The 72,089-nt window shown below is 36.9% G+C and overlaps 5 protein-coding genes and 1 long non-coding RNA gene across 7 annotated transcripts; 3 read left to right on the top strand and 3 right to left on the bottom strand.

Annotated features, from left to right (window-relative positions):
* Positions 1 to 8,146: 8,146 nt before the first annotated feature.
* LOC138347624 (uncharacterized) lies at positions 8,147 to 8,993 on the top strand. The gene is made up of 2 exons (XM_069295928.1): positions 8,147 to 8,429; positions 8,527 to 8,993. The coding sequence occupies exons 1-2, from the start codon at positions 8,147 to 8,149 to the stop codon at positions 8,991 to 8,993; spliced, it is 750 nt and encodes a 249-aa protein (XP_069152029.1).
* A 5,167-nt stretch (positions 8,994 to 14,160) lies between these two features.
* LOC138347234 (uncharacterized) lies at positions 14,161 to 16,818 on the top strand. Its single transcript, XR_011220010.1, has 2 exons — positions 14,161 to 14,750; positions 16,480 to 16,818. It is a non-coding gene; the product is annotated as an uncharacterized lncRNA (long non-coding RNA).
* Positions 16,819 to 20,211: 3,393 nt separating this feature from the next.
* On the top strand, positions 20,212 to 22,458 carry LOC101258042 (ras-related protein RABA2b-like). Its single transcript, XM_004235002.5, has 2 exons — positions 20,212 to 21,696; positions 21,806 to 22,458. The coding sequence occupies exons 1-2, from the start codon at positions 21,532 to 21,534 to the stop codon at positions 22,283 to 22,285; spliced, it is 645 nt and encodes a 214-aa protein (XP_004235050.1). The 5' UTR covers positions 20,212 to 21,531; the 3' UTR covers positions 22,286 to 22,458.
* A 192-nt stretch (positions 22,459 to 22,650) lies between these two features.
* LOC101260704 (protein DA1-related 2-like) lies at positions 22,651 to 27,573 on the bottom strand. Of its 2 annotated transcripts, none has more exons than XM_010319771.4 (12): positions 27,183 to 27,573; positions 26,899 to 27,050; positions 26,551 to 26,635; positions 26,236 to 26,374; positions 25,475 to 25,595; positions 25,235 to 25,318; positions 24,530 to 24,649; positions 24,229 to 24,441; positions 24,094 to 24,156; positions 23,872 to 23,987; positions 23,627 to 23,685; positions 22,651 to 23,276 (listed from the first exon to the last, which is right to left on the bottom strand). In XM_010319771.4, the coding sequence occupies exons 1-12, from the start codon at positions 27,226 to 27,228 to the stop codon at positions 22,957 to 22,959; spliced, it is 1,518 nt and encodes a 505-aa protein (XP_010318073.1). In that variant the 5' UTR covers positions 27,229 to 27,573; the 3' UTR covers positions 22,651 to 22,956. The 2 variants fall into 2 exon arrangements, with proteins under 2 accessions (XP_010318073.1, XP_004235125.1); XM_004235077.5 differs by having other exon boundaries at positions 26,899 to 27,026; positions 27,183 to 27,377.
* A 16,742-nt stretch (positions 27,574 to 44,315) lies between these two features.
* LOC138347625 (uncharacterized) lies at positions 44,316 to 48,559 on the bottom strand. The gene is made up of 7 exons (XM_069295930.1): positions 48,276 to 48,559; positions 48,099 to 48,206; positions 47,197 to 48,030; positions 46,027 to 46,254; positions 45,223 to 45,480; positions 44,899 to 44,988; positions 44,316 to 44,655 (listed from the first exon to the last, which is right to left on the bottom strand). Exons 1-7 carry the CDS (start codon positions 48,557 to 48,559, stop codon positions 44,316 to 44,318), a joined length of 2,142 nt encoding a protein of 713 aa, XP_069152031.1.
* A 3,971-nt stretch (positions 48,560 to 52,530) lies between these two features.
* LOC138347626 (uncharacterized) lies at positions 52,531 to 58,492 on the bottom strand. Its single transcript, XM_069295931.1, has 6 exons — positions 56,617 to 58,492; positions 55,715 to 56,548; positions 54,608 to 54,772; positions 53,754 to 54,187; positions 52,942 to 53,066; positions 52,531 to 52,689 (listed from the first exon to the last, which is right to left on the bottom strand). The coding sequence occupies exons 1-6, from the start codon at positions 57,225 to 57,227 to the stop codon at positions 52,531 to 52,533; spliced, it is 2,328 nt and encodes a 775-aa protein (XP_069152032.1). The 5' UTR covers positions 57,228 to 58,492.
* Between the last annotated feature and the right edge of the window lie 13,597 nt (positions 58,493 to 72,089).

The raw sequence follows: 72,089 nt of genomic DNA on the forward strand, positions 1-72,089 counted from the left end.
CCTAGTTTGTTAACAATTGGGTTTCTCACCAAGGCAAGGATTGACTAGTTATAAATATACCTCCAATTTTTACAGGGATTGCATTCAACCTTCTTTTTAATTTATTTTGTTTTATAAACTGATCATCTTAAACCCTCAAAAATAATTTTTAGCGGCATCAAATATTGATACTAATAAAGAGTACCGGCGTCTTTACAGACATTAGTTAAGTGACATTAGAACCAATGTCGCTAAAGGCTTTAGGGACATATACAAATATTGCCGCTACCGCTAATGGTCATTTTTGTTGTACTGACTTTTTAAAATATATATATGTATGTGTGTGGACATATATAAAGAGTGACAATTACCGCTACCGCTAATGGTCATTTTTGTTGCACTGACTTTTTAAAATATATATGTGTGCATGCGTGCGTGTGTATGTGTGTTGGATTTAGATGAGTTTCGTCCAACGGATTAAGAGTTGCTCACATTCCTTTTGAGGTTTATTGCTAAAGAACCTTTGTGTAATGATGGATTTATTACGGAGTTTGATGTTTAGAAACAAGAACCATGGATAGTTTATAACTATGGGTGTGGAGTACAGGATAATACTAGTAGTTATCGATACTTTATAACACCAATTTCAAAGCGAAGAGGCAGATCAGTTCATAAGACTGTGGGTAGAAATATTTGCAAGTGAAAGAAAATATATGAGGAGATTATTAGTGGCGGACGAAAGATACGTCTGGCTTATGACGATCGTAACAATGGCAAGTGGATTGATCTTGAGCAGATTTACATGCCCATAATGCCACTTATGCCTACATGAGAGCTTATTTTGAGAGTCGATAAGCATATATTAAGAGTCTTATTCAGTAAATTCTGGATTTCCAAACCAACCAACATGATTAGCTGTGCAGGAAGGGGAGGTGCAAGAGACCTGCATCAAAAAGAGCAAAAAGAGGCAACGGGGAAATCTGAGGATTAAAAGAAAGCAAAGTGAAGTGGAGAAATGCAGCAAAGGCATGTTCGTGATAGCCTCGCTACGTGCAAAATGGAATAAAATCTTGAGCGTGAAGTAAAACTCCAAACAGAGGACTTCGTGTCAGTTCCGCGTCGCACGCTTGAGTGCCAAAGTTTAATTGAGAAATAAATCGCAAGACACAACACTTCATGCTAGCCCTGCTTCGCGCGCTGCAGGGTCCTAAATTGGAGATTCAGAATTTAGTATAAATAAGGCCTTAATGTAATTTTATAGGGATTCTTTTTCTAATTTTTTAAATGAGAGGAATCCAGAACGAGACTGGGAAGTTTTTTAGGGTTCCGTTCTATTTCTTCTTTTCTTGTAATTCTTTAGAATGATTTCAAGAATTTTGCGTATTGTTCTGAGAATCATGAGTAGCTAAATACCCTAGTTCTAGGGTTGTGGCTACAGGATGAATGAAGTTTGCTTAATTTATTAAGGATTTATCAAGAGTTATCTATGATTCATTCTTACTTTCTTGCTTTTTGTATTTCATGATTGACCACCATAGAAATAAATTCATTGTCCAAATTGAACTCGAGAGAGGAATAAGAGGATAGAACATGAAAAAAAAAGCTTGGTTGACTCTAAATAGATAGGGTTGATTTATTTCTAGGATAGAGATATGCGTGGAAACCTTACTTGGACCATCATATAGGAAGATAACTTAATGCTCAACTTTTATTTATCTTATCCCCACTCAATGATGTAGTTAAGGTTGTAATAGTTGTAGGAGATTAGAGGTTGAGAGACCATGATCATATATTTAACCCTGTGGTTCATCGATGAGATAATGTCTGAAAACCTTTCTTAGATGGTGACAACTTCATAAGTCCTCATAAAAGTTGCGATCCTGGATCTCTCTATTAATAATTGTTACAAGTTAGGAATTTAAATCACAGTAGTCAGCTTTAGTTAAGCATAAGTTTTAGTATAGTTCTTTATAAAATTTAGACCTTGCACTTGTTTTGAAATTAGGAATTGGAAAAGTTAATAGAGTCTAGTTTGTAGTTCTTGTGGGTACGATACTCTGCTCCTTAACAAGAGCCATTATATTGCTTGTTCAATCACGTGCACTTGCGTGTACTTTTAGACCGCAACATGGATCATGAAAATATATTTGCTTTATGAAACTCTTCTTAGAAAGTTGAACAAATCTGAGTACAAAGATTATCTTATTTGTTCCATAAAAAGGAAATCCAAAAAGAATTTGAAAACTATCAATTATGCTCAACAATCAAAATTGGATGATCAACAAGTGTATTTTAGTGAATAATTATCAATGGAGTTGATCAATATTATGTTGATGGAAGATGATATGCAATTAATTGAAGAATTTATGATCACCGACTTTGATAAATTGATGTTGAAAATAATGAGGATACATCGGCGGGTGACTCGGTGTATGAGAAGAATAAGACACAACAGAAGAAAACTAGCATAGTTGCTGACCTTGTCGAAGCCATGTCAGAATTGTAAGTCGACAAATAGATCTCTGGAAATGTGTTTATTTCTAGCAATCCATTCTAATCAGTTTTACATATATTTTTCCCCTTTGTGATTGTGAATGGTTTATTAAACCAATCTATTTTCTTGACGCAATTTCACGAACATATATAATGTATCTTTTAAAATTCCGAGCTATGAATTGACAATAGTACATAAACGTGTCTTTTAACTTGGTCTACGACCTTCTGTTTGAAAGTTGGAATTTAACCTTGAGAAAGACAGAAATCAAATTCATCAACAAATTTATTTCCAATAACATTTAGAGTAAAATTATAATCCTAAACAAGTTGGAATAACAAGATACATTCAGAAAGTTAATCAATCATACACTAGCTAATTTTTGCTAGTGTTCCAAATTTGTAAGTTGAGTTACAAATTGGCCAAAGAAGTACACTGAAATATAAAACAAATTGTGCCTATATATGACCTCATCGATCCTTCAACTATGATGTCCCATTCTTGTACTAATACCATTCTTCTTCATCTTTTTCACAAAGTATAGGTGTTGATGGCTAGAGGATGTATCCTAAGTGAAGAGCTTAAATAGATCTCCCAAGTTCAAGTAAAGGAGCCCTTATGATTCAAGGGTTGCCTATGTGAAGATGTTCTTTAAGTTGATGTAATAGCTTAGACTTATATTTTATGTTGTTAAGGGTCGTGTCTCTAATTTTCTAGCATATGATGTGCTATGAAAAGTTTTAAATTTTCGCTATTTTTATGATTATGCAATAAAATATGTCTAAGGACTTGTCTTAGACCTCTGAGAAGTCGACGACACCGTGTGACGACTCAAGAGTGCTCCTTTCATATAGGGTGTATTTGCGGGTCGTAACAAACTTGGTATCAGAGCATAAAATTTTGTGATTTGTCTTTAGGTTTCAAAGTCTCGTATCATCACGTCTAGTAGACTCTCGTTCATCGATGGTGAGTCGCGACACATGTTTGAGCGAGAGGCTCTAGGACGATAGAGTTTCCCTTCTTCACTATTCTCATATTGTGCCATAGAACTTAACTCTATATAATCTCTCTCTTATATTTTCTTTTCCGGTGGTCTTTAGATGTGATTGCTTGGATTGGGATAATGCCTCAACGCTTGAGGGAGAAAAAGGTGAGACCCTTATTTTATGGTTAAGTGAGTATATGTGAAGGTGAATGTTAATACATGTTGATGTGATGCCATTATAGCTCTAGGTGGAGTTACGAGAAAGGAGATGTTTTGTTGAAAAGTAATGATATGATATGGTTATAGCTTCTTAGTAGTTATTATGGTTGAATGGAGTTCCCCTTGGAGTGATATAATGTCTTATGATTATTTAGAATGGTAGCATGATATGATATATGCTTGAAAAGTCTTGGAGAATATGATAAATAGTGAAAAATATGAATGTTACCTTTGTATATGTGGAATGCTTCATAGTTTTCCTTGTGTGGATTGAAATCATTTGTATAGGCTTGCTCATAAGGAGGGAAGGTGGGTGTTGAACCTAGTAAGGAAATTGTGAAGTATGCTAGTTAATGGGAGAAACCTTATGACTAGTTAATGATTCCATCTATGAACCCATTCTAAGAGTGGGAAAAAGGGTTTTGTTCCAGAAGTTTGAAGTACGCTACCCTAAGGTTATTTAGGGTAATGTATGGTATGTACCCTTAGTTTTTGAATAGAAGGAGAGAATTAAGGTTGACCTACTTTGAAGTGCTTAGTTGTCTTTTAAGCTTGAATTTGAGTATGTTCAATTGAGGAAGTGCTTAGATTGTACTTAGGCATGGTTGGTTGGAAAGTTTCACCAAAAGTGATGACCCTTATATGTTGGTCTTGACTTGCCTCGTCCTTGGTATTTAAGGGCATGATGTGACTAGGCTTACCCCAAGTGAGGATAATGTACATAGATGGTAAGAGTTTTAGTAACCTTAATGTCCCTATGTTGAGTTCCCTTAAACTTCTCTAGATTAAAAATCACTTTGTAGTGATGGTAAGAAGGGTGTTCATGAGACAACGACGACGACCACCACCACCACCACTACCACAACAACAACAACAACAACGATAATGACAACGACAATGATAATGACAACGATAACAACAACAATGACAACAACAATGACAACAACAACGACAACGACAACAACAACAACAATAACATGATTAGTCAACTTTTCTTCTTCTCATAATTTTTTCCGTAACTCTTCTTATATATAATATAATTTATGTTGATGAAGTATTATTATTTGGATAAATAAAGAAATTTTATGATTTAAATGTCCGCAAATCTACAAATTGGAGAGAGACACGTTATTTGCTTTATTTGCTTTAAATATTTTATATTCATAATCATATCTAATTACCTATTCAATTTTTATACTCGTGATATCCATAACTCTCATTTATTCATATTTATAACTTCTAAATATTTAATCTGAAACTTTAAGATATCTTTCGGTATTCCTTCATTTCTTACTATATAAATTCAGTCTTCTCATTTCAGAACCCTTAACAAGTTATCATTTTTATTCTATATTTAAAGTAGACAAAGAAGACTCTTGATTTTGATAGGATATGGGAGAAAGAGTCGATAAAGCTCGGGATATCATGCACTAATTTTGTATTTATTTTTCCATCTATATTATTATCGATCAAAGTCTTATGAAGCATGTATACATTGTATTTTTTTCTTACTCTATTTATTGTGTTTTTTTCTCAATTAGACTTCTTAATTTAATTTTCTATGAATTTTTTATTGTCGTAAGTTCAAATACTTATTTGAGCTTAAATTAGTCAACTGTAACTTTATTGAAAGTTTGCTAAACTATTAACTAAAGTTCAAAAGTTATAGTATGTTTGCTTAAAAAGAATTAATTTGGAACATCAAAATATGCCCTTCATTTGGTGTTTTTTGGTTATATTATTAAAGATTTATTAATTGTTTTTGTGTTATATTATTCATTATCCGTTGTTCACATATATGTTTTCATAGAATTTTAGTCATTCTAACATATCTGTAAAAATTCAAATAGAACAGACGTGCAAAGCACGTGTCCAGAAACTATTACTACTCAAAAGAAAGGAAGTATCAGTATTTTCCCTCTTGCCCAATATATCTCTTATGAGAAGACATCTCCTAAGTATCAGTGTTACTTGACTAATTTTTCAAAGATGGTGGAACCACAGATATTCAAAGAAGTTGTTAATGATGCCACATGGATAGAATCTGAAACATGAGGTATAAGCTTTAAAAGATAACGAAAACTGGGAGGTGGTACCATTGTCAATAGGAAAGAACACTGTAGGGTCAAAATGGATTTATAAAATCAAGTACAAATCAAATGGTGAAGTTGAGAGATTCAAGGCAAGTCTAGTAGCCAAGGGTTATAGCCAAAGGGAAGGCCTAGACTATCATGATACATTTTCTATTGTGGCAAAAATAGTAGCAGTACGATCTGTTATAGCTCTGGCTGCATCTAGAGGATGGAATCTACTTCAAATGGATGTATATAATGTCTTCCTTCAAGGTGATATTGAGGAAGAGGTATATATGGAAGTGTCCGAAGGTTTTAGAAGTCAAGGAGAGACAAGGATGTATAAATTGTTGAAGTCATTATCTGGTTTAAAGCAAACCTCACCATAGTGAAATATCATGTTAACAGATGGCTTAGTAAATGCAGGTTTCTCTCAAAGTAACCACGACTATTCACTGTTTATTATGAAGGAACAAGATGACATTGTTATTGTCTTAGTATATATTGATGCTCTATTAATAACTAGGAGCAACAATACCATGATAGAGAAGGTAAAGTATGTTTTGAACTACAAGTTCAAGATGAAAGTTTTATGGGAGCTGAAGTGCTTCCTTGGTATTGAAATTCTGAGAGATCTGAGAAGGGTGTGTTACTGAACCAAAGAAAGTAAGTGTTGGAACTTATATCTAAAACGTGATTAAGTAGATCCAAACCAGCCATTACTCCCTTGGAATACAATAAAAAAACTTACAACAGTAGAGTATGATGAAGCCACTAACACTACAGGAGATGAACTGTTGAGTGATGCTAGTGTTTATCAGAAGTTGATTAGAAAATTGTTACATGTCACAATTACCAGGCATGACATTAGCTTTTACAGACATTGAGTCAGTTTATGCAAAGACCAAAAAGGTCTCATTGGGAGGCTGCATTGAAGACTGTTACATACCTAAAAAATTCACCTGGACAATGTATATTGTTGCAAGCTGAATACAATCAAAAACTCACTTGTTAGTGTGACTCTGACTGGGCTGCTTTTCCAAACACCAGGAGTTCAGTCACTGGATATGCAGTCAAGTTTGGGGAGTCCCTTATTACTTGGAAATCGAAGAAACAACAAATTGTATCTAGAAGCTCGGCAGAGGCAGAATATAGAAGTGTTGCAGCAACTATGGAGGAATTAACTTGGCTGAAAGGACTATTTGAGGAACTTGATGTGAAAATTGATATGCCAATCAATATTTGTTCTGATAGCATGTCTGCAATACAAATAGCTGAAAATCCAATCTTTCATGAATGAACGAAACATATTGAAATTGATTGTCACTTCATTTAAGATAAAATCAAGGAAGGGACTGTTAAGCCTATCTATGTACACACAAAGGAACAACAAGTTAATTTGATGACAAAAGGACTCACGAGCATCCAACACATGTATCTACTCAGCAAGCTTGGAGTGTTCAATGTGCTTGACCCTCCAACTTGGGGGAGTATTGAAGTTAATTAGGCAGTTACTTAGTATTGTTGTAGTTCTAAGCCTGTTGGTTAGCTAATTAGCACTAGTTTAACTGTTAATTCATAAACTACATTTTAGTTGGTTAGTTAGCATTAGATGTTAATTCATTGATGTATAAATAGGACAATTCATGTTGAATGAAACAGTTCAATTCCGTTCCCAAAATATCTCCTTCAAAGCTTCTCATCTCTCTAATGGTTTCTAGATCAATCCATGCCATAACTTAATCTTGGTCTACTGATTTTGACAGTATCTCATACTTTCTTGCTTTCGAGATCACAAAATCCAATCCTATATCATACGGTGAAGAAAATAAGAAACGTATAAGCCTCTAATTCTTGAGACACATAATTAACTTTAGCATGAACAGTCAAAGGTTCGGGTAGGAATGGCAACCAGACAGAGCAGAGGAGGATGCAGGGCTGGAAAAAAGTTTAAAGGGGCGGGGCGAGGCAAGGCAAGGGATAAATGGTGCATCATTGATTCAAATTGATCATAGTTTCTGTTGAATGAGAACAACAAAGAAGAATCAAATACATGAACCTGGTTCTTATATATGTTCCCTGACAATGTTACTGTGTAACCTACTTACAATAATTAGTTAGTTAGATAGTTACGAATAACTATAAGTTTGTTAGAATTATAAAATGTGATCTGATATTACAACTATTATAAGTATGAGATCAACAATGTAACTACTCAATAATTTTGGAATAACAAATATTCTTTTCTCTACTCTTCTTCTTCTTCCATATCTTCTTCTTCTTCACTTTACATACAAATCTACATGGTATCAGAGTTGTATCAACTAGTATTCCTAGTTGAATAAATCAATCACATTTCCGCTAAGATTGGTTGTAATTGTGTAAAGAATCACACTGATGAATGGTACAAATGTTGCAGCAGTTCTTGGACAAAATGCAGAATTAAATTCTGGAAATGGAGTTGGAAATTCCACTTCAACAATCGATTATAATCATCCTCTCTTTCTTTACTCCACTGATATAAGTGGAAACCAAATTATTTCTTTTCAGTTAGCTGGGTCTGAGAATTATTCAATGTGGTATAGATCAATGAAAGTAGCTCTTTTAGGAAGAAATAAAATGGGGTTAGTGGATGGATCATATCCAAAGGACAAATTTCCAAGATTAGATCTGGGAGAGGGTAACTGTTGTTGTACTATCTTGGATTATGAATTCCGTAGAGAAAGGTCTTCTTGGAAGCATTATGTATGCAACGTGTGCTAAAAATGTATGGTAAGATCTGTATGAAAGATTTAACAAGATAGATGGGTCAAGAGCCTTTAATTTACATCAAGAAATCACAGCTATAGCTCAAGGAACAAGTTCTGTGTCAGTTTACTTCTCAAAATTAAAAGGTGTGTGGGAAGAATTTGAGGTTGTGGTGCCTACTCCTTCCTGTGAGTGTGATAGATCAAAAGAGGTAGTACATTTGCAAAAACTCAAGTTATTTCAGTTTCTTATGGGCTTAAACGATTCATACTTACAAGCAAGGTCTGAAATCTTGTTAATGAGTACACTTCCGTCAGTAAATCAAGCATATTTTTTTATCATGTCTGATGAGAGTAAAAAATCAGTAGTGGCTTCAGCTAGAATATTAGAGTCTAATCCTAGTTCTGGACAACAAACATATGAATTATCTATGTACTCAAGAAATGGTGGTACTCAAAAGTTCAAGAAGAATGGAAATATGTATTGTGACTATTGAAAACTTAAAAATCACACTAGATATAAGTGCTACAAGTTAATAGGGTATCCTCAAGATTTTATGTTCAAAAAAGAAGGAACCTAGCAATGCATATAATGCAATGATGGAAGGAGGTACAGGATCTCAGGAACAGGTTCATCACAAGCATATAACTACAGGACACTCTGTTAAAATTACTGCAAATGAACATGGGCATTCTTTAAATGAAGTGAATAACTATCAGTTGGAACCATGTCATCTGTCAAAGGGTCAATATCAACAATTGATCCAGTTTCTAAACAATGATCCAGAACAATTTCATTCAGCTAATGTAGTAGGTAATGAAGCAGGTATGAGTACTTGTTTGAACTCTACTGTCAATAATGGTTATACTCTTTGTTGGATTATTGATACAGGTGCCACTAATCACATGGTGGCTGATATGAGTTCTTTAAACAAGTCCACTATTCGCGAAGTTGATAAACCAAAGAAAATGCATTTACCAAATGGTGATGTTTCCTTAGTTCAGTTTATTGATTCAAGTGTTCTACCTAACAATGATGTAGTCACTAGTGTTTTTCAAGTACCAAAATTCCAATTTAATATTTTATCAGTATCTAAACTCACTAAGGAACTGCATTGTTCTGCTACTTGTTTCTCTAACTTTTGTATATTTCAGGATCTTTCACGTGGGAGGGTGAAGATGATTGGTTAAGAAGATGAAGGACTTTGCATATTACAAGGAAATACAAGTTCAAAAGATGTGCATATTGCAGCTAGTTGTCTGTTCCTTACTGAAATAGTTTCTAAACTAGACATAGATTTGTGGCATAAACGATTTAATCATGTATCTAGTTCAGTATTAAAAAGAATGTGGTCTTCATATTTAAGTAGTATAACTGAAACAATTGATAAATGTACTATTTGCACTTTTGCTAAGCAAACAAGGATACCTTTTTACACTTAGTACTTCTAAAAGTTCTGCATGCTTTGATTTAGTTCACATGGATCTATGGTGTCCTTGTAAGACCCCCACTCATGATGGGAATAAATATTTTCTTACTGTTGTAAATGACATGTCTAGATGTACATGGATTTTTTTTGTTGAAACTAGAATCTGATGTTAGTACTATCATTCAACAGTTTCTAGTACATGTTAAAACACAATTTGATAAAACTATTTAAGTGCATAAGGTCAGATAATAGTACAGATTTTTGAATAGTAGATGCTCAAACATGTTTAGTTCTTTAGGCATTGTACATCAAACAACATGTGTTTATACTCCACAACAAAATGGTATTGCTGAGAGGAAGCATAAACACATTCTTGAACTTACAAGAGCTATTAGATTTCAAGGGAACATACCTATTAAATTTGGGGATTTATGTGTTCAAGCTGTTGTGTATATTATAAATAGGCTTCCTAGTTTTGTTATTAATAATAACACCCCATTTGCAAAATTATTTAGAAAGCAACCTACATTTTTACATCTTAGAGTGTTAGGTTGCTTGTGCTATGCTAAAAAAGTACAAGAACCTGATAATCTAAAGAGTAGGTCCAGAATAGTTGTTTATTTAGGCTATGCAATTACTCAAATAGGTTACTTGCTATATGATCTAACTTCTCATGTTTTCTTTGTACACAGAGATGTAAATATTCAAGGAAGATATACTTCCATTCAAATTAAAATAAAAAACATACACCTCTGTTCAGATTCACTGGTTTAAATGATGGATAATCATCACATCAGTTGATTATTACTGACTAGGATCAAGGAACGGGTTCAACTAAGGAGGTCCCTGCATAAACCAATAATCCTGCACCTAATATAAATCAGGTTCTGAACCAGGTCCACTGGTGGTATAAAAAGAAAATAGAAGATCAACAAGGGGGGGGGGAAACCATCAATATGGATTAAAGGCTTTGTATCTGTCCATGCTACACATACCCCATATTCTTTGGACAAATACCTATCATATGATCATGTAAATCATTCATATCAATCATATTTGTCTAAGATTCCTGTAAAATACTTAACCTGCTAGCTACAAAGAAGTTGTTTCTGATCTTAAGTGTGTAAAGGCAATGAAATTTGAGATTGATGCACTTCAAAATAATTATACATGGGAGGTAGTTACTCTTCAAAAAGGAAAGGTGCCTATAGGTTGCAAATGGATCTATAAGATCAAATATAATAGCACAGTTGAAATAGAGAGGTACAAGGCAATGCTAGTAGCAAAGGGTTACAATCAAAAGGAAAGAATTGATTATGGGGAGACATTCTGTCCAGTGGTGATGATGAAGACTGTGAGAACAGTACTAACAATTGCAACTCAAAGGCAATGGCATATCCATCAAATAGATGTATTCAATGATTTTCGACAAGGGGACCTACCTTATGAAATTTATATGGATCTTCCTCAGGGATTTAAGAGTCAGGGGAGAATAAAGTGTGTAGACTCAATAAATCCCTCTATGGACTAAAGCAATCCCTAAGACAATGAAATGCTAAACTATCTCAGGCACTACTCAAATTTGAGTTCAAACAAAGTGAACATGATCACTCCTTGTTTATAAAGAAAACAATAACATGCATGGTTCTGGTTCTTGTTTATGTGGATGACATGCTGGTCACTGGAAGTACTTTTCACCTGATTGAAGAAACAAAGGATCATTTGAAGCAAGCTTTCAAGATAAAAGACTTGGGAGAGTTAAGGTACTTTCTGGGAATTGAATTTGCAAGATCAAAGCAAGGTATTCTAATGCATCAGAGAAAGTATGCACTAGATCTGAAACTGATCTAAGTGCATCTAAACCAGCTGGAACTCCAATTTACACCAACTAAAATTGACTACTAAACAGTATGATGAAGAGACACAGATGACAAAACCTGATCCACTAACTGATCACGGAGCTTATCAAAGGATAGTTGGGCAAATTAATATACTTAACTATGACAAGACCTGACATCTCCTATGGTGTTAAGACATTAAGTCAATTTCTACAACATCCTAAGAAGTCACACGTGACTGCAACATTAAGGATTGTGAGATATGTCAAGAACCAACCCAGGGCAAGGTCTACTACTGTCCAACTACTCAAATAATACTATCACTGCTTATTGTGATGCAGATTGGGCCTCCTGCCCCCTAACAAGAAGGTCAATAACTGGTTACTTTGTTCAGTATGGAGAGTCTATGGTCTCATGGAAGTCAAAGAAACAAACAACTGTCTCTAGAAGCTTAGCTGAAGCTGAATACATGAGCATTTCTACCACTGTAACAGAGATTATATGGCTGGAAAAAAAAAGTTTAATGGAGGAGCTTGACATTGAAGTTTCACTACCTATCAACATACATACTGATAACAAATCTGCTATACAACTTGCAGCCAATCTGGTCTGTCATGAAAGAACAAAACACATTGAGATTGATTGTCATTTTATCAGAGAAAAAATCACACAAGGATTAGTATCTACCAAGTACATTCCGACACAAGATCAGCCAGCTGATTTGCTTACTAAAGGACTTACAAAAGTGCAACTGCAACATCTTAGCTCCAAGCTAGGAGTTCTGAACATCTTTTCACTTCCTATCTTGAGGGGGAATGTTGAGAATGAGAACAACAAAGAAGAATCAAATACATGAACCTGGTTCTTATATATGTTCCCTTAACAATGTTACTGTGTAACCTACTTTCAATAATTCGTTAGTTAGTTAGTTACGAATAACTATAAGTTTGTTAGAATTAGAAAATATGATATGATATTACAACTATTATAAATATGAGATCAACAATACAACTACTCAATAATTTTGGAATAACAAATATTCTTTTCTTTACTCTTCTTCTTCTTCTTCTTCTTCTTCTTCACTTTACATATAAATCTGCAGTTTCCATATTCTTGGTCCATGAAAGAAGAATTAAGCCAACATGAGGGACGTGTTGATCAGACATAATTAAGCAAATAAAAATGTGTTTTTATCTAACAATTCCATCTTTTAGATGAGCTCGATCAAATAGGTAAGAAATAATAAATGACCTGTAATACACGTTCATCATAGACACCAGAAGACATTTGCAATGTTGCATCGCCGCCATCGCTAAAGCCCAAGTCCTGCATACAGAGAGGCTATCAGCAGAGGCTTTCAGACTCGAAGACTTTGTATCTCTCAGTTGGCTCAGCGGCAACATGCATTAGCCAATAAGAGTTGAAATCATTGAACAGAAAAGGTGATTCATTTAGTACAAAATGTGCACCTCTTGTTCTAACAAAATCTACATTCTTATGGTTTTCTATATTCCTAGCTTCTGTGGCTATAGCTAGTATGAGGAGGTAGAGTAACGCTCTACTGAAAGAATCCATTAATTAATTTGTTAGAACAATGTATATAATTTATAAAATGGAAAGGATGATTTCAGTAGCCAATGGATGATTATAGAACTATTTATAGTTACTTACAACTTACTAAAAACAAAAGAAAAAAAGTAAGAAGTTGAAGTGATTAGGGGAATTTTCAGGATTCATATCCAATAGTTGGTTAACTATATTTAGCAAAAAGAAATTTCTTTATCTTGGTTTCAAGGTTTTGTGGAAAGTTGACTGTTGACACCCGATTTTGACTGACCTTTAATCATTTTTAGGAATGTCATTCGATTAAATACGTATTTAAAATTTTAGAATTTTGATAGATTTTGCATGAAAGTTATATATTTCAGTACGTTTACATTATAAAATTATTGAAAATATTATTAAAATATTTCGACAATTGTTAATAAATTTTGAAATAATTATTTTATTAAAATATTTTAAAATTTAAGTGATTTTCAATTATATAAAAATATTTTAAGATATGTGACATTTTAATTAAATAGCAATTTCTAAATTTTTCTCAAAATCATTTAAATCTTAACCCATTCTATTCTAATTTCTTTCAATTCTAGCCACTCTAATTCAAATTTTATTTCAGTTATAGCCCTCCTTTTCCTTTCAATTCTAGCCGATTTTATTATAATTTTAATCATTCTATATCCAACCTAATTTGATTTTAAGACTCATCTTTTAATCTCATCCATCCATTTAATTAATTAAATCCAAGATTAAATCTCATCCATCCATTTAATTAATTAAATCCAAGATTAAATCTTAGTCTACATTTTCAATGATTAACCCCCATCTCTACGTCTAAAAGACTCCTAGATCCCTCAACATTTTTTCATTCTCTTTCTCCCCCTCTCAAAACAGACCGCCGCCCCTCCCTTTCTCTCTTCTCTCGTCGCCTCTTCATTTTCTGGCGGGACTCGCCACCACGTGCTGGTGGCAGCCAGCCCTCTCTCCCATCGCTCTTTCTTCTTCCTCCCCTCTCCTTCGAAGCCGCCACTCCCTCCTCTCCCCTCGCCATTCTCCGATGCAGAAACAACCCAGCGACACCCCTCTTCCCCTCTCCATCTCTCCACCTCCCTTTGCTCTTCTCCCTCTCGCCCCTCTTCTCTTCTCCTTCTTCTTTTGCAGGCAGCAGCAACCTAGAGAGGAGCAGCTCCGACACCAGCGACTCCAGCAACAAACGGCAGGCACCAGCAGCAGCGACCAGCGCTTCCCACCGGCCAGCAGCTCCGGAAAAATCTGCAACTCGGCGTGGACAGCAGCCCGACGAGAACTCTTCAGAAAGAAACCGACAACAACAACAACAACAACGCGAAGTGCTACTCCAACATTCCGACCAAAAGCTGAAAACAAAGCATTTTTATAAGGACAGATCTATACAGCTCTGTCCCAGGTATGAACTTTATTTTGAGATTTTTTAAATGTTTTATCTGAGTGGCTTGTTCTGGAAATTTCTTGTTCTACTCCTACCATATTTCATGTGTGTAATCTGTATTTTCTACGTTCAGTTTAGCATGATTAGTTAGTTGAAACTCTATGCTCATTTTCTTGCTCTTCTTTTTATATGTCTCAGAACAGGTTCGCCCATGCTCAATCTGGTATAATTCTCTATACATTATTACTTGGTGGACTTTTGATGATTTGTTGAAACTTCGAAAATGTGTTTTTAGCTTTGTTGAAATGTCATTATTTGATCTAAATTTAATGTTTATTTTTACTGTTGTTGTTCGTCGAATTGACTTAGCGAATTACTCCCTCTAATTAAGCGAAGCTAGTGTTGTAAATTATCTTACTTCCTTGTGATGTGGTTAATTATAGTAAGATCATATCTTGTTGGCATATTTGATAAAATTAACTTGGTAATTTTTTTTAACCTGATTTTTGGCTCTTGTGAAATAAGAAAAATAATTTTATTTGATCCATCTTTCCTTACTTGAAAATTGACTAATTTATTATTCATTTATATATGGTGAAATAATATTGTTCTGGTTCTTATTTATTTAAGGTAAAAGGATACTGTCTTTCTAATTTTATTCTTATTTGTTTATATTTGGTAATAATATTTTTAATTGATCGATCATTTCTCTTTATTTGAAAAATTGATTGATTTCTTATTTATTTTTATGGTAAAATAATAATAATATTTTAAAATCTGATTTCGGCCCCTTTTTTATTTAAGAAAAATATTTTACTCTTCCTAATTTATTCTCGGTTATATTTGGTACAAATTTATTCTTTCTTAAAATCTGATTCCATGCTTTCTTATTTAAGAAACTAATATTAATTAATTCCTCCTTTTATTAATAGTTGGCTTGATTAATTCTTACTTGCTTATTTATGACATCTTTAATTATTTTCTTGTCATATTTATTTGCTCAGATATTTGGTAAAATAAATTTAGACAAAAATCTGATTTTTGACTCTTCTTTAAGGAAGAGGTATTTTTATTCCTAATTTATTCTTACTTGTTTATATTTGGTAATGATGTATTTTTAAAATTTTCTGATTTGACTCTACTTTAAAATAAGGAATATAGTTTATTATTTAATTCCTTAAAATATTATTTTCTTCATGCTCCCCCTCTTTGCTATATAAGTAGTCTCACATCTTGATGTTCACTCATTTTTCTCTCAAATTCTCATAACTCATTCATTCACTTTTTAATACAAGTTCTCTCATTGCTCATATTCATCATTTTTCCCCAAGTGCTACTTTATCATTAACTCTCAATTCTCATTCTTTCATTGCTCGCATACTTATAATACTAAAGTACACCGCTCACTACATAAAAGAGAAAGGACTTTATGGCGAACTTTTAAAAAGTGCTTTTGCTTGTGTTTGGATCATTTCTTGGAGTTTGTTTGCTTTCTTTGTCGAGCTACTAAATTGCTTAGATCTATTTACGTGTGTTAACTTTTGTTATTATTTAACATTATGCATGAGATCAAATGTGTATGAATAAGAAGGAAGCATCCATGTTAGTTCTTCCCTCCCTCTCTGTCTGTTTGACTTCATATATTTTGTTATTCGGTATTTGCTTGAACTCGTGTGGATGCACCTTCTGCCTGTACACACATATAATATATGTTAAAAGTTTTTTGCTACATTGTTCCTTGTAACAGGCGTTGAACTTAAAAGTTAAAGCTTTAGAAGAGTTTCCTAGAAGAAGGAAGATAGAATTAATTTCGATTCATTTAGGTTTTATATTTATATTGTATATTATCTCATTTTAACTCATTTTATCGTGGTTATGTTATAATTTGTATAACTCTAAAGCACTCTAATATATATGGGTATTTGGGGAACCGTCTAAGGGGAGGGGGATTTACGTGCTATTAGTTATATTGTCACAACTTCTTTGTACTTAGAAAGCATGCCTATAGGAGCGTGATTTAATTGTCAATCTTTCTTTGCTCTAAATCTAATTAAAAAATGACCTTATCGATTTTATGCCTTTCAAATGTTGTCCTAATTGTAAGCATGTTCTATGTTGGTCATCTATTCTAATGTTAATTAATTACGTATTAAATAAGTAAATAAATCTCTATAATTCCTTTTAGCATAAGGTGAATTATTGCAAGGTGTTTGTCTTTTACGTTATTTATCTAGTCGCATGTTTAATAAATTATGGCTCTTATGAAATATAAAATTTGTAAAAATAAATAAATAAATAAGTGTTAAGCTCAATAATGTGTCGCATACAAGAAATAGCACAATAAGCATGCTTAAGGTTTAAATTTTTACATATATATTTGGAGTTAGAAAATCATGTCTATCGGAATTATTTTAATGTTTTGACTTTTTAATCACCTAGAAATCATGTTAATAGGCTTGTAAATTTTTCAGCATATAAATAATTGAAATAATTGAAATGAAACTCAGTGTGCATATTTTCTGACACTTTCAAAATAAACAATTCCTATTGATTTATTGCATCTAATAAATTGTGTGCCACTTACATAAATTTCTGCATTAATAATAAAAATTTTATTGTTCTAAAAAATATTTTCTGCATCTAATAAATTGGCTGCCTAAAAAATATTTCTGCATTAATCACAAACTGATTTTTAATTGTTACACTATAATTTTTTTTTCTGCTTAAAAAATACATTTTCAGCATTAATAATCAATATATAAATATGTCACTGTTTTAAAAAATAATTTTCTGCATCAATAGTTAATCCATAAATATTTTAAAAACAATTTTCTGCATTAATAATAAATTTATCACAAAAAATATTTTTTTTGCGTTAGTAACAAATCTATTGTTGTCCTTAAAATAATTTTTGGCTTTAAACAAATAAAAGCTTTTGTTATAAATAATATTTTCTCCCTTAATAATTAATCCGACTACTATTTTATGTACATGTGTGATCACATCCTTTGCTACACTTGAAAATAAAAATAAAATCTATCATGTTTAATTGTTGTTCACTTTAAAATCAACTCAATGCTAAAATCTGCATTTTTGTAACAATTGTCAGCCACCTTTAAAAATTAATTAGATAATTATCTGCGTGCTTTTAAAAGTGTCTAGTGATAACTTTACCTATTTAATTCTTTTGTTGTTTTAATAATTGCTTGCTCGTATGCTCACACACTTCCCATGAAGACCTTACATAATTATATGTTGTTTTGCAAAGCATGTCTAATTAAATTTAGAGGCCAAATTGAGACTTATAATGCTAAAATGACCGTCTTGTTTGTCTGACTTGGTGTCTAGGAGGGCCTTATATTTTATTCTGTCTAAACCCATCCTTTAAGAGTTCAATGCCTCTTGGACAATAAAATTTGGACGGCTAGGCACATTTTAGGTACGAAATGCATGTGGTGGTGGGGTAGGTGTAGTTGTCCCTACGGAGATGATGACATCGACTCAGGCTTGAAAGACAAATCTTGGTTTTGTCAGTCCCTATACGGCAGCCTATCGAAAAATAAAAGAAAATCGAGTGTTGATCCAAAAAGTCTGTTAGAGTCTCCTCTCCCTTTTACTCCTCTATTTGTTTGTTTAATTATATTTATGGAGCAGCTTAAAATAATAAATTTTGTTTGCTTATTTATTTGTCTCTTTTCTATTCTCTCGCTTATTTATTTATTAATTGCTTAGTATATATTTCATTGTTATCACTTAGACTTGCATGTTTAAATATTAATTAAAATAATAATATGAGTTATTAGTTCGATTTGTCATATCACATAGTCTCGCATGTTAAATTAAATAAAAATGAGCTTAATTGTTTATTTAATGCTATCACCTAGCCTTACATGTTTAAATTAATTAAAATAATTTAAAAAATAGTCTTTATTGTTTTATATTTATTATCACTTAGTGAGCATGCTAATTAATTAACTAATAAATGAAGTGACTTCATTTGCTTGTAACTCTCACATAGTTGCATGAGATATGGCTGGGACCCACATTTGTGGGCGTCGAGAGATGTCTAACACCTTCTCTCGAGGTAATTTGAACTCTTACCGTTTCTCTGGCTCGTTGATCTTAGCTAGACTTAGTTAGGTTAAATAGGTGCCCTAACGCACCTTAATTCGTTAGGTTGCGAGTCTTCAAAAGCTCAAATTCCAAAAGAGTTGTCAGGTCGTGCACAAAACCCGTTTTGATGAAAAATGAGGCGCGACACTGACTGAATGTGAAAGTTCAGTTGGAAGAAATATTGAGAATTATTAATCCGAAGAATGAAATAGATTTGGGAAAACTGCCAGTTTTAATAAGCTATGTTTGGAATAAAATATCGATCGTTATGTTTGTCCCTAGTCTTTAGAAAAAAGTTTAAATGTGGGTTGTTATGTTTTTAAAAGAAAATCTCAGTGTAGTAGTTCCTAATTTTTAGCTTAAGTTTTTCTGCAATATATTTATTTTATAAAAGGACTGCAGGCAACGCAAAAAGTAGTCAGAAAATTCCTTTTTCACATACTTCCTCTAATACTTCATCAATTCTGTGTTCTTTTTTTTTCTATTAGTTCTCGAACACGCTAATATATATATATATATGTGAGTTATATTAAAATCATTATTATTTTTCCCTAATATGTAATTATTTAAATTACTTCTATTTAGAAAAATATATATTATGCATAAACTATTCAAGTATTATCAAACTCATCATGTATTAATAGAATTTTCGTCAATTAAAAATCACTTAAAAGTAAAGTAACACAAAAACAAAGAAATTATTTTTCATAACAATGCACAATAATGCATAAGACATAAAAATATGGGTTGTATACCAAGTCCATTTTCGGACAACCATATCTTAACTCCAAAATGAAAAAGAATAACTTAAAATCATAATCTAACATTAAAAAAGATCTAAATAAATATACAAGTCATATATTATATTGTTAAGATTAACAGTTGAAATGTATTTTAAGAAGACTTCTCTTTTAATTTCAAAAAAAAAGTTGTTTGTCCCAGTTAGTTTCTTGACGACATGTATTTTATGATTTTAGAGCATTTTTATTTCTTTTGAGGCTAATGCACAAGTCCCCGCTTAACCTATGATCAAAATATCACTGACTATACTAAGGTCCTATTGCCCTTATGAACTTATTTTATTAATAATTTTCTACCCCGTTTGAGCCTATATGGCATTATCTTGTGGGTCCAATGCTGGTTGACTTTTTTTTTCAAGCTACACTAGGCCGAAAAGGGATAGAAAATTACTTATAAAATAAGTTCAGGGGGTAATAGGACATAGTGTAGTATAACTGTGTCTCTGGAATTCCAGATATAGATTGAGGAGTTACTTGTACATTTTCTCTTTCTTTTTCTTCCTTCTCTCTCCTTCCCACAGTTTCTCCATCATATACCACTACCTTGCCACCAATGTATATTCAACTTTCTCCTTTCTTTTTCATTTCTTGATGTGAAAAATTAAAATAAATATATATCAACAAATAATTTAAGAAAGGACCAAAAAATAAAAACTAGAGCATATATCTTTTTCATGATTTCGATTTTTTTCACCTAATTTTTTTCATAGTTTCATTGCCGGAAAGTTTAGTAAATCCTTCAAATGTTGTTGGTCTATTTTCATCTCTCTTTATTTGGGTTAAATTTTTTCAGATTCAATTTTTGAAATACTAATTTTCTACTTCTCAAAACTTTGAACTTTTTCTATTTTGATGAACCCATTTAAAATAAATTCATAAATAGATCTGATTTTATCATGGATAAAAAATTTTGGGATACTTTGAAGATGATTGAAGAAAAAAAGAAGATAACTTGAAGGATTAAAGAGATGGTACTAGTATGCTAGTTAGATTATGGATTTTTGCTTATGATCCAAATTGGTTATATAGATTTGAAGAAAAAGATGATAATAGTGATAATCTTCTAAATTGAATAAGAAGGCATCAAAATAATAGTGGTTAGAGGAGATGTGGAAATGATGGGTGAGAAAAATAAAGGTGTTGTAGATTTTATTTTGTTTCCTTTTTCTTCTTTATTGAAAGGTAAATTCTAAAGCAATTAATTAGTCAAATAGTTTTAAAATGGATTTTTATTCATTATAATATATATATGTCACATATCATTATTTAATTTGTACTTTCACACGTCATCGCGCGAATATAATACACACATCCTATACATTTGACTGGTTGTCAAAAACGTGTCAATATGACACGACGTTCCCCTACTTAAGGTGTTTAAAATGAATAAGGCCAACGAGAGGTGTCCAAGTGAAAATTGATATCAACTTTAGGTGGCTACCGATGAATTAGGCTATTCACTTTTAATGCATATTACAAATTTAACATAATAGTGCTATAAATAGTAATAAATAAAAAGTATCACTAAAATTCGTAATTATTTATTAAAAAGCAGTTATCCAAGTAATTTTTCCATCCTTCTTTACCCATATCGAATATGAGCGATTTAAATTATTACCCATATTAAATTGACCCATTTTCAACCCGTCCAAATTTGAACCAACCCACCCATTTGCCACCACTCAAGTTGCAGTTTGTTCGGCTATATTAATATTAGTATTCATTCATTTGGATTCTGCACAATTTATCTCCTCTTTCTTATCAAAGCCAAGGAAGTGCGTTTTGATTTGCAATTTCTTATCATTTGAAAATTCATTATTTTTTGAGAGGGTGATGAGTATTTTCTTTCATTGGTGAATGTGGTTGCTAGCTACAGGGAAGTAGAAATGGCTTACAAGGTGGATCATGAATATGATTATTTATTCAAGATTGTTTTGATTGGAGATTCAGGTGTCGGAAAATCAAACATTCTCTCCAGATTTACGCGAAATGAATTCTGTTTGGAGTCTAAATCCACCATTGGTGTCGAATTTGCAACTAGGACCCTCCAGGTTTGTTTCTGGTTTCTCCAAATTCCACGCATTTCATGACAGAAATGTGTTAAACTAACTTTTTTTCTGTCTCAGAACTAGTAATAGACGATGAATTGATGTGGTGCAGGTAGAAGGAAAGACGGTAAAAGCACAAATATGGGACACAGCAGGGCAAGAAAGGTACAGAGCCATAACGAGTGCTTATTACAGAGGAGCCGTGGGAGCACTTTTGGTTTATGACATAACCAAGAGACAAACTTTTGAAAATGTGCACAGATGGCTGCGCGAGCTGAGGGACCATGCTGACTCAAACATTGTCATCATGATGGCTGGAAACAAGTCTGATTTGAACCATCTTCGAGCAATTCCAGATCATGATGCAAGACTCTTGGCTGAGAAAGAAGGGTTGTCATTTCTTGAAACCTCTGCATTAGAAGCTTTAAACGTTGAGAAGGCGTTTCAAACAATTTTGTTGGATATTTATCAGATAATCAGCAGAAAAGCTTTAGCAGCTCAAGAAGCTGGTGCTACTCCTGGTCAAGGAACTGTTATTAAGGTTGGAGACAATTCTGGCAATTCCAATACCAGACCATGTTGTTCCAACTAAAAAATGGGGGGCTACTTTATTTGTTCTTGTAATATGTAAGAGTAGATTTATATGTGTGAGTTATGGGGGTAAGTTTTGAATTGAGGAATGACAGATAGGAATCTTGTAATTAAACACAGGTATACTTTTTGACATTCTGATTAATTTGGAGAATACAAAGATTTGTTTCTCTAGTAGCTTTTTGACATTTTGCTAGACAAGCAATCAGTTTTTGAATCACATAACGTTTACTGATATCGACTGAAGCTAATCGACTGTTTTCTGTATTTCGATGTGATCACTGCTCCACAATACATTACCACATCTTATTGGCATCATGCAGAGAAGACAATTAAAAAGTGAGTCTTATGAATTTATCGTCTGGCTTGTTGCAAAGTAATAATTTTATTTTAAAACAATATTTGTAGGAAGTGGGAAAACACTGTTGGAGCATTCAAATTCAATTTTTGTTGCAGTTAAATGCTATACATGTTACATTTTCTTCTCATTCACATTGTGGCGTATAATCTTATCTTTGGGACTGAGTATTCACAGTCGACACCCATAAAAAAAAAGAGGAGTTAATCCATCTTTGCAAGATCAACTCATTTTCTCAGGGGAGCATTTCAACTCAATGATTTCTGGGTTGCCATACAGCACAAGCGACCTTTGACAAAATAACAATGACGGAATCATAATGGAAAACTTCCTGTCAGGCGAATGTGATCCAATGTACATCTTAAACCATACTTATTCACGGCTTCATTAGCAGATCTGAATCCCCCACCATATGCTGGAGAAGTATCATGGGCGATCTGGTGCATGAAAAACTCACCCAGCTTATTCTCTACTCCAGACTTAACACCTTTCTTGGTTGACGACATTGATGAGGATGAAGCAGTTGATGTTGATGGCATATCTCTGGATCCTGGCATTACCTCTGATTCCAGCCACATGTAGGAAAGCACTTGACAGATTCCTTCCTCTACCTCAAGGCTGAGATTACGGTATCCTGCAAATATCATAAAAGGTAACTTTTCTAAAGTAAATCAATTTAAACATATATTAGCTGCAGAGGTGAATATCATGGATCAATAGTTTGTGGAGTCAGAATGGATGTGATCTTATTTTATGTATTATACATTTAAATGTCTTTTGCACATAGTATGTATTTCGAGCTGGAAGCAACGGATTCAGTTGAACTCATAGAACTCATCCTAGATTGGCATCTGATTAACTGGTATCAAGCATCTTGAGAGTTTGAAAATGAACGTCTGTCTTTTTATCTTTTTTTCCGTGAAGATAATACATCCCTAAATTCTATTGCAGACCAACGTAGATGGAAGGATAGGATCAACTTACCTTTTAGACGTAACCATGCATGCATCAGTTCATGAGCAAGAATAGCACCAGTAAGTAATCTGCAGATAGAATAATATCGCAAGTTATCAGGCCTAGCACATAATCTTTTCTAGAGAGCATCTTAACTGGTAAAAGAGGTAACATATATGCCATTGCATATCATTGTCAGTAGGAAATGCCAAGAGTAACCAAAGAGTTATGTTAGAATAAAACAAACTGAAAGGAATTAGACAAAAAGAAGTTACCTTGGTAGACCAAACAATACTAGAATAGCTGTAACTTCACACTTTCTAGTTAGCTTCTGAGGGTGTGTTCTGATTCCCACTACTTCACGACCACCCATTCTCGGCCTCTTGAGTATCTGGAATAAGACACCATTGCTTGTGATGCATCACTAGGTTACCTAGATACTAACATTTTAAGCTAGTAAGAAACTGAAAATGATTTCAAGGGACTGAACAGCTTACACTGGTGACTGTCTGCTCTTCTGATAGGCATAAACCTCTGGTTTCGGGCATATGATGGAAACCCTAAAGTATTTTCCAGTCAGAAATTTCCCAGACTAAAGAACAAAAAAACTACAGATACAAAGGCATCCTTACATGCTTTTCCCCTTCAATGGCTTCATTAAGGGCTTGTCTTTCAACAAGAAGCATAGGAACTTGCTGTTCTATTTTCATGTTCATGCCTTCATAATAGTCTCTGATGGCATGGTAAAGTGGTTGGCAATCCCCAGTATCCATGATGGCAGATTCCATGCACTCTAAGCATAAGCTTCTACCATCCCCAAGTGATACATATCTTGCATTCCATGGCTTAAAGAATATAAGAACAATATCAGCATCAAGCATGTTAGTTGAATGATAGGTGATCCAACATGTTTAATTTTACAGATAATTATACCTCCAGACGTTCACAACTACAGCATCGTTTGGTGACATCGTGCTCATGTGAAGGACAATATTTCTGAGACCAAAACGGGTGGCACCTATACTCAATCAAGCCTGCTGCATTTGTTGGGATCTGAAAAGGAAATGGTAGATCATAAAATCAACTATGAGGGATTAAACAGTTAGAAATAATCATCGGTCTGCAAGTATATGTCAAATCTCATGATATACTTCCAAAACTTAAACTGCTTCATCAAAATATGCAATGGTGACTACACCATAAAATTAATAATATATGCCGGTTCCTAATCAGAACAAAAATTATTGTTTGAGCAATTTGAAAAAAATCCTAGAATATAATCTACAGAAGAACATGCTGTAAAAGCGTTCTCTCTAGGTTGGCGAACTAAACAAAATTGTATCAAAGATGAAAAAATGCAAAACAACATCAATGGATGAACTAATGAAGCTGTCATTCCATCTCGATCTGTGATACTGCAACAGCAAGTGATGATTTAGATGGATGACAATCAGCAGGCATGTGCCAGTATATGCATTAGTTTGTTTGCATACATGCACAACTATACTCTCTTAAGAATTTTGCATTTTCAACTGAAGAAAGAGCAAAAATTTAATGGCTCCTAACTGAACATGTAGGAGAAGCCTATATCTAAAGATGCAGTCGAGATTAACACAACTACATGATACATGTCCTTACAAATTGGAAGCAAACTTCACATTTGGGGTGAGTCATTTCCCTGAAGCATGATTTGTGATACGTATTGTTCCCTGACAAAGAAAACTTGATTCAACAAAGAAACCAAATGAGCTAAACATGAGGAAAGATATAAAACATTCAGTCTGTACAAGAATTGAGATTATAAATTTAATTTTCGTTTTTGGGGAGAGAGTTTGAGTTACGGCACAAGCTAGTTGTAGACCAAGGACAAGAATGTACCTCATGTTCAGTAATTGGGTAACCACAGGCACGACAAAGAAAGCACTCTGGATGAAAGAAAGTTCCCATGCACCCCAAGTAATTGCCAGAGCCAATATCCCCATGGCAGCCATTGCATATCCTGCAAATTATACATGTGCAAATAAGATTTCTTGTACACACGAAATACAGGTGCTCCGTGATGGTATATGTTAATCCCGAGACAAGTGGGAACAAGCAGCAGTTTCTACCAAAATGTAATAGATGTTCCTTCAAAACCAAAAAAAATCTACTCGAAGACACAAAATTTGTTTGAATGTGCATATACACGGACATCAAATCGTCTTAAATTCGAATTCGTTTATCCTCCAGTTATCCCCAAAGGTTACAGGGATGGTTTCATCTGTAATAGGCATTAGCATGCCACAGTTTCCATTTTCAGTGAACAGTCACAGAAAATTTTCTCAGTGACACGACTAAAATTTGATGCCCAAGAATTTACCACTCTAGAGGCAACCTTCTGTGAAATAAAAATCCTTAAATACTACGAAGAAGAACTTTTTCTTCTTTTCTTTGATCCCTTTTTTAATTCCATCAAGTAAAATTACAAAAGAAAGGACCCCATGCAGGACTTCTTTCTCTTTACCCCTTAATAATTATCAGTGGACAGAAAGTTAATTGAGCATTGTAAGACAGGATAAATTGCAATGCAGTAGAAGATAATTAGGCTAAATTTCGACTGACACAAAGCAAAAGAGGATATTTCAACAAAATCCAATTACCTATAACTTCTGGGATTATATTCCCAAGGGGCATATGAAGGAGCATACGGAGGAGGATATGGAGGATATGATGACGAACTAAGGTCGTGATCAAGTGATCTTTCGAGATCTTCATCATTGTCAGTCCTGCATTTGTATCCTGTGAAGCACAGAACTGTCAGTCTCAACCTCAAAAGAATGGAATTGGTAATATAGTGGTATACTAAGTCAATAGAGAACTGAACAATGTATATATAGATCTCTGGAGGACAGCAACAAGGAAATATTAATTTCATAGACTTGGAAAAATACGAAAGAAGATCTTTTAATTGCCACCTGGTCTTTTTAAATCTTCGGACAAAGAGACTGCAGTCGCATGGTCTAGCTCCTCTTTCTCTTTACTAGCCTTAGAGTGATCATCCTGATGAACTTTAAAATTGTGTTAAGAAACATTTCATCAGACGAGACATCAAATTCAGTTTTAGAAGATAATACAAGTTTTGTATTCCAGCTGAAACTATAGAAGTGGCTTTCTTTGTAACAAGCCAAGATCAATCTTGGTGATAAAAGAGAGGTTTTGAAAGAAACATTCACCACATTTCACATTGCAGGTCATTTATCCAGAATTGTATACACTGCTAGAAAAAGCTCTGAATCAAAATTAATGAAAAGTAAAAAGAATACCAATGTTCTGGCAGGAGCACGCCAAACCATATTCTCATCTCCTAGAAACTGGGGTTGCTGTCCACGTGGCAATCCCCTATTACCCTTGAAAATTTTAGTCAGCCATTTCATAAACCTTGACTTCCTCTCTGCGTATGAAGAAACAAAGTAACCTGCTTTAAACCCCACAATAATATCGTCATCATCAAAAAAGCTAATCTTTTTACGCAATTCAAGGGAAATACTCAAAAGGGTATACGTTAAACAGCGAAAAAAATCAAATCTTGGAACTTTTGAAACATTACCATATATGCAAGGCTGAGAAAACTGATTGACATTTGAAGAAGACATGGGAACAAATTGTGAGAGAGAAAGAGAATGGTAATGTAATGGAACGGAGAGAGGAAGAATGGCATCATTGGAAAAGGGTAAGTTATAAGAAAAAGCAGAGAATCTTTGAAAGGGAAAGAGATTCTTGGCTTGGGAGAAAAAAAAATGAAGGATGGGGATTGGGGGAAAAGTGGGGAGAAGAGAAATGGAGGAATCTGATCGTGATGGAAAGGGAAGGAGAAAGGCAAAGACAAACTGGCTGTTCCATTGGAGTGTGACTGAAGCCTCACACAACTCATATTCAACATTCAACAATGTCTTCCTGTGAGAATTTTCACAAGTTGGATGCCACAAAAAAATATGTTCTTTTCTCGTAATGGATTGTTTAACTTATGCTCCCTCGTCCTATTTTATTTTATGTATAATATTTGATCGTGCACATAGTTTAAAAAATAATGAAAATTTTAAGATGTTTATCAAGTTCCTTTAAAATAACGTTAACTTATTTTTCTCTTTTTCATAAATGTATCAGAATACTATGTTTAGTATTAAATAAGACCAACAAGAGTAAAAGAGGGAATTATACCTTTAAATATTTTATGAAATGTGATATTCTTTTTGGGACCGACCAAAAAGGGAATAGTGTCACATAAAATAAAACGAAAGAAGTATATTTTTAAAAAACAACAAAATAACACGGATAATATTATTGTATTATTCTTTGATCTTATCAAATTTAAAGTTTTAAAAAATATGGTAGATGATAAATAATACTTATTTCAGGTAAAACAGATACAAAAGGTAAATTATTTCTTGATTTTCTAAATTGAATAAGTATTATTAGACAACTATTTTTATCATTGTTGACAACTATTATTGGATGAAGAAAAGTACTCCCTCCGTTTAAAAGAGGATGATCTACTTTGACTTGAAATGGAGTTTAAGAAAAGAAAGAAGACTTTTTAATCTTGTGGTTCTAAATTAAAGTTATGTCAAATGTACCAAAATACCCTTAATCTTGTGATCTTAAACATGTCACGTGGAAAATTAAAGTTAAAATATTACCAAAAAAGGAAAAGGATCATTTTTTTAAACAAACTAAAAATAAAATAGAAATATTCTTTTTGAAACGAAGTGAGTAATACTTTTCTCCATTTTATATCCTTGACATTACTAGATTTGCATATTCCAAACTACTTATATATTTATTTAATTAAGATACTAATTCAAAAATTTACATTTTACCTCTCTAATTGATATTCCGCCATCTTTAAAAGCCTAAATTGTTTTTATATTCATACTTTCATCCATTTTAAAATACTTGTAAGAATTGTTTAAAAACAAGTACTAAAAATAAATTATAAAGTCGGAATTTTAGTTAATCGAAAAGATCAACTAAAACAAGAGAGTGAAAGAGTAAAAATTAATCATCCAAAACTTAAAAGATTCTAAAAAACAAATTGAAGTGGGTGCTAAAAAAATGGAAGTTCAAAAAGTTCAAAGAAAAGTTCATTAGAGATATTTCATAAAAATTTAAGGGAAAAGGGTCAAATATGCTCTTGAACTTTTTGAAAAGGTCTAAATATGCCCCCCACCCGTTTAAAGTTTGGTCCATTTATACTCTCGCCGTCCAATTATTGGTCCAAATATGCCCTTATAAGTGTTAGTTGGCCACCTCAAAATATCCAACTCATTTTACTTTTCTTTAAATGCCCAAATGAATTTTCCACGTCATTTTAATATTACAACTTGGCATTTATATTATAAAAGAGAAAGGATCACATATGCCCCTAATAATCCAACCCATTAAAAGCACTTTTATGACCCATATTTTAAATGGTTCAATTATATTCCTAATTGGCTAATTCTATCCATATCTCATTTCCCTTTCAAATAACTGGTAGCATATCCATTCTTCATTTCAAAGTTAGGATTCTTGAGAGACTCATTACCCCCATCAATTTCATTTTGAGAAGCTCGAACAAAAGAGTGTTCTAGTCATCTTCTTACAATTTCTCCTTTAAAAATGCGTCGGGACTCGACTATTTCAAGTTTGTCGATGGTAAAATGTCAATGTGGTATTACGACGAGGATTTTCACGGCTTTCACTCCAATTAATGCTGGAAGACGCCTTTATAAGTGTTCTAATCATAATGTAAATTTATCATACAATTTCGTTAATTTTCATATTTTTGGTGAGTATTGATTTCAAGTTCATAATTGTACAGGGTTATAATGTGCTTATTGGAAATGAATTGATGATCCGCTCCATCCTAGAGTTGCAAATCTAATCCACAATTTAAAGAAGGAAAAGGATAATTTTCATCGTGAAAACAAATGTTTGGAGACGAAGATGGCTGATCTTGAAAAGTATTTGACATCTAAAATTGAAGAAAAATGTGAACGTCTAAATGAAATTACTGCTCCCAAGCGTGAAGAGGTGGTTATCGATAATGAAGATGTTGTTATCGATAAGTCTAAGAAAAAAGTTGATCAAATATGGATTGTGATAGCTATGTTGTGGTGTAGTTTTGCAGCATTCATCACATTCTGGGTAATGAAGTAGGAAGGAAAATAGGAATTTCTATCAGTTTGTAATTTTTAACTTTTTCATCCATAACTTAGAAAACGTTAAACATGTGTGATGTGTTGAATTGTAGTAGTCCATGACTTGAATTGTAGTAGTTCATGACTTGAATTGTAACAGACGTTTTGATTTATATGGTATGTTAAGTTCGATGTCACCATTTCTTGCTTTTCTTTTTGGTGATGGCATAATTGTGTGTGTGTTTTTGATGCAACAGAGGAAGTGGTAAATATATGATTGTGCCATAGACGTAGTCGTAGTGCTTAGGGAATGGAATATGAAGTGAAAAGTATGCTGAAATACTTCATCAATTGTGTTAGTTGACTATATGGTTCTGTACATATTGAGTTATTTCTATGTGTGTTGATGTAAATCTTAGGCAAATAATAGAATGTAATTATCAAATTAATGAATTTGTAGGAATGGATTATAATCAACAAGAGTATACACGTAAACATAATTATCAAACAAGAAGCATTATTCATTATGTCATTAGGCCATTTAATTGAGTGGACACACAAATCTAACAGTTAATACACTTCCTCAATACAGAAACCAAAATAAGGACAACCAGATTTCTTAAATTCACAATGACATACAAGATAAACACACTCAAAAGAAGACGTCTTAAATTCACAATGACAAGACAAAACATAACAAAAAAAGGTGTTTGTAATGTCATTCTATGCAGGCATATGAAAGTTTCACCTAACTTAATACTCATAGCAATATTGTTTGTCAACCACTATGGTTAACCATGAGCATTAACACAAAAATTAACATAGAAAATACATTACAATAAATCATCATCTACAACAGGATTTTTGCCCTTAACCTCGATCATCTTGAATCTTTTCTTTTTTGCTTGCATTTGCACATGTCTAGCAGGGATAGTTTTTTTCCCTTCCATGTTGTTTTGATCGGAGAATAAGGCAGATTAATTGACACTGAGGCACCAGTGTGATCTCCATAAAACTGGATTTTTCTTGCACCAGTTGGAAAAACCCTTTTTTTCAACTTCTCAGCCCTCAACTCCGATTCACAAATCACCATTGGTCTTAGAGGTGGGTCTTCTTCATCTTCAACATTAGCCATATGGTTCAAACTTTTGTGTTACAGCCTCAGCCCCAATTCTAGCTTCAGTTCCACCCTCAACATTAGAACCATGTTCATTGTAAGACATTGGCCATTTTCCTTTCTTCGAATGTGCATTATTTTCAGCACACTTTTTCTGTAATTTTTTTTGTATTTAGATTAATTAGCTTACAATTAAAAACATGGAAAAACATGAAAAACATGTAATATTGTGCTTACCTTGTAACAGGACCTGACATTGACGTTCGATTCACCGCAGTTGTTACATGTCATTTAAGTGCCTTTTCTAGACTGAGACAATTCACCCTTTCTTTTTCTTACTTCATTTGGTTCTCTATTTATTTTCATTTTTGGTCTACCCAATTGTTTCACAACATTAAGAGGCAACATTGCACTTGAAGGATCAACCTTTCAAAACTTCTTACCTCTTACAGGCTGCATCTTGTTTTTATATGTTAGCATGTAAGCCTCTTTGCTCTACCACCAATGTATTTCAGTTATTGGATCTACTTTTTTGTGTGTCAATGCTTTGATGGCATGCGGGCAGGAATACCTGATAAATCCCAAATTCTGCAAGTGCATTTTTTCGTTTTAGATTGACAGTGTGTCTATCTTCTCCATCAGACACTTCATAGCCCCAATCTCCATTGAATTCCACCTTACAACTATGTGCTATGGCCATGTAGTCAATGTACAACTTCATGCATTCCGAAATGAAATCTGTAACCCAAGTCTTCAACTTTTTTTCATTTTTCCCTAGCAATCTCATCACTTGTACTCTTATTTCTTCTGACATCTTGATTATTGGCTTGTCTCTAGCCTCAAGAATCCATGCATTGAATGATTCAGTGAAGTTGTTATCAACCATCATGTTCTTACACTAAGTATCAAAATAAGATCTACACCATGCCTTTGGTGGATACTTTACCGAATTCCTTGCACCATCTTCTGATAGTTTCCCCAACTTATTCAATTGGTCCTTGAACTCTTCAACATAGGAACTCCAAGCACACCACCACATAAGCTTCCTCATTTGACCATTCCTCCATTTTCTGCACCAGTTACTCTCAATGTGTCTCATACAATACCTATGTTGAGCTTCAGGCAACACTTTGACAACAACATCTATCAATCCATGTAACAGTGAAAGTTGAGAATTAATATGTGTTAGAAACAGTAAGTACAGTGAGTACAAGTTGAGTAAAAACAGTTGGTACATTGTTTTTGAAATTGTTAAAGAGTGTGTAAAAATAGTGAGTAAAATTGTGAATGAAAGTGGATTAAAAAGTGAGTAAAAATTGTGAGTGCAAGTAAATTAAAACACTGAGTTAAAAATAATATCATACCTTTTGCATATCCGAAATCAATGTGATTTTTGCACCATCTTTAAGGTCCAAAGACCCCTTCAATAGCTCAATGAACTAGCACCATGTATTGCTTGTTTCTTTGTCCACTATTGCTCATGCTAGTGGATAGAAATTGTTCATAGAATCTTGTCCTAGAGCAACCAACAACACACCCTTACTTATACCTTTCCAGAATATACCATCAAGTCCAATAAATGGCCTCAAACTAGATTTTCAGCATTTCTTAAGAGCATCAAAACATATTTACATCCTTAAAAATTTTATTTTTCCTTCAGCTAGGGCATCCTTAGAGATATTTATCAAAACATCACTTTCGGGATTGGATTGCTTAAGCTCTTGTGCATAGGCCTCAAGCTTGTTGTAGTCATCAATAAAACTGCCATCCAACTTCTTAAGAGCCATCCTCTTAACCGTTTTAATTTTAGACTGACACACATGCAATTTTAAGTCATTTTCAAGCTCTCCTCTCATATCTTTTACCTTATACTTGGGATTATTTTGAAGCTCGTTCTTGAAGTATTGAGCTAAAGTAACTGCATCAGCTCTAGCATTAAAAAAGGCCTCCTCACATGTCTGCTTATTGATGAAAGTCTTTATCTTAAACCCTTCAGTTTTGCCATCTTTTGAAATCAAACACCTAAAAGGGACATCCCACATCACAGCCATACCTAGTTCTCTTTGTATCACCTTTTATAATAGTCAAAGCCCTTTTGTTAGCTAATGCATAATAATTCAGAACATGTCTACCTTCTTTCATGTCTTTAAATGTCATATCAACTTGTAATTCCTTGAAGCTTTTCAACCTGTCACCTACTACTCTTTCCCTTTCATTGCTAATGGCATCCATCCACTCTAAATCACATTCCTCACCCTTAGAAAGATCCCATTCATCAACAGAACCATGACTATGTTCACAATTTGTACCAACCTCAACATCTACAAAATATGATTCAACATATAGTGTGATATTTTGGGCAACGACAGTGAACTCACTCTTCTCCACAACAAAGAAGTTGACTTTAAATTTCTCACATAAAAGTCTAAGGATGGCCATAATTCCATCATCCCCATCTACTATATAATACTTTTCAGAGGGCCTAGTGACTAATAATTGTTTAACCCGAGAAAACCCTAGCTTGGAAGAAACTCATCACATATATCTTTATGACTCAATAATTCAGGGTCAAAATTTAGCCAAGTGTGCACCAATTTCTTAGTGTAAACCAACAAAGGTGAAATGACCCAACTACCCCCGTAGTTGAACACAATTTCAACTTCATCAATCATTCTTCAAAATTACATGAATAAAACTGTAAAATCAGAGAGACCACTCAAACCAAACACATTAAAAGCTGCAAAAATATAATAAACTAAGCCCTAAAAGACAAACAATATCTCGAGACCACCAAAAGAGAAACAAATTAAAGCTAACAAAGGCATAAAAGTACATTCTTTTAAAACCAAATAATACATTTCAAGTGATTTTGATACACATAAATCAAAGGGAATCAAATACAACACATGCCGTCGACTTTACTTAAATAACCTTAACTAACAAGAAAATGTTACCCTAATCGAATATATAATTTACTGAAGGGAGAGAATTTACCTTCAACCCGTAAATTTTCTAACCCGAGCGCCGCAATTTGTGTAAGTCTTCAAGAACCCTAGCAGCGCCGCAACGTTCTTTCAGTGAAAATGAAGTTTAGGAAATTAGGGATTTGTTATGGGTTAAAAGGGATGGGTTTTGGGTTGGATACAGATCGTATAAGTTATTTAAAAGACGGGTCATATAGGTTATTTAAAATATGCGTCATAAAAGTATTTTTAATAGGTCGGATTATTAGGGGCATATGTGACCCTTTCTCTTTTATAATATAAATGTCAAGTTGTAATATTAAAATGAAGTGGAAAATCCATTTGGGCATTTACAAGAAAAGTAAAATGAGTTGGATATTTCGAGGTGGTCAACTAACACCCATAGGGGCATATTTGGACCAATAATTGGACGGCAAGGGTATAAGTGGACCAAACTTTAAACGGGGGGCATATTTAGACCTTTTTGAAAAGTTTAGGGGCATATTTGACCCTTTTCCCAAGATTAAATGGAGAAAATCAAAGACTCAAATAAAAATTTCAATGTGATTCTAATTTGAATGTTACGAATTATCAAGTTGATTTGATCACTTATCAAGAAGGAGATGTATATAAGGATGAAGAATTACAACAAATGTTTAGTGCTATGCTAAATATTATTATAAAAAATTGATTAATAAATTTATTTTCTTATATGATCGTGATAGACAAAGAAAAGTTCTCATTAACAATTGTTCGTATTAAAATATATTCTTATTTATTTTAAATTTATATTGTGGAAAACATAATTTTAAACATTATTTGCAAACTTTTGAGTAAAAAAATCGATCTAAGTATTCTTTTTCATAAATTATCAGAAGATTAACTATTAACTTCCGATAATACCTATTGATATCCCCTATGTTATTTTTTTTTATAAATTATCTTGATATCAATCAATATGTATAAACGATAAATTAGTAAAATCGACCATCTTATTTATGATTTCTTAAGTATTGTGTAAAATGAAAAGTGATCAACTAATATGGAGGGAAAAAAATACTTTATTTAACACTAAATGAGTAAGATGGTTTGTTTTTCAACATCTAAGTGTGTATAATTTGCTTATTAATAAATATACTATTAAAATTAAATTAATCATTTTTAAAAATATTAATTAATTAAATAAAATTATTATAAAAAAACATTTATGTTCACTAATAATGTGGTAGTGAGTTGATGTTATGGGCTAGTAATGGTGACTGTGATAGTTGTGATGGTAGAAATAGCACTGTAATGACTGTAACAATTAGTAATGGTTGCTGATAAGATTTGAGTTAGTTATCAGTTAGTTTAATGTTCATTGTTCATTCCCAAAGTTAGTTAATTATTGTACATTCACAATATTAGTTAGTTAGTTAGGAATCACAAGTTTCTCATTTTTCATAGTTAGTTGAGTTTGTTAGATTTGTTAGACTTTATCAAATGTGTATAAATACACATTCATTGTATAGATTACAAGCTAAGTTTTCATATTCTTAATAAGATTTTCCATCTTTTCTCTCTGATTATTAGTAAGAGTTGAAACCTCTATTAATGGAGGAAAGTTACAGAGCCTAAGTTGCTGTTTTGTCATGGTATTAGAGCAAGGAGACGTCTCCTGCTTTTTGTTTTTCATCATAAGCTCTGTTTACGATTGATTTCTATTTTTCCGCAATTGATTTTCATTTTTTCTTCGTATCTTCTTTCTTTCTGCTCATCGATTACCCTGTTTCCAAATTCGATCATATTCCCATCTTCTTCCATGGGTGACATTCCAACTGAAGCAACCAGTTCCAATATTCCAACTCGATTGGATTTTAATAGCCCATTTTACCTGCATCCTTCAGAGAATGCAGGCTCCACTTTACTTCCTGCTGTGTTTGATGGACCTGGATACAGGTCATGAAGACGATCTGTTCTCAGGGCTTTATTAGTTAAATGCAAAATTGGTTTTATCAATGGAAAATCATAAAGCCAGATCCTGCAGATCCCACTTTCTTGCAGTGGGAAAGGTGTGATGACATGGTGACTTCATGGATTCTGGATTCTCTTTCACCAGATCTTCGAGATAGATTACAATACGCAAACAATGCAAAGGAACTTTGGGATGAATTGGAGGATAGGTATGATCAGACAAATGCTTGCAAGCTCTATCAATTACAGAAGGAGATTAATGATCTTGTTCAGGGTGCTCTAGATATTATTGGTTACTACAGTAAAATGAAGAAATTATGGGAGGAGGTGAATACTCTTGATGTCAATTCATAATGCACTTGTGTGTGTACTTGTGGTGGGAAGATCAAAATGCATAAGGCTGAACAGGATCGAAGACTCATACATTTTCTAATGGGTTTGAATGAAATGTATACTGTCATATGTGGGAACATTCTCATGATGACCATTCTACCAACTATGGCACAAACATTTGCCATATTGTCACAAGAAGAAAGACAGAGGGAAGTGAATCCTCTCAATCATATGGCTTTAGAATCCACTTCTCTATGCTTCTTTATCACCACAACAGAATGAAGGATCCAAGAATTTCAAGGTCAATTACAACTCTCAGAGAGGAAATACAGGCAATTTTAATAGTTCCAATAACACATTTAGGGGAAATTCCAACATTGGGAACATGTCTAATTTGTTTTGTGAGTACTGCAAACGAATTGGACACACTAAGGATAAGTTCTATAACCTTCATGGCTATCCACCTAATTCAAAAGCCCCAAGAGGAAAGAGTTTAGGATCTGCAGTAAATGTGTATGCCTCTATAGATTCAAGAGCATCACACCACATTACTTACATAAAAGATGCCCATATAAACCTTAGAACATTACCCTATCCTTTTCTCATTACATTACCAAATGGATACAAGGTTAAAGTGACTGAAATTGGTGATGTTCGTTTGACTTCTACACTGACTTTGTACAAAGTTTTGTTTATACCTAGTTTCAAATTCAATTTGATATCAGTTCATTGTTTAGCTTTTCAACTAAAAGAAACAGTCAGCTTTAACAGCTCTTCTTGTTTACTGCAAGGCCCTTCTCCGAAGAGCCATCTGGCACTTGGTAAGGCTAAGAACGGCCTATATTATTTCTGTCCAAAATGCCATAATTGTCCACCTGCAGATGGTAATGTTGTTTCTCATGCCAGATGTCAACCTGTTTCTTCTTTTAACTACTGTAACATAGCTTCTATTGGTAACAAATATCAATGTCCATCTCAACATGTAAAATACCTTCATACAATCAATAAAAAAGCTTGTGTTATTGATCCTATTTCATGTTCTGCTGTTAATTCCCTTCCTAGTACTGATTACTCAAAATCATGACACTGAATTCTTATGGCATGCTAGGTTGGGACATCTACCTTTTGTAAAAATGAAAACTATATCCACCATACCTCTGAACTTTTCCAATAAGCAGCCTTTCACTTGCACAATATGTCCTATGGCTAGACAAACTAGAATGCCCTTCCTAGAAAGCACAACCACTACCAGCACAACATTTGAGTTGCTCCACATTAACCTATGGGGACCATACCAAACACCTACCCATGATGGTCATCATTATTTCTTAACTATGGTGGATGACTATAGTAGGTCAACTTGGACACAACTACTAAGGTGCAAAAGTAATGCTTTACAGACCATAAAGGCCTTCATTTCCCTTTTAGAAAATCAGTTCCATGCAAAATTGAAAATCATTAGATTTGACAATGGTGTGGAATTTATAAGTATTGAAGCAACTAGTTTCTTTCAAGAAAAAAGGTATAATGCACCAAAGATTCTGCCCTTATACACCACAACAAAATGGTGTAGTAGAAAGAAAACATAAATATCTCCTTGAAACAGTAACAACACTTATGTTCCAATCAAAATTGCCCATGAAGTACTGGGAGAATGTGTCTTGACAGCCACATATCTTATTAACAGACTACCTACTAAACTCTTACAAAATAAGTCTCCATATGAATTACTATACCAAAGAAAACCAACCTATTCCCATCTTAGAAGTTTTGGATGCCTTTGTTTTTCAACTACCATGAAGACTCATAAGGATAAATTTGAACCAAGTGCCACAACACATGTATTCATTGGATACCCTTTTAATACAAAAGGCTACAAAGTATTAGATTTGGATACCAAAAGAATTCATGTGTCCAGAGATGTTTTTTTTCATGAAGTTGTATTTTCTTTTGTTATTTCTCCTGATTCAATTTTAGTTCTGTCTTAAAATCTCTTGCAAATCTTTCTGATACATTACCTTGCAAGTCTAGTAAAACAAATGTCTTTGTTAATAATGAAGTGTTGAATGATGATACATTAGTTGAAGTCACTACTAACCATGTTTCCACAAATACTGAAGTTCCTATGCCTCCACCTTTAAATGTTTCTACAAACACTAATACACAAACTCTTGCACCTAAAGTTCCTATAACTCCACCTATAACCCTTGCACCTAGAATATCAGCTAGGCCTATACACACCCCAGGTTACCTAAAAGACTACACTTATACATTACCCAACTTGCATTCTTCAAAATATAATCCATATCACTCACTCACATCTTTTATTTCTTACCCTGACCATGTATGTTTCACTAGCTTGGGTCCTAGTAGTCAACAGTTGATCAATAATATTTCACATGATATTGAACCTCCTTCTTATGAAGAGGCTATTTTGAATCCTGTCTGGCAAGTGGAAATGACACAAGAATTTAATGCCTTGTGTATGCAAATGATACTTGGGAACTAGTAATTTACCTGAAGGAAAGAATGTTATTGGTGTAAATGGGTGTACAAGGTTAAGCACAAGGTTGATGGTAGTGTTGAGAGGTTCAAAGCTAGACTAGTGGTGAAGGGGTATACTCAGCAGGCTGGAATAGATTACAATGAGACATTCTCACCTGTGGTAAAGATGACCACAGTCAGGACTCTAATTTCTTTAGCGGTCAAGAAAGGGTGGAATATGTATCAAGTGGATGTTAACAATGCTTTACTTCATGGTGATTTAAATGAAGAAGTTTACATGGCATTACCACAAGGATTGGCAGTGGACAATAGCAATATGGTCTGTAAATTGAAAAAGTCACTGTATGGTTTGAAGCAGGCAAGTCAACAGTGGTATGACAAGCTAGCAAACAACCTCTATTCAAAAGGATATAATCATTCTAACAGTGATTATTCATTGTTTTACAGAAGGAATGGGCACTTTCTTGTTTCTGTTGCAGTATATGTTGATGATATCATTCTAACTGGGACTGACATAGATGAAATAACTTCTCTAAAGGGTTTCTTACATAATCAGTTCAGAATAAAGGATTTGGGCAGGCTGCATTATTTTCTTGGCCTGAAAATATTGTACAGACACGATGATATTCTTATATCCCAAAGAAAGTTTGTTCTTGATCTCTTGAAAGAATTTAATTCGATGAGTTACAAAACTGCTACTTCACTATTGGATTCTAATGAAAATTGAGACTTACAAAAGGAACACCACTATCATATGTACTCACTACAGAAAGTTAGTGGAAAAACTTAATTTTCTCACCAATACAAGGATGGATATAGCATTTAGTGTGCAACACCTCATTCAGTTTATGCAATATCCTAGAGAACCTCATTTGAAGCCAGCCTATCATGTGCTTAAATATCTTCAACAGGATCCTACATTAGGGATGTTCATATCTAACAAATCTGACCTCACCATCAATGCTTATTGTGATTCAGATTGGGCCTCTTGTCCTGATTCAAGGAAGTCTGTGAGTGACTATTTAGTTCTAATGGGTGATAGCCCTGTTAGTGGGAAGTTCAAGAAACAACCCACAGTGTCATTATATTCAGTAGAAGCAGAGTACAGAGCTGTGAGACAAGTAGTGGGTGAAATTGTGTGGCTGGAAAGGTTACTTGATGAAATCTCAGTGAAGTGTTCCTTACCTATACATGTTTTCTGTGACAGTCAAGCAGCAGTGCACATTGCCAAGAACCAAGTGTTTCACGAGAGAACCAAGCATATCGAAGTAGATTGTCATTTTGTCAGAAATAAGTTGCAGCAAGGGATGATCACACTCTAATACATTCCCACAGATTCACAGTTGGCTGATGTCTTCACTAAAGCTTTAACTGGTGTCAAACATACTAAATTATTGAATAAGTTGTCTATGAACAACTCACCTCCAACTTGACAGGGGTGATAAGATTTAAGTTAGTTATCAGTTAGTTTAATGTGCATTGTTCATTCCCAAAGTTAGTTAATTATTGTACATGTCACGACCGGAATCTAGACCCCAGACAAGACCGGCGTCGTTGACCTCTCAGAGGTCGCAGACAAGCCTACTTACGTCATTCTTACTTTACATAGATAAATTTTAGCGGAAAATTTGAATTTTTTTGATTCTTAAATCATACTTGCTGAATATTCTTAACATTTCATAATCGTTCATCATCAACCATCTAACATTTAAGAGATAAGCAACTGAAAGAAATAATTCATTAAGTATTAATCGTATTTCGCTCAAAATAGCACTAATACAAAGTCTGAACCAAAACAGGAAAGAAACGCTAGTGGAACATGCTCCACTAGCTCAACTCTAAAACTACGCTAGAATGTAAAACAGTAGCATCCTCGAAAGCATGAGGACCTACCAAACTCTGGATTAATACTGACGTCCGGATAGCTGCAACAACGAACCTGTAATTCTAGCGTCCACCTGTGCCTGCACCTAAAAGTAGATGTTCGTATGGAATTAGTACACACTTGTACTAAGTATGGTTATATGCAAGTACACACCAGGGACATGCATGAGGAAGAAGAGCTCTTTTCTAACAACATGATGTTTGGGAGTCAAGTCAGTGGACTTGCTAAAATGAGATTAGGAAAGTTATGCCATGAGAGTGACATGCATCATTATAATCATCGTATTGCACACAAGACATAACATCTTCACATATCACATAACATATAACACATAGTTTCTTTCATATTATTCATTCATATACCATGAGACCTTATTATCATAGACTTAACCTTAAGACTTTCCAAAATGAGGGCTCAACATATGGGACCTCAACTAGGGAGCCTTCTTTAGCAAACACAGAGTCTGCTTCACTCATTCATTCGTATTTCATTTCAATTCATTCATAGGCCAGTGCGAACACCAACTATACCTAGGATGTAGTTTAAGACTTTCATCGGGTTTGCTGTGCAATGATCAGGAATGACCTAATGTCATTACCTGAATCTAGCTCACCTCTTGATTATCCTATCCTAACACCTTCGGTATCATTCATTTCTTTATATGATTCATTTGAGGCTGGCCTCATTCATTCATTGGGAACTTTAACTTTAACCGACATAGATCATGTGAGCATCATGAAATCCAGTGTCTTCACCACACCGAAAAGAGGTGGAATCACCGGCCAAAGCGATTCAATAACATGCTAGCGTATATGGGAATTTAACCCCGCCAGATCCCTATAGTGGCAATATAGGTTCAAAGACTAGGAGATGTATGGAGACCCATACCCGGCAAGCCGGACAGTCTCATCTCATGAGAGTTACGTGAACCTCCGCCCTTCCCGAAAGAAGGCATCACCGCTCATAGCTAGCCTATCGGTGCTCGGTATAAAGTTCCATTACGTTCAACTCATACATCATGGAAGTTGGCTTCTAGTATAAGGACATCATAGCTCAATAGATGATTTCTCATCTCATCATTTGTATTAAGTGTTTTACTCTCAATATTTTCATTAGAGTATTCATAGAGACTGATCTCTTCATTATCTTAAACTCTCATTGGTGAGTACGTATTGGTAACCTTTACTTGGGCTCATTTGAGATTGCTCTCATCATATACATTAGCCTCACATCATGATTGTCACCACATTCTTCATTTCATTACGTATATCTTAGGTCCACTTATTTTTGAATGTATGTTAAACTTATGTGTCTATACATACAAGCCATAGAGCTTCATTTATAGTTTGTTAAGTGATTCTTATTTTTCTAAGATTATGTATTACAAAACTTATGTATCTTGTATATATGTCAAGATCTTTGATTTTTGATCTAAGTAGATGACATTACTCTTGAATATTTCACTCACGTATGACTTATGTATCAATACAACATTACTCTTGAATATTTCACTCACGTATGACTTATGTATCAATACGACATTACTCTTGAATTATTTGGCTACCATTTATATTTTTTTTCATTGACTTTAGTTCTAATATTCGTAATTTAGAACTCTAAATTAAATCTCAACATTTTCGTGACATAATAAATTTTCTATTTTAATTAGAATTCTAGATTAAATTTCAATCATTTACATGAAAGAATAATTTTCTAATTTAATTAGAATTCTAACTTAAATCTCAATATTTACAAAAAAAAAGAATTAATATTCTACTTTTAATTAAAATTCTAAATTAAATCTCAATGTTTACATAAGAGAATTAATTTTCCAACTTTAATTAGAATTTTAATTTATTATTATTATTATTATTTTTAATTAAATTCGCTTGAATAGGGAGGTTGTGGGTTCGAGCCCCCACAACCCCCCTTATTTTCCTCTTAAATTCGCTGGGAATGGAGGCTGTGAGGTGGTGGGTTCGAACCCCCACAGTCTCACCCTTTTTCCCTTAATATTTATACTCCCCCTTTCAGCCCTGAGGTCGTGGGTTCGATCCCCACGCCTCGCATCCCCTTATTATTATTATTTTTTTTCGTTTTAGCGAACTGGGGTCGTGGGTTCGATCCCCCGCCCCAGCATTCCCTTTTAATCTTTTTTTTTCTTTTTAGCGAACTGGGGTCGTGGGTTCGATCCCCCGCCCCAGCATTCCCTTTTAATCCTTTTTTTTTCGCGGATGGGGGTCGTGGGTTCGATCCCCGCCCCCAACATTCTCTTTTTTTTTTCTGCGAACTACTGCTGCCTCACAGGTGAGGTCCCAGGTTCGAATCCTGGTGGCCTCATCTCTTTAAAATTTATTAAATTTCCAGATTTCCTTCATTAAACTTTAGTCCAAATTAAAGTTGCATTGTTGGTGGAATTTTTGGTCATTTTTCAATTCATTTTTATCCATATTTTTACTTGAATTTCTAAGGAAATTCGTAGACTATTTTAACACATTTTAAGTGTATCTTTTATGGGTTTGTTTGGCTAAAAGATTGTTGATCAATTACTATATATTTCACCATGATGGACATCATCTTGTACACCCATTTTACACATAAAATACACATAAAATACACAATAAATACAATCATATTACATTAAACTTTTGGAGCATTACATAAAGAACCTCATTCACCGTAACGTACTTACACAAAATTTCAAGAAAAACATGATTGCCACTCATACGATTCCAAGTACACAAACATAATCATATTCATCGCGAAAACATAATATACCTCTAAATCTACCGGCAATCATACCCAACCTAAAATTCATTGGGAGCTAGTGACAAGGACATACAAAAGGGAACAACCCTAGTTTTCGGAATGAATATCTTGAACCTTAAGGGGTCTCTTGGGAAAGGATTCAAGAGAGAAGAAAACCCATACCTTAATCGATGTTCAAACTTTAATGTTGCTGCCCGGAAAACTCCTCCAAACCACTCCCAATTCACTTCAACGTACACCTCTCTCGACAAACCTCTCTTAGCCTTGACGTTTTGATTACTTTTTCTTTTGCTTAAAAATTTTTGTTAGTTCTTCAAGCATGAAAACTGTTGTTGTTTTGGCAGAAATAATGTGAGGAAGGTGGAGAACGTGAGAGAAGGAGTTAAGAAGCGTGAGAGAGAGAGGACTATTTGGATTAGGAGACTAATTCAAGAATTAGTCAAATAACATTTAAAATAAATAAATACAAATCTGTTTTATTTATTTATTTATTCATTTAAAACATGAAAGGACAATTATGCCCTTAAATACCTATTTATTCTTATTTATATAATTCTTTTTTTTTTTGAATCGTTACATTATCCCCCCCTTAGGAACATTCGTCCCCGAATGACACTACCATTACACCTCATAATGTCAATCAGATCATAACTTAATTGCTATGTACAATCAGCCAATAGCAACAAATACGAAGAGATAAGGAACTATAGTCTTACGAGTAGGAAGCCTAACCTCAAGAATTGAAAAGATGTGGATATCGGGATCTCATGTCGGCCTCAGCCTCCCACGTAGCACCCTCAACAAGATGGTTTCTCCACAATACCTTCACTGTGGCAATCTCCTTGTTCCTCAGCCACTTGACCTGTCTGTCTAAGATCTCAACAGGTATTTTCTCATAGGACAAGTCTTCACCAACTCCCAAACCTTCTACAGGTAGGATTGATGCTGGATCACCTAGGCACTTCTTCAACATATAGACATGAAAGACTGGATGAATAGAAGCTAGCTCCGCAGGCAATGCTAACTCATAGGCCACCTAACCCACGCGCTGTAGGATCTCATATGGCCCCACATACCTCGGACTAAGCTTCCCTTTTCTACCAAATCGCATCACCCCTTTCATAGGCGATATCTTCATGTAAACCTGGTCACCAACGTTAAATTCTAAGGGTCGCTTTCTGTTGTCTGCATATGACTTTTGTCGGCTGTAAGCGGTAGCCAACCTGTCCCTAATCAGTCTAACTTTCTCCAAGGCCTCATGAATGATCTCTGGACCCAGAATAGATGACTCTCCAACCTCGAACCACCCAACTGGAGATCTACACCTCCTACCATACAATGCCTCAAACGATGCCATCCCAATGTTGGAGTGATAGCTATTATTATACGAGAACTCTATCAAAGGTAGATGGTCATCCCAATTACCTCTAAAGTCAATCACACACGCCCTTAACATGTCCTCCAATGTCTGAATAGTACGCTCTGCCTGCCCATCTGTCTGAGAATGAAAGGCAGTACTAAGTTTCACCTGCGTGCCTAAGCTTTTCTGGAAAGATCTCCAAAAATGCGAAGTAAACTGAGCTCCTCTATCTGAAATAATAGACAAAGGGATCCCATACCATCTCACAATCTCATCAATGTAAAGTCTCGCGTAATCCTCGGCCCTGTAAGTAGACTTCACAGGGATAAAGTGGGCAGACTTAGTCAATCTGTCCACAACAACCCATATAGAGTCATGCTGCCTCCTAGTCCTCGGAAGACCAACTACGAAGTCCATATTAATGGCCTCCCATTTCCAAGTCGGAACCTCAATAATCTGAGTCAGACCACCAGGCTTAAGATGCTCTGCCTTAACCTGCTGACAATTAGGACACTTAGCCACATAGTCTGCAATATCCTTCTTCATGCCATCCCACCAATAAATCTGCTTAAGATCATGATACATTTTTGTGGAACCTGGATGTATGGAATATCTGGAACCATGGGCCTCTGTAACAATCTTGGTCCGTAAATCATCTACATCTGGTACGCACAACCGGTTCTGGTATCTAAGTATGCCATCATCTCCCAAATCAAAAGACTCATTCATTTTTAACAACACTGAGTCCTTCATCTCCATCAACACAGGGTCAAGATGCTGACCCTTTTTGACTTCCACCATCAGGGATGATTCAGAACTAGGGTGAACTGAAACACCTCCACTAGTAGAGTCAACCAACCGCACACCCAGTCTGGCCAGTCTGTGTACCTCTTTCACTAGATCCTTCTTCTCATCCTCAACGTGGGCTGTACTCCCCATGCTAATCCTGCTCAAAGCATCAGCCACAACATTAGCCTTACCTGGATGATAGTGCACATTCATGTCATAATCCTTCAGCAGCTCCAACCATCTGCGTTGCCGTAGATTCAGCTCCCTCTGCGTGAACACGTACTGGAGACTTTTATGATCCGTGAACACATCCACATGTACTCCATAAAGATAATGCCTCCACAGCTTCAATGCAAACACCACAGCTGCCAACTCCAAGTCATGAGTGGGATAATTCTTTTCATGAACCTTGAGTTGTCTGGAAGCATAGGCTATCACCTTACCAGCCTGCATAAGAACACATCCCAAACCAACCCTAGATGCATCACAATAGACAGTGTAATTCTCGCCACTCTTAGGCAGAGTAAGCACTGGGGCTGAAGTGAGTCTGTCCTTGAGCTCCTGGAAACTCTTCTCACAAGTCTCCGTCCATTCATACTTGGATTTCTTCTTTGTCAAGGCTGTAAGTGGGGCAGCAATGGAAGAAAATCCCTCCACGAACCTGCGGTAATAACCAGTCAATCCCAGAAAGCTATGGATATAGGTGGGTGTAAGAGGCTTTGGCCACTTCTTAACTGCTTCAGTCTTTCTGGGGTCCACTTCTACACCTTGATCGGACATAACATGGCCCAGGAAGGTCACTGATCTCAGCCAGAATTCACACTTGCTGAATTTGGCATACAACTAATGTTGTCTAAGTACCTGCAAGGTTAGTCTCAAATGTTGTTCATGCTCTTCCTTGGTCTTAGAGTAGATAAGAATGTCATCAATGAATACTATGACGAAAGAGTCAAGGTATTCATGGAAGACTCTATTCATGAGGTCCATAAATGCAGCAGGTGCATTCGTGAGACCGAATGACATAACCAAGAACTCATAATGACCATAACGGGTACGAAAAGCTGTTTTTGGGACATCCCCTTCCCTAACCCTAAGCTGATGATACCCTGAACGAAGATCAATCTTAGAGAAGAAACTAGACCCTTGGAGCTGATCGAACAAATCATCAATTCTGGGAAGTGGATACTTATTCTTTATAGTGACTTTGTTGAGCTGCCGATAATCGATACACATTCTAAGGGTCCCATCCTTTTTCTTTACAAACAACACTGGAGCGCCCCAAGGGGATATGCTCGGCTGAATGAAACCCTTATCAGTGAGATCTTTTAACTGCAGCTTCAACTCCTTGAGTTCTGCTGGAGCCATTCTATAAGGAGGAAATTAGATTGGTTTAGTATCAGGTTCTAAGTCGATACCAAAGTCAATCTCTCGAAGGGGAGGGACTCCAGGCAAATCTTCAGGAAACACATCTAGGAATTCATTTACCACATGCACTGAGTCTATGGAAGGAACGTCATGATCTAAGCCATTAACACTCACAAGATTACATAGTAACCCTTTGGCCATCATTTTATTGGCCTTAAGATTTGAAATCAAGGGGTTAGGGCGAGTCGGATTGTACCCCTCCCAGACTAACTCTTCTTCATTAGGGAAACGAAACCTCACCACTCTACTACGACAGTCCAAGCAAGCATAATGACTGTGAAGCCAGTCCATGCCAAGAATAATATCAAAATCATGCATGGGTAACTCAATCAAGTTTGCACACATAGCCCTGCCACTCACAACTATTGGGCAATTCTGGTATACCCTATCAGCTTTCACATTTTCTCCTAAAGGCGTACTAACCACTATAGGATCATGCAGGACTTCAGGTAGTACTTCAAAAGTAAGGGCAAGTAGAGGAGTCACAAAGGAAAGCGTAGACCTTGGATCAAGTAAAGCATAAACATAAGTTGAGAATACTTGCAGCATACCTGTGACCACATCAGCGGACTTCTCCTGCTCCTCCCTACCTTTCAAGGCATTAAATTTGTTCCTCTTCGGAGGCTCGGCTGCTGCTGCATTATGTGGGGTAGGCCTAGGCTGAGCATTACCCCCAGCCTGACTTCTGTTCTGGGGACAGTCTATGACCATGTGTCCACTCTTACCGCAACCGAAACAGGCATTAGTGCCCTGTCTACATTCTCCAAGGTGAGTTCGGCCACACTTAGTACAAGTCTTCCTTGGACGCTGCATCTCACCTCCATTGCCCCTCTTGGGTTCAGGTCTGCCTCCTCTAGGCATTGTATTTCTCTGAGGGTCAGAATTTCCAGCACTCTGTTGCCCCTTCTTGAATTTGAGCTGCTCGCGGATGCCAAAATTGTTTCCATGGCCTCTATGGCTGGGACCTGCCTGATCTTGAGGCCTAGGCCTCCTAACATCACGTACTCCTCTCCTCTTTCGGCTGTCCTCTACCCGCTGGACATGCATCATTAATCTAGAAAGGTCCATATTATCATGGAGCATCGCAGCCTGACAATCCTCCTCCAGGTCTCCATTGATTCCTGTGAGGAATCTGCTCATCTCCTCCCTGCTGGTAGAAACCAAGGGAGTAGCATACCTGGATAATTTCAACAAAGTTAAGTACTCTCATCACCCTTGTTATCAAATACTAAAGGAAGTACATACCTTGATAACTTCACAAACTTCAGGGAATACTCCCTGACAGTCATGGATCCTTGCTTGAGGTTGATGAACTCCTCAACCTTGGCCTCTTTCATCTCTCTAGGGAAGAACCTTTCCAAAAATGTTGTCTTGAACAGCTCCCAGGTGACAGGCACCCCTCCTAGGACACGGTTATCTCACCACATTTTGCACCAAGTCTGGGCAACATCTTTGAGCTGGTAGGAAGCCAACTCAGCCTTCTCAATATCAGTGGCCCCCATGGCCACCAGTATCTTATGCAACTCGTCTATAAATTCCTGAGGATCTTCTGAAGTCTTAGCCCCTGTGAAAATTGGAGGATTCATCCTCGTGAAGTCTCGCAGTCTGTCAGCTATGCTGCGAACCGGTGGGTTTTCCCTCAGAACATCCTGCCGGTTGACTTGGGCAGTCATAGCTTGGGCCTGCATCGTGATGGCCTGTGCCATCTGGGCTAGAGATGCTGTCACGACCGGAATCTAGACCCCAGACGAGACCGGCGTCGTTGACCTCTCAGAGGTCGCAGACAAGCCTGCTTACGTCATTCTTACTTTACATAGATTAATTTTAGCGGAAAATTTGAAATTTTTGATTCTTTAATCATAATTGCTGAACATTCTTAACTTTTCGTAATCGTTCATCATCAACCATCTAACATTTAAGAGAGAAGTAACTGAAAGTAATAATTCATTAAGTATTAATTGTATGTCGGCCACAATAGCACCAATACAAAGTTTGAACCAAAACAGGAAAGAAACGCTAGTGGAACATGCTCCACTAGCTCAACTCTAAAACTACGCTAGAATGTAAAACAGTAGCATCCTCGAAAGCATGAGGACCTACCAAACTCCGGATGAATACTGACGTCCGGATAGCTGCAACGACGAACCTGTAGCTCTAGCGTCCACCTGTGCCTGCACCTAAAAGTAGATGTTCGTATGGAATTAGTACACACTTGTACTAAGTATGGGTATATGCAAGTACACACCAGGGACATACATGAGAAAGAATAGCTCTTTCCTAACAACATGATTTTTGGAAGTCAAGTCAGTGGACTTGCCAAATTGAGATTGGGAAAGTTATGCCATGAGAGTGACATGCATCATTATAATTATCGTATGGCACACAAAACATAACATATTCATATAGCACATAACATATAACACATACTTTCTCTCATATTATTCATTCGTATACCATGAGACCTTATTATCATAGACTTAACTTTAAGACTTTCCAAAATGAGGGCTCAACATATGGGACCTCAACTAGGGAGCCTTCTTTAGCAAACACAGAGTCTGCTTCACTCATTCATTCGTATTTCATTTCAATTCATTCATAGGCCAGTGCGAACACCAGCTATACCTAGGATGTAGTTTAAGACTTTCATCGGGTTTGCTGTGCAATGATCAGGAATGACCTAATGTCATTACCTGAATCTAGCTCACCTCTTGATTATCCTATCCTAACACCTTCGGTATCATTCATTTCTTTATATGATTCATTTGAGGCTGGCCTCATTCATTCATTGGGAACTTTAACTTTAACCGACATAGATCATGTGAGCATCATGAAATCCAGTGTCTTCCCCACACCGAAAAGAGGTGGAATCACCGGCCAAAGCGATTCAAATAACATGCTAGCGTATATGGGAATTTAACCCCGCCAGATCCCTATAGTGGCAATATAGGTTCAAAGACTAGGAGATGTGTGGAGACCCATACCCGGCAAGCCGGACAGTCTCATCTCATGAGAATTACGTGAACCTCCGCCCTTCCCGAAAGAAGGCATCACCACTCATAGCTAGTCTATCGGTGCTCGGTATAAAGTTCCATTACATGCAACTCATACATCATAGAAGTTTGCTTCTAGTATGAAGACATCATAGCTCAATAGATGATTTCTCATCTCATCATTAGTATTAAGTGTTTTAAACTCAATATTTTTATTAGAGTATTCATAGAGACTGGTCTCTTCATTATCTTACACTCTCATTGGTGAGTATGTATCGGTAACATTTTCTTAAGCTCATTTAAGGTTGCTCTCATCATATGCATTAACCTCACATCATGATTGTCACCACATTCTTTATTTCATTACGTATATCTTAGGTTCACTTATTCTTGAACGTATGTTAAACTTGTACATCTATACATACAAGCCATGAGGCTTCATTTATAGTTCGTTAAGTGAATTCTTGTTTTTCTAAGATTATGTATTACAAGACTTATGTATCTTGTATATATGCCAGGATCTTTGATTTTTATCTAAGTAGATGACATTATTCTTGAATATTTCACTCACGTATGACTTATGTATCAATACGGAGGTTTGGACACGAGAACCCAAATTTTGAATTATTTGGATATCATTTATATTTTTCATTGATTTTTTGTTCTAATATTCATAAATTTAGAACTCTAAGTTAAGTCTCAACATTTTCGTGAAATAATAAATTTTCTATTTTAATTAGAATTCTAAATTAGATTTCAATCATTTACATGAAAGAATAATTTTCTAATTTAATTAGAATTCCAATTTAAATTTCAATATTTACATAAAAGAATTAATATTCTATTTTTAATTAAAATTCTAAATTAAATCTCAATGTTTACATAAAAGAATTAATTTTCCAACTTTAATTAGAATTTTAATTTACTATTATTATTATTTTTAATTAAATTCACTTGAATAGGGAGGTTGTGGGTTCGAACCCCCACAGCCCCCTTATTTTTCCTCTCATTTTCGCTGAAGAGGAGACTGTGAGGTGGTGGGTTCGAACCCCCACAGTCCCTCATATATATATATATTTTTTTTTTATACACTGCTACAGTCCTTGAGGTCGTGGGTTCGATTCCCACGCCTCACGTTTTATTTCTTCCCATTTTTCCCTCTCTCGCGCGCACTTGGAGGTCGTGGGTTCGAATACCACGCCTCCCATTTAATTTACTGAATTAATTCCCTTCCCCTCTTTCCCCAGGTCGCGTGTTCGATTCCCTTCAGTCCCATTTCTTTTCCCTTTTTTCGCGAACTGGGGGTCGGGGGTTCGATTCCCGCCCCCAGCATCTCTTTTTTTTTTCTTTTCTTCCTCTCCCAGTACCCGATTTCGAATCCCCCCTGCTCCATTCTTTTTCCATGCGAATTTCGCCAGTCCCAGCCCCCATTTCGAGCCCCGTCTTCAACATTCCTTTTTAATTATTTTATCAAGGCATGTGTTGGTGAGGTCTCGGGTTTGATCCCTGAAGACCTCACCTATTTTTTTTTAATTCGTTTTTTGCTCAAATTTTCCAGAATGTGTCTAAAACTTATTTCCAGATTCTGGGGCACTACTCCATAATTTTTCACATCCTTTTTACGGGTTAATTTAGCATTTTTTTCTTATACATTCATTAATGTTCTTAAGACAAATTTAGGGGGATGATTTGATCATTTATTGTGACTAGAATTTATAGCCTTTCAACCATGTGAATATTACGAATATTACGATTTTAAGAGCCTCTAATTGCACATAAAACACGAGTAATCTCAAATCTATTAACATGCTAAAGAAAAACTCAAAGTCATGATCAAAATCTTGCACAAATACATACATATTTACATTCATATTTTTCGAAAAACATAAAATATAATCACATCATCATGAACACATATTCGAAACGAGATTATCACCACAAACAAGTATCCCTAAAATTCTATCAACAAGAATACCCAACCTAAGATCATAGGGAGCTAGTGACAGGGACATGCAACGGGGAAACAACCTTAGTTTCGAGATGAATAGTTTGAATCGTAAGGAACCTCTTGGGAAAGGATCCAAGAGAGAAGGAAACCCATACCTTAATCGATATTCAAACTTTAAATGTTGCTGCCCGGAAAACTCCTCCAAACCACTCCCAATTCACTTCAACGTACATCTCACTCAACAAACCTCTCTTAGCCTTGACGTTTTGATTACTTTTTCTTTTGCTTAAAATTTTTTTTTTGTGAGTTCTTCAAGCATGAAAATTGTTGATATTCTGGCAGAAATAATGTAAGGAAGATGGAGAACGTGAGAGAGGGAGTTAAGAAGCGTGAGAGAGAGAGGGCTAATTGGATTAGGAGACTAATTCAAGAATTAGTCAAATAACATTAAAATAAATAAATACAAATCTGTTTTATTTATTTATTTATTTATTTATTCATTTAAAACGTGAAAGGACAATTATGCACTTAAATACCTATTTATTCTTATTTACATAATTCTCTTTCTTTTTTGAATCGTTACATTATCCCCCCCTTAGGAACATTCGTCCCCGAATGACACTACCATTTCACCTTATAATGCCAATGAGATCATAACTTAATTGCTATGTACAATCAGCCAATAGCAATAAATATGAAGAGATAAGGAACTATAGCCTTACGAGTGGGAAGCCTAACCTCAAGAGTTGAAAAGATGTGGATATCGGGATCTCATGTCGGCCTCAGCCTCCCACGTAGCACCCTCAACAAGATGGTTTCTCCACAATACCTTCACTGTGGCAATCTCCTTGTTCCTCAGCCGCTTGACCTGTCTGTCTAAGATCTCAACAGGTACTTCCTAATAGGACAAGTTTTCACCAACCCCCAAACCTTCTACAGGTAGGATTGATGCTGGATCACCTAGGCACTTCTTCAACATCGAGACATGAAAGACTGGATGAACAGAAGCTAGCTCCGCAGGCAATGCTAACTCATAGGCCACCTCACCCACGCGCTGTAGGATCTCATATGGCCCCACATACCTCGGACTAAGCTTCCCTTTTCTACCAAATCGCATCACCCCTTTCATAGGCGATATCTTCAAGTAAACCTGGTCACCAACGTTAAATTCTAAGGGTCGCTTTCTGTTGTCTGCATATGACTTTTGTCGGCTGTAAGCGGTAGCCAACCTGTCTCTAATCATTCTAACTTTCTCCAAGGCCTCATGAATGATCTCTGGACCCAAAATAGATGACTCTCCAACCTCGAACCACCCAACTGGAGATCTACACCTCCTACCATACAATGCCTCAAATGGTGCCATCCCAATGCTGGAGTGGTAGCTATTATTATACGAGAACTCTATCAAAGGTAGATGGTCATCCCAATTACCTCTAAAGTCAATCACACACGCTCTCAACATGTCCTCCAATGTCTGAATAGTGCGCTCTGCCTGCCCATCTGTCTGAGGATGAAAGGCAGTGCTAAGTTTCACCTGCGTGCCTAAGCTTTTCTGGAAAGATCTCCAAAAATGCGAAGTAAACTGAGCTCCTCTATCTGAAATAATAGACAAAGGAATCCCATGCCATCTCACAATCTCATCAATGTAGAGTCTCGCGTAATCCTCGGCCCTGTAAGTGGACTTCACAGGGATAAAGTGGGCAGACTTAGTCAGTCTGTCCACAATAACCCATATAGAATCATGCTGCCTCCTAGTCCTCGGAAGACCAACAACGAAGTCCATATTAATGGCCTCCCATTTCCAAGTCGGAACCTCAATAATCTGAGTCAGACCACCAGGCTTAAGATGCTCTTCCTTAACCTGCTGACAATTAGGACACTTAGCCACATAGTCTGCAATATCCTTCTTCATGCCGTCCCACCAATAAATCTGCTTAAGATCATGATACATTTTTGTGGAACCTGGATGTATGGAATATCTGGAACCATGGGCCTCTGTAACAATCTTGGTCCGTAAATCATCTACATCTGGTACGCACAACCGGTTCTGGTATCTAAGTATGCCATCATCTCCCAAAGCAAAAGACTCATTCATTTTTAACAACACTGAGTCCTTCATCTCCATCAACACAGGATCGAGATGCTGACCCTTCTTGACTTCCACTATCAGGGATGATTCAGAACTAGGGTGAACTAATACACCTCCACTAGTAGAGTCAACCAACCGTACACCCAGCCTGGCCAGTCTGTGTACCTCTTTCACTAGCTCCTTCTTCTCATCCTCAACGTGGGTTGTACTCCCCATGCTCATCCTGCTCAAAGCATCAGCCACAACATTAGCCTTACCTGGATGATAGTGCACATTCATGTCATAATCCTTCAACAGCTCCAACCATCTGCGTTGCCGTAGATTCAGCTCCCTCTGCGTGAACACGTACTGGAGACTCTTATGATCCGTGAACACATCCACGTGTACTCCATATAGATAATGCCTCCATAACTTCAACGCAAACACCACAGCTGCCAACTCCAAGTCATGAGTGGGATAATTCTTTTCATGAACCTTGAGCTGTCTGGAAGCATAAGCTATCACCTTACCAGCCTGCATAAGAACACATCCCAAACCGACCCTAGATGCATCGCAATAGACAGTGTAATTCTCGCCACTCTTAGGCAGAGTAAGCACCGGGGCTGAAGTGAGTCTGTCCTTGAGCTCCTGGAAACTCTTCTCACAAGTGTCCGTCCATTCAAACTTGGATTTCTTCTTTGTCAAGGTTGTAAGTGGGGCAACAATGGAAGAAAATCCCTCCACGAACCTGCGGTAGTAACCAGCCAATCCCAGAAAGCTACAGATATCGGTGGGTGTAAGAGGCTTTGGCCATTTCTTAACTGCTTCAGTCTTTCTGGGGTCCACTTCTACACCTTGATCGGACACAACATGGCCCAAGAAGGTCACTGATCTCAGCCAGAATTCACACTTGCTGAATTTGGCATACAGCTGATGCTGTCTAAGTACCTGCAAGGTTAGTCTCAAATGCTGTTCATGCTCTTCCTTGGTCTTAGAGTAGATGAGAATGTCGTCAATGAATACTATGACGAAAGAGTCAAGGTATTCACGGAAAACTCTGTTCATGAGGTCCATAAATGCAGCAGGTGCATTCGTGAGGCCGAATGACATAACCAAGAACTCATAATGACCATAACGGGTACGAAAAGCTGTTTTTGGGACATCCCTATCCCTAACTCTAAGCTGATGATACCCTGAACGAAGATCAATCTTAGAGAAGAAACTAGACCCTTGGAGCTGATCGCACAAATCATCAATTCTGGGAAGTGGGTACTTATTCTTTATAGTGACTTTGTTGAGCTGCCGATAATCGATACACATTCTAAGGGTCCCATCCTTTTTCTTTACAAACAACACTGGAGCGCCCCAAGGGGATATGCTCGGCTGAATGAAACCCTTATCCGTGAGATCTTTTAACTGCAGCTTCAACTCCTTGAGTTCTGCTGGAGCCATTCTATAAGGAGGAATTGAGATTGGTTTAGTATCAGGTTCTAAGTCGATACCAAAGTCAATCTCTCGAAGGGGAGGGACTCCAGGCAAATCTTCAGGAAACACATCTAGGAATTCATTTACTACAGGCACCGAGTCTATGGAAGGAACGTCATGATCTAAATCATTAACACTCACTAGATGACATAATAACATTTTGGCCATCATTTTATTGGCCTTAAGATTTGAAATCAAGGGGTTAGGACGAATCGGATTGTACCCCTCCCAGACTAACTCTTCCTCATTAGGGAAACGAAACCTCACCACTCTACTACGACAGTCCAAGCAAGCATAATGGTCGTGAAGCCAGTCCATGCCAAGAATAATATCAAAATCATGCATGGGTAACTCAATCAAGTTTGCACACATAGCCTTGCCACTCACAACTATTGGGCAATTCTTGTATAAACTTTCGGTTCTCACATTTTCTCCTAAAGGCGTACTAACCACTATAGGATCATGCAGAACTTCAGGTAGTATTTCAAAGGTAAGGGCAAGCAGAGGAGTTACAAAGGAAAGCGTAGACCCTGGATCAAGTAAAGCATAAACAGAAGTTGAGAATACTTGCAGCATACCTGTGACCACATCAGCGGACTTCTCCTGCTCCTCCCTACCTTTCAAGGCATAAAATCTGTTCCTCTTCGGAGGTTCGGCTGCTGCTGCATTATGTGGGGTAGGCCTAGGCTGAGCATTACCCCCAGCCTGACCTCTGTTCTGGGGACAGTCTATGACCATGTGTCCACTCTTACCACAACCGAAACAGGCATTAGTGCCCTGTCTACATTCTCCAAGGTGCATTCGGCCACACTTAGTACAAGTCTTCCTTGGACGCTGCATCTCACCTCCATTGCCCCTCTTGGGTTCGGGTCTGCCTCCTCTAGGCGTTGTATTTCTCTGAGGGTCAGAATTTCCAGCACTCTGTTGCCCCTTCTTGAATTTGGGCTGCTCGCGGACGCTAAAATTGTTTCTATGGCCTCCATGGCTGGGACCTGCCTGATCTTGAGGTCTAGGCCTCCTAACATCACGAACACCTCTCCTCTTTCGGCTGTCCTCTACCTGCTGGACATGCATCATTAATCTAGAAAGGTCCATATTATCATAGAGCATCGCAGCCCGACAATCTTCCTCCAGGTCTCCATTGATTCCTGTGAGGAATCTGCTCATCTCCTCCCTGCTGGTAGAAACCAAGGGAGTAGCATACCTGGATGATTTCAACAAAGTTAAGTACTCTCATCATTCTTGTTATCAAATACTAAGGGAAGTGCATACCTTGATAACTTCACAAACTTCAGGGAATACTCCCTGACAGTCATGGATCCTTGCTTGAGGTTGATGAACTCCTCAACCTTGGCCTCTTTCATCTCTCTAGGGAAGAACCTTTCCAAAAATGCTGTCTTGAACAGCTCCCAGGTGACTGGCACCCCTCCTAGGACATGGCTATCTCGCCACATTTTGCACCAAGTCTGTGCAACATCTTTGAGCTGGTAGGAAGCCAACTCAGCCTTCTCAATATCAGTGGCCCCCATGGCCACCAGTATCTTATGCAACTCGTCTATAAATTCCTGGGGATCTTCTGAAGTCTTAGCCCCTTTGAAAATTGGAGGATTCATCCTCGTGAAGTCTCGCAGTCTGTCAGCTATGCTGCGAGCCGGTGGGTTTTCCCTCAGAACATCCTGCCGGTTGACTTGGGCAGTCATAGCTTGGGCCTGCATCGTGATGGCCTGTGCCATCTGGGCTAGAGATGCCCTCACCTCCGCATCAGTCAACCCAGCTGGGTTCACTGGCATGGCCACTCCTTCAGCTGGAGCCTGGGGTGGATTCTGATTACCCCTAGCTGCTGCTGCTCCCGTCCTCAGACCCTTAGTTCCCCAGGTATTCATTCTCTGAAAACAGCAAGGTTGATGTTAGACACGTTCGTAACACCAAGAATTTAAACATTAGGAAAAGCACAATAAGATAAGAAGAAGGGAAGTTTTTCCTACGCATCGTGCAGTCTCTAATCCAGGATAGTGGTGCACTTCACTACCATGACTTAGAAACTACTCAATGTGGTTGATGTGAACTCATTATTCGAGGAATTTAACCTAGCTCTCTGATACCAACTTTGTCACGACCGGAATCTAGACCCCAGACGAGACCGGCGTCGTTGACCTCTCAGAGGTCGCAGACAAGCCTGCTTACGTCATTCTTACTTTACATAGATTAATTTTAGCGGAAAATTTGAAATTTTTGATTCTTTAATCATAATTGCTGAACATTCTTAATTTTTCGTAATCGTTCATCATCAACCATCTAACATTTAAGAGAGAAGCAACTGAAAGTAATAATTCATTAAGTATTAATTGTATGTCGGCCACAATAGCACCAATACAAAGTTTGAACCAAAACAGGAAAGAAACGCTAGTGGAACATGCTCCACTAGCTCAACTCTAAAACTACGCTAGAATGTAAAACAGTAGCATCCTCGAAAGCATGAGGACCTACCAAACTCCGGATGAATACTGACGTCCGGATAGCTGCAACGACGAACCTGTAGCTCTAGCGTCCACCTGTGCCTGCACCTAAAAGTAGATGTTCGTATGGAATTAGTACACACTTGTACTAAGTATGGGTATATGCAAGTACACACCAGGGACATACATGAGAAAGAATAGCTCTTTCCTAACAACATGATTTTTGGAAGTCAAGTCAGTGGACTTGCCAAATTGAGATTGGGAAAGTTATGCCATGAGAGTGACATGCATCATTATAATTATCGTATGGCACACAAAACATAACATATTCATATAGCACATAACATATAACACATACTTTCTCTCATATTATTCATTCGTATACCATGAGACCTTATTATCATAGACTTAACTTTAAGACTTTCCAAAATGAGGGCTCAACATATGGGACCTCAACTAGGGAGCCTTCTTTAGCAAACACAGAGTCTGCTTCACTCATTCATTCGTATTTCATTTCAATTCATTCATAGGCCAGTGCGAACACCAGCTATACCTAGGATGTAGTTTAAGACTTTCATCGGGTTTGCTGTGCAATGATCAGGAATGACCTAATGTCATTACCTGAATCTAGCTCACCTCTTGATTATCCTATCCTAACACCTTCGGTATCATTCATTTCTTTATATGATTCATTTGAGGCTGGCCTCATTCATTCATTGGGAACTTTAACTTTAACCGACATAGATCATGTGAGCATCATGAAATCCAGTGTCTTCCCCACACCGAAAAGAGGTGGAATCACCGGCCAAAGCGATTCAAATAACATGCTAGCGTATATGGGAGTTTAACCCCGCCAGATCCCTATAGTGGCAATATAGGTTCAAAGACTAGGAGATGTGTGGAGACCCATACCCGGCAAGCCGGACAGTCTCATCTCATGAGAATTACGTGAACCTCCGCCCTTCCCGAAAGAAGGCATCACCACTCATAGCTAGTCTATCGGTGCTCGGTATAAAGTTCCATTACATGCAACTCATACATCATAGAAGTTTGCTTCTAGTATGAAGACATCATAGCTCAATAGATGATTTCTCATCTCATCATTAGTATTAAGTGTTTTAAACTCAATATTTTTATTAGAGTATTCATAGAGACTGGTCTCTTCATTATCTTACACTCTCATTGGTGAGTATGTATCGGTAACATTTTCTTAAGCTCATTTAAGGTTGCTCTCATCATATGCATTAACCTCACATCATGATTGTCACCACATTCTTTATTTCATTACGTATATCTTAGGTTCACTTATTCTTGAACGTATGTTAAACTTGTACATCTATACATACAAGCCATGAGGCTTCATTTATAGTTCGTTAAGTGAATTCTTGTTTTTCTAAGATTATGTATTACAAGACTTATGTATCTTGTATATATGCCAGGATCTTTGATTTTTATCTAAGTAGATGACATTATTCTTGAATATTTCACTCACGTATGACTTATGTATCAATACGGAGGTTTGGACACGAGAACCCAAATTTTGAATTATTTGGATATCATTTATATTTTTCATTGATTTTTTGTTCTAATATTCATAAATTTAGAACTCTAAGTTAAGTCTCAACATTTTCGTGAAATAATAAATTTTCTATTTTAATTAGAATTCTAAATTAGATTTCAATCATTTACATGAAAGAATAATTTTCTAATTTAATTAGAATTCCAATTTAAATTTCAATATTTACATAAAAGAATTAATATTCTATTTTTAATTAAAATTCTAAATTAAATCTCAATGTTTACATAAAAGAATTAATTTTCCAACTTTAATTAGAATTTTAATTTACTATTATTATTATTTTTAATTAAATTCACTTGAATAGGGAGGTTGTGGGTTCGAACCCCCACAGCCCCCTTATTTTTCCTCTCATTTTCGCTGAAGAGGAGACTGTGAGGTGGTGGGTTCGAACCCCCACAGTCCCTCATATATATATATATTTTTTTTTTATACACTGCTACAGTCCTTGAGGTCGTGGGTTCGATTCCCACGCCTCACGTTTTATTTCTTCCCATTTTTCCCTCTCTCGCGCGCACTTGGAGGTCGTGGGTTCGAATCCCACGCCTCCCATTTAATTTACTGAATTAATTCCCTTCCCCTCTTTCCCCAGGTCGCGTGTTCGATTCCCTTCAGTCCCATTTCTTTTCCCTTTTTTCGCGAACTGGGGGTCGGGGGTTCGATTCCCGCCCCCAGCATCTCTTTTTTTTTTTTCTTTTCTTCCTCTCCCAGTACCCGATTTCGAATCCCCCCTGCTCCATTCTTTTTCCATGCGAATTTCGCCAGTCCCAGCCCCCATTTCGAGCCCCGTCTTCAACATTCCTTTTTAATTATTTTATCAAGGCATGTGTTGGTGAGGTCTCGGGTTTGATCCCTGAAGACCTCACCTATTTTTTTTTAATTCGTTTTTTGCTCAAATTTTCCAGAATGTGTCTAAAACTTATTTCCAGATTCTGGGGCACTACTCCATAATTTTTCACATCCTTTTTACGGGTTAATTTAGCATTTTTTTCTTATACATTCATTAATGTTCTTAAGACAAATTTAGGGGGATGATTTGATCATTTATTGTGACTAGAATTTATAGCCTTTCAACCATGTGAATATTACGAATATTACGATTTTAAGAGCCTCTAATTGCACATAAAACACGAGTAATCTCAAATCTATTAACATGCTAAAGAAAAACTCAAAGTCATGATCAAAATCTTGCACAAATACATACATATTTACATTCATATTTTTCGAAAAACATAAAATATAATCACATCATCATGAACACATATTCGAAACGAGATTATCACCACAAACAAGTATCCCTAAAATTCTATCAACAAGAATACCCAACCTAAGATCATAGGGAGCTAGTGACAGGGACATGCAACGGGGAAACAACCTTAGTTTCGAGATGAATAGTTTGAATCGTAAGGAACCTCTTGGGAAAGGATCCAAGAGAGAAGGAAACCCATACCTTAATCGATATTCAAACTTTAAATGTTGCTGCCCGGAAAACTCCTCCAAACCACTCCCAATTCACTTCAACGTACACCTCACTCAACAAACCTCTCTTAGCCTTGACGTTTTGATTACTTTTTCTTTTGCTTAAAATTTTTTTTTTGTGAGTTCTTCAAGCATGAAAATTGTTGATATTCTGGCAGAAATAATGTAAGGAAGATGGAGAACGTGAGAGAGGGAGTTAAGAAGCGTGAGAGAGAGAGGGCTAATTGGATTAGGAGACTAATTCAAGAATTAGTCAAATAACATTAAAATAAATAAATACAAATCTGTTTTATTTATTTATTTATTTATTTATTCATTTAAAACGTGAAAGGACAATTATGCACTTAAATACCTATTTATTCTTATTTACATAATTCTCTTTCTTTTTTGAATCGTTACATTATCCCCCCCTTAGGAACATTCGTCCCCGAATGACACTACCATTTCACCTCATAATGCCAATGAGATCATAACTTAATTGCTATGTACAATCAGCCAATAGCAATAAATATGAAGAGATAAGGAACTATAGCCTTACGAGTGGGAAGCCTAACCTCAAGAGTTGAAAAGATGTGGATATCGGGATCTCATGTCGGCCTCAGCCTCCCACGTAGCACCCTCAACAAGATGGTTTCTCCACAATACCTTCACTGTGGCAATCTCCTTGTTCCTCAGCCGCTTGACCTGTCTGTCTAAGATCTCAACAGGTACTTCCTAATAGGACAAGTTTTCACCAACCCCCAAACCTTCTACAGGTAGGATTGATGCTGGATCACCTAGGCACTTCTTCAACATCGAGACATGAAAGACTGGATGAACAGAAGCTAGCTCCGCAGGCAATGCTAACTCATAGGCCACCTCACCCACGCGCTGTAGGATCTCATATGGCCCCACATACCTCGGACTAAGCTTCCCTTTTCTACCAAATCGCATCACCCCTTTCATAGGCGATATCTTCAAGTAAACCTGGTCACCAACGTTAAATTCTAAGGGTCGCTTTCTGTTGTCTGCATATGACTTTTGTCGGCTGTAAGCGGTAGCCAACCTGTCTCTAATCATTCTAACTTTCTCCAAGGCCTCATGAATGATCTCTGGACCCAAAATAGATGACTCTCCAACCTCGAACCACCCAACTGGAGATCTACACCTCCTACCATACAATGCCTCAAATGGTGCCATCCCAATGCTGGAGTGGTAGCTATTATTATACGAGAACTCTATCAAAGGTAGATGGTCATCCCAATTACCTCTAAAGTCAATCACACACGCTCTCAACATGTCCTCCAATGTCTGAATAGTGCGCTCTGCCTGCCCATCTGTCTGAGGATGAAAGGCAGTGCTAAGTTTCACCTGCGTGCCTAAGCTTTTCTGGAAAGATCTCCAAAAATGCGAAGTAAACTGAGCTCCTCTATCTGAAATAATAGACAAAGGAATCCCATGCCATCTCACAATCTCATCAATGTAGAGTCTCGCGTAATCCTCGGCCCTGTAAGTGGACTTCACAGGGATAAAGTGGGCAGACTTAGTCAGTCTGTCCACAATAACCCATATAGAATCATGCTGCCTCCTAGTCCTCGGAAGACCAACAACGAAGTCCATATTAATGGCCTCCCATTTCCAAGTCGGAACCTCAATAATCTGAGTCAGACCACCAGGCTTAAGATGCTCTTCCTTAACCTGCTGACAATTAGGACACTTAGCCACATAGTCTGCAATATCCTTCTTCATGCCGTCCCACCAATAAATCTGCTTAAGATCATGATACATTTTTGTGGAACCTGGATGTATGGAATATCTGGAACCATGGGCCTCTGTAACAATCTTGGTCCGTAAATCATCTACATCTGGTACGCACAACCGGTTCTGGTATCTAAGTATGCCATCATCTCCCAAAGCAAAAGACTCATTCATTTTTAACAACACTGAGTCCTTCATCTCCATCAACACAGGATCGAGATGCTGACCCTTCTTGACTTCCACTATCAGGGATGATTCAGAACTAGGGTGAACTAATACACCTCCACTAGTAGAGTCAACCAACCGTACACCCAGCCTGGCCAGTCTGTGTACCTCTTTCACTAGCTCCTTCTTCTCATCCTCAACGTGGGTTGTACTCCCCATGCTCATCCTGCTCAAAGCATCAGCCACAACATTAGCCTTACCTGGATGATAGTGCACATTCATGTCATAATCCTTCAACAGCTCCAACCATCTGCGTTGCCGTAGATTCAGCTCCCTCTGCGTGAACACGTACTGGAGACTCTTATGATCCGTGAACACATCCACGTGTACTCCATATAGATAATGCCTCCATAACTTCAACGCAAACACCACAGCTGCCAACTCCAAGTCATGAGTGGGATAATTCTTTTCATGAACCTTGAGCTGTCTGGAAGCATAAGCTATCACCTTACCAGCCTGCATAAGAACACATCCCAAACCGACCCTAGATGCATCGCAATAGACAGTGTAATTCTCGCCACTCTTAGGCAGAGTAAGCACCGGGGCTGAAGTGAGTCTGTCCTTGAGCTCCTGGAAACTCTTCTCACAAGTGTCCGTCCATTCAAACTTGGATTTCTTCTTTGTCAAGGTTGTAAGTGGGGCAACAATGGAAGAAAATCCCTCCACGAACCTGCGGTAGTAACCAGCCAATCCCAGAAAGCTACAGATATCGGTGGGTGTAAGAGGCTTTGGCCATTTCTTAACTGCTTCAGTCTTTCTGGGGTCCACTTCTACACCTTGATCGGACACAACATGGCCCAAGAAGGTCACTGATCTCAGCCAGAATTCACACTTGCTGAATTTGGCATACAGCTGATGCTGTCTAAGTACCTGCAAGGTTAGTCTCAAATGCTGTTCATGCTCTTCCTTGGTCTTAGAGTAGATGAGAATGTCGTCAATGAATACTATGACGAAAGAGTCAAGGTATTCACGGAAAACTCTGTTCATGAGGTCCATAAATGCAGCAGGTGCATTCGTGAGGCCGAATGACATAACCAAGAACTCATAATGACCATAACGGGTACGAAAAGCTGTTTTTGGGACATCCCTATCCCTAACTCTAAGCTGATGATACCCTGAACGAAGATCAATCTTAGAGAAGAAACTAGACCCTTGGAGCTGATCGCACAAATCATCAATTCTGGGAAGTGGGTACTTATTCTTTATAGTGACTTTGTTGAGCTGCCGATAATCGATACACATTCTAAGGGTCCCATCCTTTTTCTTTACAAACAACACTGGAGCGCCCCAAGGGGATATGCTCGGCTGAATGAAACCCTTATCCGTGAGATCTTTTAACTGCAGCTTCAACTCCTTGAGTTCTGCTGGAGCCATTCTATAAGGAGGAATTGAGATTGGTTTAGTATCAGGTTCTAAGTCGATACCAAAGTCAATCTCTCGAAGGGGAGGGACTCCAGGCAAATCTTCAGGAAACACATCTAGGAATTCATTTACTACAGGCACCGAGTCTATGGAAGGAACGTCATGATCTAAATCATTAACACTCACTAGATGACATAATAACATTTTGGCCATCATTTTATTGGCCTTAAGATTTGAAATCAAGGGGTTAGGACGAATCGGATTGTACCCCTCCCAGACTAACTCTTCCTCATTAGGGAAACGAAACCTCACCACTCTACTACGACAGTCCAAGCAAGCATAATGGTCGTGAAGCCAGTCCATGCCAAGAATAATATCAAAATCATGCATGGGTAACTCAATCAAGTTTGCACACATAGCCTTGCCACTCACAACTATTGGGCAATTCTTGTATAAACTTTTGGTTCTCACATTTTCTCCTAAAGGCGTACTAACCACTATTGGATCATGCAGAACTTCAGGTAGTATTTCAAAGGTAAGGGCAAGCAGAGGAGTTACAAAGGAAAGCGTAGACCCTGGATCAAGTAAAGCATAAACAGAAGTTGAGAATACTTGCAGCATACCTGTGACCACATCAGCGGACTTCTCCTGCTCCTCCCTACCTTTCAAGGCATAAAATCTGTTCCTCTTCGGAGGTTCGGCTGCTGCTGCATTATGTGGGGTAGGCCTAGGCTGAGCATTACCCCCAGCCTGACCTCTGTTCTGGGGACAGTCTATGACCATGTGTCCACTCTTACCACAACCGAAACAGGCATTAGTGCCCTGTCTACATTCTCCAAGGTGCATTCGGCCACACTTAGTACAAGTCTTCCTTGGACGCTGCATCTCACCTCCATTGCCCCTCTTGGGTTCGGGTCTGCCTCCTCTAGGCGTTGTATTTCTCTGAGGGTCAGAATTTCCAGCACTCTGTTGCCCCTTCTTGAATTTGGGCTGCTCGCGGACGCTAAAATTGTTTCTATGGCCTCCATGGCTGGGACCTGCCTGATCTTGAGGTCTAGGCCTCCTAACATCACGTACACCTCTCCTCTTTCGGCTGTCCTCTACCTGCTGGACATGCATCATTAATCTAGAAAGGTCCATATTATCATGGAGCATCGCAGCCCGACAATCTTCCTCCAGGTCTCCATTGATTCCTGTGAGGAATCTGCTCATCTCCTCCCTGCTGGTAGAAACCAAGGGAGTAGCATACCTGGATGATTTCAACAAAGTTAAGTACTCTCATCATTCTTGTTATCAAATACTAAGGGAAGTGCATACCTTGATAACTTCACAAACTTCAGGGAATACTCCCTGACAGTCATGGATCCTTGCTTGAGGTTGATGAAATCCTCAACCTTGGCCTCTTTCATCTCTCTAGGGAAGAACCTTTCCAAAAATGCTGTCTTGAACAGCTCCCAGGTGACTGGCACCCCTCCTAGGACATGGCTATCTCGCCACATTTTGCACCAAGTCTGTGCAACATCTTTGAGCTGGTAGGAAGCCAACTCAGCCTTCTCAATATCAGTGGCCCCCATGGCCACCAGTATCTTATGCAACTCGTCTATAAATTCCTGGGGATCTTCTGAAGTCTTAGCCCCTGTGAAAATTGGAGGATTCATCCTCGTGAAGTCTCGCAGTCTGTCAGCTATGCTGCGAGCCGGTGGGTTTTCCCTCAGAACATCCTGCCGGTTGACTTGGGCAGTCATAGCTTGGGCCTGCATCGTGATGGCCTGTGCCATCTGGGCTAGAGATGCCCTCACCTCCGCATCAGTCAACCCAGCTGGGTTCACTGGCATGGCCACTCCTTCAGCTGGAGCCTGGGGTGGATTCTGATTACCCCTAGCTGCTGCTGCTCCCGTCCTCAGACCCTTAGTTCCCCAGGTATTCATTCTCTGAAAACAGCAAGGTTGATGTTAGACACGTTCGTAACACCAAGAATTTAAACATTAGGAAAAGCACAATAAGATAAGAAGAAGGGAAGTTTTTCCTACGCATCGTGCAGTCTCTAATCCAGGATAGTGGTGCACTTCACTACCATGACTTAAAAACTACTCAATGTGGTTGATGTGAACTCATTATTCGAGGAATTTAACCTAGCTCTCTGATACCAACTTTGTCACGACCGGAATCTAGACCCCAGACGAGACCGGCGTCGTTGACCTCTCAGAGGTCGCAGACAAGCCTGCTTACGTCATTCTTACTTTACATAGATTAATTTTAGCGGAAAATTTGAAATTTTTGATTCTTTAATCATAATTGCTGAACATTCTTAATTTTTCGTAATCGTTCATCATCAACCATCTAACATTTAAGAGAGAAGCAACTGAAAGTAATAATTCATTAAGTATTAATTGTATGTCGGCCACAATAGCACCAATACAAAGTTTGAACCAAAACAGGAAAGAAACGCTAGTGGAACATGCTCCACTAGCTCAACTCTAAAACTACGCTAGAATGTAAAACAGTAGCATCCTCGAAAGCATGAGGACCTACCAAACTCCGGATGAATACTGACGTCCGGATAGCTGCAACGACGAACCTGTAGCTCTAGCGTCCACCTGTGCCTGCACCTAAAAGTAGATGTTCGTATGGAATTAGTACACACTTGTACTAAGTATGGGTATATGCAAGTACACACCAGGGACATACATGAGAAAGAATAGCTCTTTCCTAACAACATGATTTTTGGAAGTCAAGTCAGTGGACTTGCCAAATTGAGATTGGGAAAGTTATGCCATGAGAGTGACATGCATCATTATAATTATCGTATGGCACACAAAACATAACATATTCATATAGCACATAACATATAACACATACTTTCTCTCATATTATTCATTCGTATACCATGAGACCTTATTATCATAGACTTAACTTTAAGACTTTCCAAAATGAGGGCTCAACATATGGGACCTCAACTAGGGAGCCTTCTTTAGCAAACACAGAGTCTGCTTCACTCATTCATTCGTATTTCATTTCAATTCATTCATAGGCCAGTGCGAACACCAGCTATACCTAGGATGTAGTTTAAGACTTTCATCGGGTTTGCTGTGCAATGATCAGGAATGACCTAATGTCATTACCTGAATCTAGCTCACCTCTTGATTATCCTATCCTAACACCTTCGGTATCATTCATTTCTTTATATGATTCATTTAAGGCTGGCCTCATTCATTCATTGGGAACTTTAACTTTAACCGACATAGATCATGTGAGCATCATGAAATCCAGTGTCTTCCCCACACCGAAAAGAGGTGGAATCACCGGCCAAAGCGATTCAAATAACATGCTAGCGTATATGGGAATTTAACCCCGCCAGATCCCTATAGTGGCAATATAGGTTCAAAGACTAGGAGATGTGTGGAGACCCATACCCGGCAAGCCGGACAGTCTCATCTCATGAGAATTACGTGAACCTCCGCCCTTCCCGAAAGAAGGCATCACCACTCATAGCTAGTCTATCGGTGCTCGGTATAAAGTTCCATTACATGCAACTCATACATCATAGAAGTTTGCTTCTAGTATGAAGACATCATAGCTCAATAGATGATTTCTCATCTCATCATTAGTATTAAGTGTTTTAAACTCAATATTTTTATTAGAGTATTCATAGAGACTGGTCTCTTCATTATCTTACACTCTCATTGGTGAGTATGTATCGGTAACATTTTCTTAAGCTCATTTAAGGTTGCTCTCATCATATGCATTAACCTCACATCATGATTGTCACCACATTCTTTATTTCATTACGTATATCTTAGGTTCACTTATTCTTGAACGTATGTTAAACTTGTACATCTATACATACAAGCCATGAGGCTTCATTTATAGTTCGTTAAGTGAATTCTTGTTTTTCTAAGATTATGTATTACAAGACTTATGTATCTTGTATATATGCCAGGATCTTTGATTTTTATCTAAGTAGATGACATTATTCTTGAATATTTCACTCACGTATGACTTATGTATCAATACGGAGGTTTGGACACGAGAACCCAAATTTTGAATTATTTGGATATCATTTATATTTTTCATTGATTTTTTGTTCTAATATTCATAAATTTAGAACTCTAAGTTAAGTCTCAACATTTTCGTGAAATAATAAATTTTCTATTTTAATTAGAATTCTAAATTAGATTTCAATCATTTACATGAAAGAATAATTTTCTAATTTAATTAGAATTCCAATTTAAATTTCAATATTTACATAAAAGAATTAATATTCTATTTTTAATTAAAATTCTAAATTAAATCTCAATGTTTACATAAAAGAATTAATTTTCCAACTTTAATTAGAATTTTAATTTACTATTATTATTATTTTTAATTAAATTCACTTGAATAGGGAGGTTGTGGGTTCGAACCCCCACAGCCCCCTTATTTTTCCTCTCATTTTCGCTGAAGAGGAGACTGTGAGGTGGTGGGTTCGAACCCCCACAGTCCCTCATATATATATATATTTTTTTTTTATACACTGCTACAGTCCTTGAGGTCGTGGGTTCGATTCCCACGCCTCACGTTTTATTTCTTCCCATTTTTCCCTCTCTCGCGCGCACTTGGAGGTCGTGGGTTCGAATCCCACGCCTCCCATTTAATTTACTGAATTAATTCCCTTCCCCTCTTTCCCCAGGTCGCGTGTTCGATTCCCTTCAGTCCCATTTCTTTTCCCTTTTTTCGCGAACTGGGGGTCGGGGGTTCGATTCCCGCCCCCAGCATCTCTTTTTTTTTTTTCTTTTCTTCCTCTCCCAGTACCCGATTTCGAATCCCCCCTGCTCCATTCTTTTTCCATGCGAATTTCGCCAGTCCCAGCCCCCATTTCGAGCCCCGTCTTCAACATTCCTTTTTAATTATTTTATCAAGGCATGTGTTGGTGAGGTCTCGGGTTTGATCCCTGAAGACCTCACCTATTTTTTTTTAATTCGTTTTTTGCTCAAATTTTCCAGAATGTGTCTAAAACTTATTTCCAGATTCTGGGGCACTACTCCATAATTTTTCACATCCTTTTTACGGGTTAATTTAGCATTTTTTTCTTATACATTCATTAATGTTCTTAAGACAAATTTAGGGGGATGATTTGATCATTTATTGTGACTAGAATTTATAGCCTTTCAACCATGTGAATATTACGAATATTACGATTTTAAGAGCCTCTAATTGCACATAAAACACGAGTAATCTCAAATCTATTAACATGCTAAAGAAAAACTCAAAGTCATGATCAAAATCTTGCACAAATACATACATATTTACATTCATATTTTTCGAAAAACATAAAATATAATCACATCATCATGAACACATATTCGAAACGAGATTATCACCACAAACAAGTATCCCTAAAATTCTATCAACAAGAATACCCAACCTAAGATCATAGGGAGCTAGTGACAGGGACATGCAACGGGGAAACAACCTTAGTTTCGAGATGAATAGTTTGAATCGTAAGGAACCTCTTGGGAAAGGATCCAAGAGAGAAGGAAACCCATACCTTAATCGATATTCAAACTTTAAATGTTGCTGCCCGGAAAACTCCTCCAAACCACTCCCAATTCACTTCAACGTACACCTCACTCAACAAACCTCTCTTAGCCTTGACGTTTTGATTACTTTTTCTTTTGCTTAAAATTTTTTTTTTGTGAGTTCTTCAAGCATGAAAATTGTTGATATTCTGGCAGAAATAATGTAAGGAAGATGGAGAACGTGAGAGAGGGAGTTAAGAAGCGTGAGAGAGAGAGGGCTAATTGGATTAGGAGACTAATTCAAGAATTAGTCAAATAACATTAAAATAAATAAATACAAATCTGTTTTATTTATTTATTTATTTATTTATTCATTTAAAACGTGAAAGGACAATTATGCACTTAAATACCTATTTATTCTTATTTACATAATTCTCTTTCTTTTTTGAATCGTTACATTATCCCCCCCTTAGGAACATTCGTCCCCGAATGACACTACCATTTCACCTCATAATGCCAATGAGATCATAACTTAATTGCTATGTACAATCAGCCAATAGCAATAAATATGAAGAGATAAGGAACTATAGCCTTACGAGTGGGAAGCCTAACCTCAAGAGTTGAAAAGATGTGGATATCGGGATCTCATGTCGGCCTCAGCCTCCCACGTAGCACCCTCAACAAGATGGTTTCTCCACAATACCTTCACTGTGGCAATCTCCTTGTTCCTCAGCCGCTTGACCTGTCTGTCTAAGATCTCAACAGGTACTTCCTAATAGGACAAGTTTTCACCAACCCCCAAACCTTCTACAGGTAGGATTGATGCTGGATCACCTAGGCACTTCTTCAACATCGAGACATGAAAGACTGGATGAACAGAAGCTAGCTCCGCAGGCAATGCTAACTCATAGGCCACCTCACCCACGCGCTGTAGGATCTCATATGGCCCCACATACCTCGGACTAAGCTTCCCTTTTCTACCAAATCGCATCACCCCTTTCATAGGCGATATCTTCAAGTAAACCTGGTCACCAACGTTAAATTCTAAGGGTCGCTTTCTGTTGTCTGCATATGACTTTTGTCGGCTGTAAGCGGTAGCCAACCTGTCTCTAATCATTCTAACTTTCTCCAAGGCCTCATGAATGATCTCTGGACCCAAAATAGATGACTCTCCAACCTCGAACCACCCAACTGGAGATCTACACCTCCTACCATACAATGCCTCAAATGGTGCCATCCCAATGCTGGAGTGGTAGCTATTATTATACGAGAACTCTATCAAAGGTAGATGGTCATCCCAATTACCTCTAAAGTCAATCACACACGCTCTCAACATGTCCTCCAATGTCTGAATAGTGCGCTCTGCCTGCCCATCTGTCTGAGGATGAAAGGCAGTGCTAAGTTTCACCTGCGTGCCTAAGCTTTTCTGGAAAGATCTCCAAAAATGCGAAGTAAACTGAGCTCCTCTATCTGAAATAATAGACAAAGGAATCCCATGCCATCTCACAATCTCATCAATGTAGAGTCTCGCGTAATCCTCGGCCCTGTAAGTGGACTTCACAGGGATAAAGTGGGCAGACTTAGTCAGTCTGTCCACAATAACCCATATAGAATCATGCTGCCTCCTAGTCCTCGGAAGACCAACAACGAAGTCCATATTAATGGCCTCCCATTTCCAAGTCGGAACCTCAATAATCTGAGTCAGACCACCAGGCTTAAGATGCTCTTCCTTAACCTGCTGACAATTAGGACACTTAGCCACATAGTCTGCAATATCCTTCTTCATGCCGTCCCACCAATAAATCTGCTTAAGATCATGATACATTTTTGTGGAACCTGGATGTATGGAATATCTGGAACCATGGGCCTCTGTAACAATCTTGGTCCGTAAATCATCTACATCTGGTACGCACAACCGGTTCTGGTATCTAAGTATGCCATCATCTCCCAAAGCAAAAGACTCATTCATTTTTAACAACACTGAGTCCTTCATCTCCATCAACACAGGATCGAGATGCTGACCCTTCTTGACTTCCACTATCAGGGATGATTCAGAACTAGGGTGAACTAATACACCTCCACTAGTAGAGTCAACCAACCGTACACCCAGCCTGGCCAGTCTGTGTACCTCTTTCACTAGCTCCTTCTTCTCATCCTCAACGTGGGTTGTACTCCCCATGCTCATCCTGCTCAAAGCATCAGCCACAACATTAGCCTTACCTGGATGATAGTGCACATTCATGTCATAATCCTTCAACAGCTCCAACCATCTGCGTTGCCGTAGATTCAGCTCCCTCTGCGTGAACACGTACTGGAGACTCTTATGATCCGTGAACACATCCACGTGTACTCCATATAGATAATGCCTCCATAACTTCAACGCAAACACCACAGCTGCCAACTCCAAGTCAT

Source organism: Solanum lycopersicum, chromosome 3, assembly GCF_036512215.1.
Source record: "Solanum lycopersicum chromosome 3, SLM_r2.1".
In the NCBI taxonomy this organism is placed as follows: Eukaryota; Viridiplantae; Streptophyta; class Magnoliopsida; order Solanales; family Solanaceae; genus Solanum; species Solanum lycopersicum.

What these genes read in the sequence shown, in the direction of transcription:
- LOC138347624 (XM_069295928.1), top strand. Translation starts at nt 8,147, where the DNA reads ATGAATGGTACAAATGTTGCAGCAGTTCTTGGACAAAATGCAGAATTA. An exon ending in AAGATTAGATCTGGGAGAGG is followed by an intron (nt 8,430 to 8,526) that starts GTAACTGTTGTT and finishes ATGTATGGTAAG; the next exon opens with ATCTGTATGAAAGATTTAAC.
- LOC101258042 (XM_004235002.5), top strand. Translation starts at nt 21,532, where the DNA reads ATGGCTTACAAGGTGGATCATGAATATGATTATTTATTCAAGATTGTT. An exon ending in TTGCAACTAGGACCCTCCAG is followed by an intron (nt 21,697 to 21,805) that starts GTTTGTTTCTGG and finishes GATGTGGTGCAG; the next exon opens with GTAGAAGGAAAGACGGTAAA.
- LOC101260704 (XM_010319771.4), bottom strand. Translation starts at nt 27,228, where the DNA reads ATGTCTTCTTCAAATGTCAATCAGTTTTCTCAGCCTTGCATATATG. An exon ending in ACCCAATTACTGAACATGAG is followed by an intron (nt 25,319 to 25,474) that starts GTACATTCTTGT and finishes TGTTGAATCAAG; the next exon opens with TTTTCTTTGTCAGGGAACAA. An exon ending in GTGAAGTTTGCTTCCAATTT is followed by an intron (nt 24,650 to 25,234) that starts GTAAGGACATGT and finishes TTTCCTTTTCAG; the next exon opens with ATCCCAACAAATGCAGCAGG.
- LOC138347625 (XM_069295930.1), bottom strand. Translation starts at nt 48,559, where the DNA reads ATGGCACAGGCCATCACGATGCAGGCCCAAGCTATGACTGCCCAAGTC. An exon ending in CAGACTTGGTGCAAAATGTG is followed by an intron (nt 48,207 to 48,275) that starts GTGAGATAACCG and finishes ATTTTTGGAAAG; the next exon opens with GTTCTTCCCTAGAGAGATGA. An exon ending in AAGTTTGTGAAGTTATCAAG is followed by an intron (nt 48,031 to 48,098) that starts GTATGTACTTCC and finishes GAAATTATCCAG; the next exon opens with GTATGCTACTCCCTTGGTTT.
- LOC138347626 (XM_069295931.1), bottom strand. Translation starts at nt 57,227, where the DNA reads ATGAATACCTGGGGAACTAAGGGTCTGAGGACGGGAGCAGCAGCAGCT. An exon ending in AAGTTTGTGAAGTTATCAAG is followed by an intron (nt 56,549 to 56,616) that starts GTATGCACTTCC and finishes GAAATCATCCAG; the next exon opens with GTATGCTACTCCCTTGGTTT. An exon ending in GTTGTGAGTGGCAAGGCTAT is followed by an intron (nt 54,773 to 55,714) that starts GTGTGCAAACTT and finishes TGCCAAATTCAG; the next exon opens with CAAGTGTGAATTCTGGCTGA.